The following is a 72,089-nucleotide window of genomic DNA, read 5'->3' as shown; positions in this document are numbered from 1 at the left end:
CTCCGTCTCTCCTCTCTCCCCCTCCGTCTCTCTCTCCTCCCCCCCTCCGTCTCTCTCTCTCTCCCCCCCTCCGTCTCTCTCCCTCTCCCCCCCTCTCTCTCTCCTCTCCCCCCTCCGTCTCTCTCCCTCTCCCCCCCTCCGTCTCTCTCCCTCTCCCCCCTCCGTCTCCTCTCCCTCTCCCCCCTCCGTCTCTCTCCCTCTCCCCCCCTCCTCTCTCTCCCTCCCTCTCTCCTCTCCCCCTCCGTCCTCTCTCTCCTCTCCCCCCTCCGTCCCTCTCTCTCTCTCCCCCCCTCCGTCTCTCTCCTTCTCCCCCCCGTCTCTCTCTCTCTCCCCCTCCTCTCTCTCTCTCTCCCCCCTCGTCTCTCTCTCTCTCCCCCCCCGTCTCTCTTCCCTCTCTCCCCCCTCGTCTCTCTCCCCCCTCCGTCTCTCTCCCCCTCCGTCTCTCTCCCCCCTCCGTCCTCTCTCCCCCCCTCGTCTCTCTCCCTCTCCCCCCTCCGTCTCTCTCTCCCCCCCCTCCGTCTCTCTCCCTCTCCCCCCTCCGTCTCTCCCCTCCCCCCCCTCCGTCTCTCTCCTCTCCCCCCCTCCGTCTCTCTCCCTCCCCCCTCCGTCCTCTCTCCCTCTCCCCCCTCCGTCTCTCTCCCTCCCCCCCCTCCGTCTCTCCCCTTCCCCCCCCCTCCGTCTCTCTCCCCTCCCCCCCTCCGTCTCTCTCCCTCTCCCCCCCTCCGTCCTCTCCCTCTCCCCCCCTCGTTCTCTTCCCTCTCCCCCCTCCGTCCCTCCTCTCTCTCCCCCCTCCGTCCCTCTCTCTCCTCCCCCCTCCGTCCCTCTCTCTCTCTCCCCCTCCGTCCCTCTCTCTCCCCCCTCGTCCTCTCTCTCTCTCCCCCTCGTCTCTCTCTCTCTCCCCCCCTCGTCTCTCTCTCTTCTCCCCCCTCGTCTCTCTCTCTCTCCCCCCTCCGTCTCTCTCTCTCTCCCCCCTCCGTCTCCTCTCTCTCTCTCCCCCCCTCGCTCTTCTCTCTCCCCCCCTCCGTCTCTCTCTCTCTCCCCCTCCCGTCTCCTCTCTCTCTCCCCCCTCCGTCTCTCTCTCTCTCCCCCCTCCGTCTCTCTCTCTCTCTCTCCGCCTGCCTCCGTCTCTCTCTCTCTCTCCCCCCTCCGTCCCTCTCTCTCCCCCCTCCCTCTCTCTCTCTCCCCCCTCCGTCTCTCTCCCTCTCCCCCCCTCCGTCTCTCTCCCTCTCCCCCCCTCCGTTCCTCCCTCTCCCCCCCTCCGTCTCTCTCCCTCTCCCCCCCTCGTCTCTCTCCCTCTCCCCCCCTCCGTCTCTCTCCCTCTCCCCCCTCCGTCTCCTCCCTCTCCCCCCTCGTCTCTCTCCCTCTCCCCCCCTCCGTCTCTCTCCCTCTCCCCCCTCCGTCCCTCTCTCTCTCTCCCCCTCCGTCCCTCTCCCTCTCTCCCCCCTCCCCCTCTCTCTCTCTCTCCCCCCTTCCGTCCTCTCTCTCTCCCCCCCTCCATCTCTCTCTCTCTCCTCCTCTCTCTCTCTCTCTCTCCCCCCCGCCCTCCGTCTCTCTCTCTCTCCCCCCCTCCGTCTCTCTCACTGTCTGACGTACGGCCTCTCCCCCCCCCCCCCCGTCTGACGTTACGGCCTCTCCCCCCCCCCCCCGTCTGACGTTACGGCCTCTCCCCCCCCCCCCCGTCTGACGTTACGGCCTCCTCCCCCCCCCCCCGTCTGACGTTACGGCCTCTCCCCCCCCCCCCCGTCTGACGTTACGGCCTCTCCCCCCCCCCCCCCGTCTGACGTTACGGCCTCTCCCCCCCCCCCCGTTCTGACGTTACGGCCTCTCCCCCCCCGTCTGACGTTACGGCCTCTCCCCCCCCGTCTGACGTTACGGCCTCTCCCCCCCCGTCTGACGTTACGGCCTCTCCCCCCCCGTCTGACGTTACGGCCTCTCCCCCCCCGTCTGACGTTACGGCCTCTCCCCCCCCGTCTGACGTTACGGCCTCTCCCCCCCGTCTGACGTTACGGCCTCTCCCCCCCGTCTGACGTTACGGCCTCTCCCCCCCGTCTGACGTTACGGCCTCTCCCCCCCGTCTGACGTTTACGGTCTCTCTCCCCCCCGTCTGACGTTACGGCCTCTCCCCCCCGTCTGACGTTACGGCCTCTCCCCCCCCGTCTGACGTTACGGTCTCTCCCCCCCCGTCTGACGTTACGGTCTCTCCCCCCCGTCTGACGTTACGGCCTCTCCCCCCCCCGTCTGGTCTGACGTTATGGCCTCTCCCCCCCCGTCTGGTCTGACGTTATGGCCTCTCCCCCCCCCGTCTGACGTTACGGTCTCTCCCCCCCGTCTGACGTTACGGCCTCTCCCCCCCGTCTGACGTTACGGTCTCTCCCCCCCGTCTGACGTTATGGTCTCTCCCCCCCGTCTGACGTTATGGCCTCTCCCCCCCGTCTGACGTTATGGCCTCTCCCCCCCGTCTGACGTTATGGCCTCTCCCCCCCGTCTGACGTTATGGCCTCTCCCCCCCGTCTGACGTTATGGCCTCTCCCCCCCGTCTGACGTTATGGCCTCTCCCCCCCCGTCTGACGTTATGGCCTCTCCCCCCCGTCTGACGTTATGGCCTCTCCCTTCTCTCTGTTAGTGTTTCTGCTGCATCATTTTGGAGAGCGAGAGAGAGGAGGCAGGAAGTGGAGGGTTGATTGTCCTTCATTTCCGTCCCTTCTCTCCACTTTAGTAAAACTCCAGATCCTGCTGATTTACAGTCACGTAACAAACATCAGTTTCAATGTTTACAAGACAATGTGCCTCTTTTCCACGGTCAAACCGCATTGGTTTGGCAGCAGGGCAGTGGCAGAGCTACAGATCATTTACACTGGCTAGATGAGACGTTTATGACAGTGTACAGCTACAGATCATTTACACTGGCTAGATGAGACGTTTATGACTGTGTACAGCTACAGATCATTTACACTGGCTAGATGAGACGTTTATGACTGTGTACAGCTACAGATCATTTACACTGGCTAGATGAGACGTTTATGACTGTGTACAGCTACAGATCATTTACACTGGCTAGATGAGACGTTTATGACTGTGTACAGCTACAGATCATTTACACTGGCTAGATGAGACGTTTATGACTGTGTACAGCTACAGATCATTTACACTGGCTAGATGAGACGTTTATGACTGTGTACAGCTACAGATCATTTACACTGGCTAGATGAGACGTTTATGACTGTGTACAGCTACAGATCATTTACACTGGCTAGATGAGACGTTTATGACTGTGTACAGCTACAGATCATTTACACTGGCTAGATGAGACGTTTATGACTGTGTACAGCTACAGAAGCGTTAGATACACTGAGGCCGGCACACACACGTTTAGCCTTTGTTAAATGATTAACACACTACTACAGAAGAATTAGAAACACACAGACAGACGGACAGAGACAGACAGACAGACAGAGACACAGAGACAGACAGACACAGAGGAAGAGGAGAGAGACACACAGAAGGAGAGGAGAGAGAGAGAGAGAGAGAGAGGAGAGAGAAAGACAGGGTTTAAGCTCAGTCACACTTAGCACTTCAAACCACTTACTAGATATCTCTGCCCCCGAGGCAACAGCAAACATCATGGTTGTCACGTCTGCTTTCCTAATTAAAACCTTGATAGAACGTATGGCAGTGTTCCAAAGGGCACCATATTCTCCATGTAGTGCACTACTTTGGACCAGGGCCCGTAGGGCTCCATTTGAGAAGCAGCCTCTGTCGCACCACAGAACAGATGGGATTAAATCATCTTTAAATATGGTCTCTTAATGTAATCTCTCTTGGTAAGAATTTTACTATGCTAAATCCAAATCTCCCTGTTCTGGTTAAAATGGAAAAATCACTGAGTTAGCAACAGGCAACGGCCGTGCTAGCTACAGGCAACGGCCGTGCTAGCTACAGGCAACGGCCGTGCTAGCTGCAGGCAACGGCCGTGCTAGCTGCAGGCAACGGCCGTGCTAGCTGATAGACAACTGAAATAATTGAACACTATGAAAAACCTTGGTCAAGAATAGTTTAAGACAATATAAGAAGAGAAAAAGAGATTTTTTTCATAAATGTATCAAATGGCTAAAAACTGGGTCCTCCAATTGATTCATAACTACAGTGAACTAACAGTGGAATATCTGAGACAGACATATGAATGAACACTGGTCTGAGAGACAACAGCTCAAAGAGCATCAGAGACATGGAGATGAACAGATCAGCTTTAACCAACTGCTTAAAGTGCTGCTTTCTTGTGCGTGTGTGTGTGTGTGTGTGTGTGTGTGTGTGTGTGTGTGTGTGTGTGTGCGTGCGTGTGTGTGTAAACAAACAAAAAGGTGACATTTTGTTAATCCCCACAAGGTCAAATGCTATTTCTATGGGATTTAGGGTTAAGGTAGAATTAGGTTTAGGGGTTAGGGAAAATAAGATTATGAATGGCTATAAAATGTGTCCCTACAAGGTTACTTAAACAAGACTGTGTGCGAGCATGGCTAGCATGGCCAGCATGGCTAGCATGGCCAGCATGGCCAGCATGGCTAGCATGGCCAGCATGGCTAGCATGGCTACCTAGGCCAGTGCTGCTGGTAACATTACAGATGGCACCCTACAAATAGGAGGGTACAGATGGCACCCTACAACTAGAGAAGAGGGTACAGATGGCACCCTACAAATAGGAGGGTACAGATGGCACCCTACAAATAGGAGGGTACAGATGGCACCCTACAACTAGAGGAGGGTACAGATGGCACCCTACAACTAGAGAAGGGTACAGATGACACCCTACAACTAGAGAAGGGTACAGATGGCACCCTACAACTAGAGAAGGGTACAGATGGCACCCTACAACTAGAGAAGGGTACAGATGGCACCCTACAACTAGAGAAGGGTACAGATGGCAGCCTACAACTAGAGGAGGGTACAGATGGCAGCCTACAACTAGAGGAGGGTACAGATGGCACCCTACAACTAGAGGAGGGTACAGATGGCACCCTACAACTAGAGGAGGGTACAGATGGCACCCTACAACTAGAGAAGAGGAGGGTACAGATGGCACCCTATCTATCCTACCCTGCCTTTCTAAAGTCTTCGAAAGCCAAGTTAACAAACAGATCACCGACCATTTCGAATCTTACCGTACCTTCTCCGCTATGCAATCTGGTTTCAGAGCTGGTCATGGGTGCACCTCAGCCACGCTCAAGGTCCTAAACGATATCATAACCGCCATCGATAAAAGACAATACTGTGCAGCCGTATTCATCGACCTGGCCAAGGCTTTCGACTCTGTCAATTACCACATTCTTATCGCCAGACTCAACAGCCTTGGTTTCTCAAATGACTGCCTCGCCTTGTTCACCAACTACTTCTCAGAGTTCAGTGTGTCAAATCGGAGTGCTACATCGGGGTGCCACAGGGTTCAATTCCTGGGCCGACTCTTTTCTCTGTATATATCAATGATGTCGCTCTTGCTGCTGGTGATTCTCTGATCCACCTCTACGCAGACGACACCATTCTGTATACATCTGGCCCATCTTTGGACACTGTGTTAACTAACCTCCGAACGAGCTTCAATGCCAAACAACTCTCCTTCCGTGGCCTCCAACTGCTCTTAAATGCAAGTAAAACTAAATGCATGCTCTTCAACCGATCACTGCCCGCACCTGCCCGCCCGTCCAGCATCACTACTCTGGAAGGTTCTGACCTAGAATATGTGGACAACTACAAATACCTAGGTGTCTGGTTAGACTGTAAACTCTCCTTCCAGACTCACATTAAGCATCTCCAATCCAAAATTAAATCAATTTCGCAACAAAGCATCCTTCACTCATGCTTCCAAACATACCCTCGTAAAACTGACTATCCTACCGATCCTTGACTTCAGCGATGTCATCTACAAAATAGTCTCCAACACTCTACTCAGCAAACTGGATGTAGTCTATCACAGTGCCATCTGTTTTGTCACTAAAGCCCCATATACTACCCCCCACTGCGACCTGTATGCTCTCGTTGGCTGGCCCTCGCTTCATATTCGTCGCCAAACCCACTGGTGCCAGGTCATCTATAAGTCTTTGCTAGGTAAAGCCCCGCCTTATCTCAGCTCACTGGTCACCATAGCAACACCCACCCATAGCACGCGCTCCAGCAGGTATATTTCACTTGTCATCCACAAAGCCAACTCCTCTTTGGCCGCCTTTCCTTCCAGTTCTCTGCTGCCAATGACTGGAACGAATTTCAAAAATCACTGAAGCTGGAGACTTATATTTCCCTCACTAACTTTAAACATCAGCTGTCAGAGCAGCTTACCGATCATTGCACCTGTACATGTGTTCACCCTATAATGTCTAGGGTATAACCTAGCCTGGTGGAACCAGCCTGATCACTGTGTTCACCCTATAATGTCTAGGGTATAACCTAGCCTGGTGGAACCAGCCTAATCACCATATAACGTCCAGGGTATAACCTAGCCTGATCTCCGTGTTCACCATATAATGTCCAGGGTATAACCTAGCCTGGTGGAACCAGCCTGATCACCATATAATGTCCAGGGTATAACCTAGCCTGGTGGAACCAGCCTGATCGCTGTGTTCACCATATAATGTCCAGGGTATAACCTAGCCTGGTGGAACCAGCCTGATCACTGTGTTCACCATATAACGTCTAGGGTATAACCTAGGATCCCTGCCCCCCTCCTTCATATGGATCTCTCCCCCCCTCCTTCATATGGATCCCTCCCCCCCTCCTTCATATGGATCCCTCCCCCCCTCCTTCATATGGATCCCTCCCTCCCCCCCTCCTTCATATGGATCCTTCCCTCCCCCCCTCCTTCATATGGATCCCTCCCCCCCTCCTTCATATGGATCCCTCCCCCCCTCCTTCATATGGATCCCTCCCCCCCTCCTTCATATGGATCCCTCCCCCCCTCCTTCATATGGATCCCTCCCTCCCCCCCTCCTTCATATGGATCCCTCCCCCCTCCTTCATATGGATCCCTCCCCCCTCCTTCATATGGATCCCTCCCTCCCCCCCTCCTTCATATGGATCCCTCCCTCCCTCCTTCATATGGATCCCTCCCCCCCTCCTTCATATGGATCCCTCCCCCCCTCCTTCATATGGATCACTCCCCCCCTCCTTCATATGGATCCCTCCCCCCTCCTTCATATGGATCCCTCGTGTGTGTGCGCGCTCTGTGTGTGTGTGTGTGCATGCATATCGGTGTGTGTGTGTGTGTGCATGCATATCAGAGTGTGTGTGTGTGTGTATCTGTGCCAATAAGTCAATAATGACTGCACCTTACCTCCATTATTCACAGCTGTGAATTCTAAATGACATCCTATTCCCTATGTAGTGCACTACTTTTGATTAGGGCCCATAGGACTCTGGTCAAAGGTAGTGCACTACATAGGGAATAGTGTCCCATTTCTGTCCCTCGGTTCAAAGAAAAACACTTCATCTTCTAATGAAAGGGGAGTCAAAGGCTTGACAGAGTGCTGTTTAACAGAACTCAGAGACAAGTCTTCCTCTGGCAGTGCCACTAGTTGCAGCGGGGAGCGACAATCTATTCTATTTAAATAGTTCCCTCAGATCCTATTGTGTTGTCCTGTCCTCCCTCTCCTCATCCTTCTAGTGTCCCAGACTACACTACAGTAGAGGGGGGGGGGGGTCATCCTTCTAGTGTCCCAGACTACACTACAGTAGAGGGGGGGGGTCATCCTTCTAGTGTCCCAGACTACACTACAGTAGAGGGGGGGGGGGGGGGGGGGGTCATCCTTCTAGTGTCCCAGACTACACTACACTACAGTAGAGGGGGGGGGGGGGGGTCATCCTTCTAGTGTCCCAGACTACACTACAGTAGAGGGGGGGGGGGGGTCATCCTTCTAGTGTCCCAGACTACACTACAGTAGAGGGGGGGGGGGGGGGGGGGTCATCCTTCTAGTGTCCCAGACTACACTACACTACAGTAGAGGGGGGGGGGTGTCATCCTTCTAGTGTCCCAGACTACACTACAGTAGAGGGGGGGGGGGGGGGGGGGGTCATCCTTCTAGTGTCCCAGACTACACTACAGTAGAGGGGGGGTCATCCTTCTAGTGTCCCAGACTACACTACAGTAGAGGGGGGGGTCATCCTTCTAGTGTCCCAGACTACACTACAGTAGAGGGGGGGGGGGGGGTCATCCTTCTAGTGTTCCAGACTACACTACAGTAGAGGGGGGGTCATCCTTCTAGTGTCCCAGACTACACTACAGTAGAGGGGGGGGGGGGGGGGGGGTCATCCTTCTAGTGTCCCAGACTACACTACAGTAGAGGGGGGGGGGTCATCCTTCTAGTGTCCCAGACTACACTACAGTAGAGGTGGGGGGGGGGGGGGGGGGTCATCCTTCAGTGTCCCAGACTACACTACAGTAGAGGGGGGGTCATCCTTCTAGTGTCCCAGACTACACTACAGTAGAGGGGGGGGGGGGGGTCATCCTTCTAGTGTCCCAGACTACACTACAGTAGAGGGGGGGGGGGGGGGGGGGGGGGTCATCCTTCTAGTGTCCCAGACTACACTACAGTAGAGGGGGGGTCATCCTTCTAGTGTCCCAGACTACACTACAGTAGAGGGGGGGGGGGGGGGGGGGGGTCATCCTTCTAGTGTCCCAGACTACACTACAGTAGAGGGGGGGGGGGGGGTCATCCTTCTAGTGTCCCAGACTACACTACAGTAGAGGGGGGGGGGGGGGGGGGGGGGGTCATCCTTCTAGTGTCCCCGACTACACTACAGTAGGGGGGGGGGGGGGGGGGGGGTCATCCTTCTAGTGTCCCAGACTACACTACAGTAGAGGGGGGGGTCATCCTTCTAGTGTCCCAGACTACACTACAGTAGAGGGGGGGGGGGGGGTCATCCTTCTAGTGTCCCAGACTACACTACACTACAGTAGAGGGGGGGGGGGGGTCATCCTTCTCGTGTCCCAGACTACACTACAGTAGAGGGGGGGGTCATCCTTCTAGTGTCCCAGACTACACTACAGTAGAGAGGGGGGGGGTCATCCTTCTAGTGTCCCCGACTACACTACAGTAGAGGGGGGGGGGGGGGGGGGGGGGTCATCCTTCTAGTGTCCCAGACTACACTACAGTAGAGGGGGGGTCATCCTTCTAGTGTCCCAGACTACACTACAGTAGAGGGGGGGGGGGGGGGGGGGGGGTCATCCTTCTAGTGTCCCAGACTACACTACAGTAGAGGTGGGGGGGGGGGGGGGGTCATCCTTCTAGTGTCCCAGACTACACTACAGTAGAGGGGGGGGGGGGGGGGGGGGGGGGTCATCCTTCTAGTGTCCCAGACTACACTACAGTAGAGGTGTGTGTGTGGGGGGGGGGGTCATCCTTCTAGTGTCCCAGACTACACTACAGTAGGGGGGGGGGGGGGGGGGGGGTCATCCTTCTAGTGTCCCCGACTACACTACAGTAGAGGTGGGGTCATCCTTCTAGTGTCCCAGACTACACTACAGTAGAAGGGGGGGGGGGGGGGGGGTCATCCTTCTAGTGTCCCAGACTGCACTACAGTAGAGGTGGGGGGGGGGGTCATCCTTCTAGTGTCCCAGACTACACTACAGTAGAGGGGGGGTCATCCTTCTAGTGTTCCAGACTACACTACAGTAGAGGGGGGGGGGGTCATCCTTCTAGTGTCCCAGACTACACTACAGTAGAGGGGGGGGGGGGGGGGGGTCATCCTTCTAGTGTCCCAGACTACACTACAGTAGAGGGGGGGTCATCCTTCTAGTGTCCCCGACTACACTACAGTAGAGGTGGGGGGGGGTCATCCTTCTAGTGTCCCAGACTACACTACAGTAGAGGTGGGGGGGGGGGGGGGGGTCATCCTTCTAGTGTCCCAGACTACACTACAGTAGAGGTGGGGGGGGGGGGGGGTCATCCTTCTAGTGTCCCAGACTACACTACAGTAGAGGGGGGGGGGGGGGGGGGGGTCATCCTTCTAGTGTCCCAGACTACACTACAGTAGAGGTGTGTGTGTGGGGGGGGGGGGTCATCCTTCTAGTGTCCCAGACTACACTACAGTAGGGGGGGGGGGGGGTCATCCTTCTAGTGTCCCCGACTACACTACAGTAGAGGTGGGGTCATCCTTCTAGTGTCCCAGACTACACTACAGTAGAGGTGGGGGGGGGGGTCATCCTTCTAGTGTCCCAGACTACACTACAGTAGAGGGGGGGTCATCCTTCTAGTGTTCCAGACTACACTACAGTAGAGGGGGGGGGGGTCATCCTTCTAGTGTCCCAGACTACACTACAGTAGAGGGGGGGGGGGGGGGGGGGGTCATCCTTCTAGTGTCCCAGACTACACTACAGTAGAGGGGGGGGTCATCCTTCTAGTGTCCCCGACTACACTACAGTAGAGGTGGGGGGGGGTCATCCTTCTAGTGTCCCAGACTACACTACAGTAGAGGTGGGGGGGGGGGGGGGGGGGTCATCCTTCTAGTGTCCCAGACTACACTACAGTAGAGGTGGGGGGGGGGGGGGGTCATCCTTCTAGTGTCCCAGACTACACTACAGTAGAGGGGGGGGGGGGTCATCCTTCTAGTGTCCCAGACTACACTACAGTAGAGGTGGGGTCATCCTTCTAGTGTCCCAGACTACACTACAGTAGAGGGGGGGGGGGGGGGGGGGGTCATCCTTCTAGTGTCCCAGACTACACTACAGTAGAGGTGGGGGGGGGTCATCCTTCTAGTGTCCCAGACTACACTACAGTAGAGGGGGGGTCATCCTTCTAGTGTTCCAGACTACACTACAGTAGAGGGGGGGGGGGGGTCATCCTTCTAGTGTCCCAGACTACACTACAGTAGAGGGGGGGGGGGGGGGGGGTCATCCTTCTAGTGTCCCAGACTACACTACAGTAGAGGGGGGGGGGGGGGGGGGGTCATCCTTCAGTGTCCCAGACTACACTACAGTAGAGGTGGGGGTCATCCTTCTAGTGTCCCCGACTACACTACAGTAGAGGTGGGGGGGGGTCATCCTTCTAGTGTCCCAGACTACACTACAGTAGAGGTGGGGGGGGGGGGGGGGGGTCATCCTTCTAGTGTCCCAGACTACACTACAGTAGAGGTGGGGGGGGGGTCATCCTTCTAGTGTCCCAGACTACACTACAGTAGAGGGGGGGGGGGGGGGGTCATCCTTCTAGTGTCCCAGACTACACTACAGTAGAGGTGTGTGTGTGGGGGGGGGGGTCATCCTTCTAGTGTCCCAGACTACACTACAGTAGGGGGGGGGGGGGTCATCCTTCTAGTGTCCCCGACTACACTACAGTAGAGGTGGGGTCATCCTTCTAGTGTCCCAGACTACACTACAGTAGAGGTGGGGGGGGGGGTCATCCTTCTAGTGTCCCAGACTACACTACAGTAGAGGGGGGGTCATCCTTCTAGTGTTCCAGACTACACTACAGTAGAGGGGGGGGGGGGTCATCCTTCTAGTGTCCCAGACTACACTACAGTAGAGGGGGGGGGGGGGGGGGGGGGTCATCCTTCTAGTGTCCCAGACTACACTACAGTAGAGGGGGGGGTCATCCTTCTAGTGTCCCCGACTACACTACAGTAGAGGTGGGGGGGGGTCATCCTTCTAGTGTCCCAGACTACACTACAGTAGAGGTGGGGGGGGGGGGGGGGGGGGGTCATCCTTCTAGTGTCCCAGACTACACTACAGTAGAGGTGGGGGGGGGGGGGGGTCATCCTTCTAGTGTCCCAGACTACACTACAGTAGAGGGGGGGGGGGGTCATCCTTCTAGTGTCCCAGACTACACTACAGTAGAGGTGGGGTCATCCTTCTAGTGTCCCAGACTACACTACAGTAGAGGGGGGGGGGGGGGGGGTCATCCTTCTAGTGTCCCAGACTACACTACAGTAGAGGTGGGGGGGGGGTCATCCTTCTAGTGTCCCAGACTACACTACAGTAGAGGGGGGGTCATCCTTCTAGTGTTCCAGACTACACTACAGTAGAGGGGGGGGGGGGGGTCATCCTTCTAGTGTCCCAGACTACACTACAGTAGAGGGGGGGGGGGGGGGGGGTCATCCTTCTAGTGTCCCAGACTACACTACAGTAGAGGGGGGGGGGGGGGGGGGGGGTCATCCTTCAGTGTCCCAGACTACACTACAGTAGAGGTGGGGGGGGGGGGTCATCCTTCAGTGTCCCAGACTACACTACACTACAGTAGAGGTGGGGGGGGGGGGTCAAACATATGGCCTGCAGGCCAGAACCAACCAGTAGAGGTGCGCGGGTAAAATCACAGCAAAAGTCAAGCTTTGAAACCGTGATATATATAGGCCTAAAGGCCGAGACAATAAGAAGACACAGTGGCAGAATAAATTCATCAACACCTTTGTTTCATCACAAAACCGGATAACAACCTCTGTCCAGTGAAGTCCACAAAGCATATTGCATGTACAGTAACAGACAGTACATGACCTACAGCATGGTCAAGCTAGTTAATGTTTCAGACATTTTAGGACGGCTAAACAACTATTGATTTAGAAACACAGAGAGTTACCGCAAGTCACAAAACAGGAGCTGCCTCCGCTATTCCAGCAGCATTTCAACTTTAACATTTCAACATCAGCAAATCACCTCTGCTTAGTCTAATACAGTGACAACTAAAATATACCCAAAACTATTTAGTCCAATAAGATAAATATGATGTGGCTGTCCATGGTTCTGATTTCTGTGTGCGTGTGCGTGTGCGTGTGTGTGTGTGTTTGAGCAAGTAGAAAAACATGTTGACTCACCCTACTTGTAGAGAAACACCAATGCCTTCCTCCTCTCTTTCAAGTTGATGAAATGTTCCGTCACTGTCATACCGTACGTGCTTTCATTTTTTTGTTGTCCTAGGCTACCTGGCTAAAATGTTTGCTCGCTAGCCTAACTTCCATTCATGGGCAATGTTAGCTAGTTAACATTAGCCTTCTACATCTAGCTACATATTGAACTAACATCCTCTCAGGCCAGGGGCACAACAATGTATGAATTAATGGTTGGATCAGAATCACTGCTATAATCATTGGCCAGAACGGAGAAGTAAAACCACAAGTGCACATCTCCATCCATGGCTAATTTAGGAAAGGTCCCATTTTGTCTAGCTAGCCACACCACAATGAGATGCAACAATTCTAGTTTTTCTGTCAATGATGTATGCTCTAAATGGGATATGATAGGAGTGACGCCAAATCCAAGATGGCTTCCCTTGTCACTTTTTTGGTGTGCCAGAACCATTCACAGTTGAGCTCGCTCAGTTTAGAAAATGTTGTATACTATTTTTTGTCAATGGATGCCAGATGGTTGCTGGTTTCCCTTGCCTTCAGCACTACGGGCGGCAACAATGTCATACTCGTTTGGACCAGCATCAGATAGATGGCCTACTCGTAGAGAGAACCAACTCAATATACTTGAAAATTACTAAAACCAAACCAAATCAATCAAAACTGTGTAGAAATGAGAGGTCGACCGATTAATTAGGGCCGATTTAAAGTTTTCACAACAATCAGTAATCGGCCTTTTTGGACGCCGATTATGGCGATTACATTGCAATCCATGAGGAAACTGAGTGGCAGGCTGACCACCTGTTACGCGAGTGCAGCGTCAGAAGGACTTTGTGGCAGCAAGGAGCCAAGGTAAGTTGCTAGCTAGCATTAAACATATCTTATAAAAAACAATCAATCTTCACATAATCACTAGTTAACTACACCTGGTTGATATCACTAGGTTAACTAGCTTGTCCTGCGTTGCATATAATCAATAAGGTGCCTGTTAATTTATCATCGAATCACAGCCTACTTCGCCAAACGGGGGATGATTTAACAAAAGTGCATTCGTGAAAAAAGCACAATCGTACCTAACCATAAACATCAATGCCTTTCTTAAAATCAATACACAGAAGTATATATTTTTAAACCTGCATATTTAGTTAAAAGAAATTCATGTTAGCATGTTTATTTGAGACTAAATAGATTTAATTTATGTATTAAGTTAAAATAAAAAAGTGTTCATTCAGTATTGTTGTAATTGTCATTATTTAAAATATATATATATATATATATATAAAAATAGGCCGATTAATTGGTATCGGCTTTTTTTTGGTCCTCCAATAATCGGTATCAGTATTGAAAAATCCCAAAAAAATCGGTCGACCTCTAGTAGAAATGATAGCGGATCTAAATGAATACAGTTTCTTGACTGTGTCCAACTCACTAATAATAATCACCTAAATGAAATATTATCAATCAGAGAGGATCTAAATGAATACAGTTTCTTGACTGTGTCCAACTCACTAATAATAATCACCTAAATGAAATATTATCAATCAGAGAGGATCTAAATGAATACAGTGTCTTGACTGTATCGAACTCACTAATAATAATCACCTAAATGAAATATTATCAATCAGAGAGGATCTAAATTAATACAGTTTCTTGACTGTATCGAACTCACTAATAATAATCACCTAAATGAAATATTATCAATCAGAGAGTATCTAAATGAATACAGTTTCTTGACTGTGTCCAACTCACTAATAATAATCACCTAAATGAAATATTATCAATCAGAGAGGATCTAAATGAATACAGTTTCTTGACTGTGTCCAACTCACTAATAATAATCACCTAAATGAAATATTATCAATCAGAGAGTATCTAAATGAATACAGTTTCTTGACTGTATCGAACTCACTAATAATAATCACCTAAATTAAATATTATCAATCAGAGAGGATCTAAATGAATACAGTTTCTTGACTGTATCGAACTCACTAATAATAATCACCTAAATGAAATATTATCAATCAGAGAGGATCTAAATGAATACAGTTTCTTGACTGTATCGAACTCACTAATAATAATCACCTAAATGAAATATTATCAATCAGAGAGGATCTAAATGAATACAGTTTCTTGACTGTATCGAACTCACTAATAATAATCACCTAAATGAAATATTATCAATCAGAGAGGATCTAAATGAATACAGTTTCTTGACTGTGTCGAACTCACTAATAATAATCACCTAAATTAAATATTATCAATCAGAGAGGATCTAAATGAATACAGTTTCTTGACTGTGTCGAACTCACTAATAATAATCACCTAAATGAAATATTATCAATCAGAGAGGATCTAAATGAATACAGTTTCTTGACTGTGTCGAACTCACTAATAATAATCACCTAAATGAAATATTATCAATCAGAGAGTATCTAAAATTCCCCAAAATGAGAGACAGTCCTCCATCTTTTGTACATTTTGACGGCGAGGACATTTTCAGTGCGATCCCCAGGACCTCGCTGAACACCAAATACGTCCCCCATGCAAAATGAGTTTGACACCCCTGGCATAAATGGACAATTAGACATGAAGCCTTTCAGATATTGATGGACTAGCCTACATTTGGTAGACTGATCTGTATCACTGCAAAACAAGGCAGGAAAAACCTTGGAAAAGGTAAGAGAACACAACCCTTAGTGAGCTTTCTGGGAGAAAACAGATTCCATCATGTTTTGCACCACAGGTCAAACAACACAACGATGTTAGTGGCAGAAATACGTTCCTGTTAACATGGGTAGAATGGTGCTGATAGTATTGGATAGCCATAGTAGTACAACACAACAGTGGTAGGACTGGCACAATTACCGTATAAGCGACGGTTGTGGATGAATATAAAATAACCGGTATAACCGTTTACACAACAGCTGGCTGAAGACGGAACAGCCAGGCCTTCATGCGGTTCAGTCTGTTTCTGCGATAACATGGATGAAATTACGAAACTGATGTTGCCCCATTCTAAAACTAGGAAGGTGTTGCAGCAAACAATTAAGAGAAGGAGCTTGAAAGCGCTAACTCTGGTAATTTGACAGGTAAACTCATGGATACACTCACAATGGCTGCCTGGTATTGCGATGCAATCATCTCCATGGTAATGTAGAATGTTCATTTAAATGATGGTCAATTATGTGGCTCATGCAATGGAATGAACTAAATATAAAATCAACATGTAAGTCTTGGTCCCATGTTTCATGAGCTGAAATAAACTTCCCAGAAATGTTCTATGCACAAAAAACATATTTCTCTCAAATGTTATGCACACATTTGTTTACATCCCTGTAAGTGAGCATTTCTCATTTGCCAAGATATTCCATCCACTTGACAGTTGTGGCATATCAAGAAGCTGATTAAACAGCATGATCATTACACAGGTGCACTTTGTGCCGGGGACAAAAGGCCACAACACAATGCCCCAGATGTCTACAGAAAGAAAGAAAGAAAGCATTTGTGTGTGTCTTATTCCTGCCAGTGTGCCAGGCCTGTGTCTCAGCCCAATATCTTAAAACAACACACGAGAAGCACTGCAACAGCCAATTACTCTGGTTGTTGGCATGACCAGAAAAACATATTTTGAGGAGAACAATGACAGACAAACAGAGACAGACAAAGACAGACAGCGAGAGAGCGAGAAGCCTGCTTGTCTTGTGAGAGCACCATGTGCTGCCTGACTATCAGTATGGGCTGACAGATACTTATTTTAATAAATGTTTAGCACTTGAACAGCCCCATCAAGAGCTCTTTGACGGAACATTGTAAATTAATGCTCTGGACAAAGGAACGCTGTCCTACAAGGTAACAATGTAACCAGGCAGATAACAGAGGAGAAAAAACGATTTTCCAAACACTCGACGTTTGAGGGACTAATAACAAAGCAAGATCATTCATACGGCCCAACCATATCAAGTGCAGTCTTATGTGTGTAGAGGATGTCACTGAAGCACTGGTGATAGAAGAACATTTCAATGGTAATAAATAAACCATCTAAGAACCCTAGTACTGGAATGTTAAACAGTCAATCCTCTGATGAATTACCCTGTATCATCTAAGAGTCTAACAGAATCCCTTCATACATACCACGACTCCATTTCAATGGAGAAATAACCCACTTTTTAAAAATCAAATGTAGCCTAGGCTTTTTTTTTTTTTTTTTTTTTTACACCAGTTGTCACAAAGTGCTTTCACCGTACAGGGATTCTTCAAATCCCTAACAAGAAAAAAAATAAAAATAAGAACCAAACAGATAAGAAAATGTCTCCTTCAATTTCAAAACATATGTCCATAATATGTTACCTCTCTTACTGCAACTCTCTGGACTCACTTGACTTCCACTGAGACTAACCATAATGGTGTATTATCTTACGGACAACGCTGAGGAGGGGAAGATGTTTCTGAAGAGAGATCTAGGTGAAGAACAACACACACGCAGCACAGTAACAGCACGCTGCCCGGCTGCATGCGAACACAGCATGAAAACACCCCCATCCTGCCTATTGACAAATCAACTAACAAAGACTTGCCACTGCAGCACAGTGAATAAATAGGTGTACACTGTGAATAAATAGGCCTATCCAGAGAATAAATAGGCCTACTCAGGTAATAAAATAGGCCCACCCAGGGAATAAAATAGGCCTACCCAGGTAATAAAATAGGCCTAATCAGGTAATAAAATAGGCCCACCAGGGATTAAAATAGGCCTCCCAGGGAATAAAATAGGCCTACCCAGGTAATAAAATAGGCCTACCCCGGGAATAAATAGGCCTACCCATGTAATAAAATAAGCCTACCCAGGTAATAAGGCACTCCCAAGGGATCCTCAGTCAGTAAGGCCTACCCTGGTAATAAAATAGGACTACCCAGGGAATAAATAGGCCTACTCAGGTAATAAAATAGGCATACCCAGGGAATAAAATTGGCCTACCCAGGGAATAAATAGGCCTACCCAGGGAATAAAATAGGCCTACCCATGTAATAAAATAGGCCTACCCAGGTAGTAAGGCACTCCCAAGGGATCCTCAGTCAGTCAGTCAGACAAACACTTCATAGGCAAAGCCTTCCAGATGTACACCAACACCATCATTCCCTGCTCTCCCAGCTGCCATTCCCGCTCAAATCAATCCTTAAACAATTCCAAATGACCTTCTTGGGTGAATGTGAAGTGTTCTTCTCTCCAGACGTTCCTCAGATTTCTCCTATTCAGTCAGCAGACATCTAGGCTAACCAAACAAAATGCCTTGTGCAACGGTAGATAGACATTTACAGCACCCCTTGCATGCCTATTTAATGGTGTGTGTGTGTGTGTGTGTGTGTGTGTGTGTGTGTGTGTGTGTGTGTGTGTGTGTGTGTGTGTGTGTGTGTGTGTGTGTGTGTGTGTGTGTGTGTGTGTGTTACTGATCCCAGACAGTACCCTTCAATCAATGTTTGTGGTGAAAACACCATCAGTCTTATTCCAACTGAGAAGCAGTGGCTCTACAATCACATCAGTGTTTTACACAGAGAGCACCGAGAGACTATAATAAAAAGATTGATCTATTGTCCTCCAAAACAGTACAGTAAAGAGCCAAACATGGGGTGGAAGAATTCATGGTGCTTTATATCAACTTGTAAGAACATGCATAATTTGATCCATATGTTGAAAACAGTTACAGTTCCTTCTGTTGAGAACACGTCCAGTACACGGCAATCACTTTTCACAACATTCAGAGGACAAACAGCACAAAGCATTGAAATAGAAGAGGTTAGGTTTTGATTACTTTTCTTTGTAACGTTAGCTAGCGACACTCGTTTGCTTTTGGGGGACAAACAACAAACAACTAGCTAGAGATAAGGTACCAAGCAGGCAACTCTTACCCTAAAATAACGGTGTTTTTTAAATGATGACCCTAAATCTGAATTTACAGAAATCACTACAGATTTCGCTAACAGTTTGCTAGTGAACGAGTCTTATCTAGAAGCAGCAACATAGCCATCTCCTTGACAGTTCTGTCATTGTTACCTAGCTAGCTAATTAGCTTAGCTATGCTAACTGCTAGCTAATTATCTCGATTTAGAAAGGAAGCGTATCTAAAAACAATTGGCCAGCTAGTCAAATCAACCTTTCAAATGTAGCAATCTGCTTTTAATAACTAACGTTATCTTGCTCGCTAATTTTACTTCGTACTATTCTTTTTCTGGCTAGCTAGCTAGGTAGCTATGTTAGATAGCATAGCTAGTTGGCTTGCTAGCTAACTATTGGTAGGTGCAATGTATCTGGTTAGCTAGTTACCTAGCTAGCTAACACTTGCTAACGTTAGCCTGTCTCTGGTTGAGTTGATTTAGCAACGTTAGCTAGCTACAGCTGACTAGCTTAGAGATAATATATTATGGGTGAGATAGCTAATTGCCACTGGTATAATAGCATAGGATCATCAGATGATCTCGAAGACAAAAGGCAATAACTGTCAATAAAAGCTAAGGCTTTGATTGCTAGCAAGCTAGTTAGCTGCTATTAGCTGCTATTAGCTTTGTGACATTTAGTTGTCATCACCACACCAAAGACCCAATGACCCATCAAGATAATTCGTGATACAACTAAAAATACAAATAGCTAACTAGCTACAGCTATATAAGCTAGCAAGATAACGTTACTTGTTTGATTTGCCATCACGCCCCCTTTTTATTCGTGAACATCAAAGCATGAGAATAACTTAAGACAGCAACAGCTATTGCAACACTTACCTTGGAGGGCTTGTTTTACACCATCTGTGATTTGTTTGAGATTTGACTGCAACAACAACAAACAATAGCTCAGACTAGCTAGCCGGCCAAGTGCTGCTACACAGGGGAGTAGCTAGCCTAGCTAGGCAGCCACAAGCCACTGGGGGGGACTAATAATAAAAACGCAACTGACCGCGTTTGATAATTCTGTCATAAAATGATGGAGTATGGAGTAAAGAGGGACTAATCGGTGTCGGACTATTTTCTCTTCAGTTAGCTAAAGAGACACAGAGTGGGGAGAAGCAACACCAAGCATGACACCCCCACTTCTTCATCTTTGGATGTGGTGATTGGGCATTCCATCTACTGGTGAATTACCGCCATCTACTGTAAAAGTGGGAATGGGAAATTCCAAGAACGTGACCACGGCGTTCATACTCTGATGTATCAGTGCCATTGAGGTGTATACACCGAGTGGACAAAACATTAGGAACACCTTTCTTATATTGAGTTGTACCCCCTTTTGCTCTCAGAACAGCCTCAATTCGTCGAGGCACGGACACGAACAAGGTGTTGAAAGCGTTCCACAGGGATGCTGGCCACAGTTGTGTCAAGTTGGCTGAATGTCCTTTGGGTGGTGGACCACTCTTGATACACACGGGAAAATCTTGAGTGTGAAGAACCCATCAGCGTTGCAGTTCTTGACACACTTCAACCAGTACGCTTGGCACCTACTACCATACCCTGTTCATTGCATTCAAAAAGTATTCAGACCCCTTGACTTTCTCCACATTTTGTTATGTTACAGCCTTATTCTAAAATTGATTAAATATATTTTATCTCATCAATCTACACACAATACCCCACCATGACAAAGCGTAAACAGGATTTTAGAAATGTTTGCAAATATATACAAAAAAATATAAAATGATATACCTTATTTACAGTATTCAGACACTTTGATATCTGACTCGAAATTGAGCTCAGGTCCATCCTGTTTCCATTGATCATCCTTGAGATGTTTCTACAACTTGATTGGAGTCCACCTGTGGTAAATTCAATTGATTGGACATGATTTGGAAAGGCACACACCTGTCTATATAAGGTCCCACAGTTGACAGTGCATGTCAGAGCAAAAACCAAGCCATGAGGTCGAAGGAATTGTCCGTAGAGCTCTGAGACAGGATTGTGTTGAGGCACAGATCTGGGGAAGGGTACCAAAACATTTCTACAGCATTGAAGATCCCCAAAAACACAGTGGCCTCCATCATTCTTAAATAGAAGTTTGGAACCACCAAGGCTCTTCCTATAGCTGGCCGCCCGGCCAAACTGAGCAATCAGGGGAGAAGGGCCATGGTCAGGGAGGTGACCAAGAACCGATTGTCACTCTGACAGAGCTCTAAAGTTCCTCTGTGGAGATGGGAGAACCTTCCAGAAGGACAACCATCTCTGCAGAACTCCACCAATCAGGCCTTTATGGTAGAGTTGCCAGATGGAAGCCACTCCTCAGTAAAAGGCATGCTTGGAGTTTGCCAAAAGGCACCCAAAGACTCTCAGACCATGAGAATCAAGATTCTCTGATCTGATGAAACCAAAATTGAACTCTTTGGCCTGAATGCCAGGCATCACGTCTGGGGGAAACCTGTCACCATCCTTACAGTGAAGCATGGTGGTGGCAGCATCATTGGGTTGGGATGTTTTTCAGCGGCAGAGACTGGGAGACTAGTCAGGATCGAGGGAACGATGAACGGAGAAAAGTACATAGAGATCATTGATGAAAATCTGCTCCAGAATGCTCAGGACCAGACTGGGGCTAAGGTTCACCTTCCAACAGGACAATGACCCTAAGCCCACAGCCAAGACAATGCAGGAGTGGCTTCGGGACATGTCTCTGAATGTCCTTGAGTGGCCCAGCCAGAGCCAGGACTTGAACCCGATCGAACAACTCTGGAGAGACCTGAAAATAGCTGTGCAGCGACGCTCCCAATCCAAACTGACAGAGCTTGAGAGGATATGCAGAGAAGAATGGGAGAAACTCCCCAAATACAGGTGTGCCAGGTTTATAGCGTCATACCCAAGAAGACTCAAGGCTGTAATCGCTGCCAAAGGTGCTTCAACAAAGTACTGAGTAAAGGGTCTGAATACTTATGTAAATGTAAAATGTCTGTATTTTTTTGCTTTGTCATTATGGGGTATTGTGTGTAGATTGATGACGAGAAAAAAAACAATTGAATCCATTTCGGAATAAGTCTGTAACGTAACAAAATGTGGAAAAAGTCAAGGTGTGTGAATATTTTCCGAATGCACTGTAAATCTTTTGTCTTCACCCTCTGAATGAAACACATACACAATCCATGTTTCAAGGCTTAAAAATCCTTCTTTGCCTCCCGAGTGGTGCAGTGGTCTAAGGCACTGCAGTGCTTGAGGCGTCACTACAGATCCGAGTTAGATCCCGGGCTGTGTCGTAGCCGGCCTCGACCGGGAGACCCATGAGGCGACGCACAATTGGCCCAGAGTCGTCCGGGTTAGGGGAGGGTTTGGCAGGCCGGGCGCATGCACGCTGACACATTGGTGCAGCTGGCTTCCGGGTTACAGCCGTATGGGAGTTGCAGCGATGGGACAAGACTGTAACTACCAATTGGATATCATGAAATTAGGGAGAAAAAAGGGTACGAAACCTGTCTCCTCCCCTTCCCTGATTGAAGTGGATTGAACAAGTGACATCAATAAGGGATCATAGCTTTCACCTGGATTCACCTGGTCAGTCTATGTCATGGAAAGAGTATACTTGAGTATACTCAGTGTATACTCAGTGTAAACCATTGCTCAGTACAGAACACTAACTTGGTTGTTACTTAGGGAGTGTTTTATTAACCAATAAATCAAGACAATGTGAGCGACATTAATAATACACAAGATACAAAACATGTATGACTTCAGCAGAGGTGTGGACTGGAGTCACATGACTTGGACTCGAGTCAGACTCGAGTCACAAATATGATGACTTGCAACTCGACTTTGACTTTAACGCCAATGACTCGTGACTTGACTTCAAATCAAATCAAATAAAATAAAATTGTATTTGTCACATACACATGGTTAGCAGATGTTAATGCGAGTGTAGCGAAATGCTTGTGCTTCTAGTTCCGACAATGCAGTAATAACCAACAAGTAATCTAACCTAACAATTCCACAACTACTACCTTATACACACAAGTGTAAAGGGATAAAGAATGTGTACATAAAGATATATGAATGAGTGATGGTACAGAACGGCATAGGCAAGATGCAGTAGATGGTATAGTGTACAGTCTATACATATGAGATGAGTAATGTAGGGTATGTAAACATAAAGTGGCATAGTTTAAAGTGGCTAGTGATACATGTATTACATAAAGATGTCAAAATGCAGTGGATGATATACAGTACAGTATATACATATACATATGAGATGAGTAATGTAGGGTATGTAAACATTATATTAAGTGGCATTGTTTAAAGTGGCTAGTGATACATTTTTACATAATTTCCATCAGTTCCTATTATTAAAGTGGCTGGAGTTGAGTCAGTATGTTGGCAGCGGCCACTAAATGTTAGTGGTGGCTGTTTAACAGTCTGATGGCCTTGAGATAGAAGCTGTTTTTCAGTCTCTCGGTCCCTGCTTTGATGCACCTGTACTGACCTCGCCTTCTGGATGATAGCGGGGTGAACAGGCAGTGGCTCGGGTGGTTGTTGTCCTTGATGATCTTTATGGCCTTCCTGTGACATCGTGTGGTGTAGGTGTCCTGGAGGGCAGGTAGTTTGCCCCCGGTGATGCGTTGTGCAGACCTCACTACCCTCTGGAGAGCCTTACGGTTGTGGGTGGAGCAATTGCCGTACCAGGCGGTGATACAGCTTGACAGGATGCTCTCGATTGTGCATCTGTAGAAGTTTGTGAGTGCTTTTGGTGACAAGCCGAATTTCTTCAGCCTCCTGAGGTTGAAGAGGCGCTGCTGCGCCTTCTTCACAACGCTGTCTGTGTGGGTGGACCAATTCAGTTTGTCCGTGATGTGTACACCGAGGAACTTAAAACTTTCCACCTTCTCCACTACTGTCCCGTCGATGTGGATAGGGGGGTGCTCCCTCTGCTGTTTCCTGAAGTCCACAATCATAAGACTTGAGCCTTATGACTCGACCTGACTTGATACCCTCCCCAACCTGACTTGATACCCTCCCCAACCTGACTTGATACCCTCCCCAACCTGACTTGATACCCTCCCCAACCTGACTTGATACCCTCCCCAAACTGACTTGATACCCTCCCCAACCTGACTTGATACCCTCCCCAACCTGACTTGATACCCTCCCCAACCTGACTTGATACCCTCCCCAACCTGTCTTAATACCCTCCCCAACCTGTCTTAATACCCTCCCCAAACTGACTTGATACCCTCCCCAACCTGACTTGATACCCTCCCCAAACTGACTTGATACCCTCCCCAACCTGACTTGATACCCTCCCCAAACTGAATAGATACCCTCCCCAACCTGACTTGATACCCTCCCCAACCTGTCTTAATACCCTCCCCAAACTGACTTGATACCCTCCCCAAACTGACTTGATACCCTCCCCAACCTGACTTGATACCCTCCCCAAACTGACTTGATACCCTCCCCAACCTGACTTGATACCCTCCCCAAACTGAATAGATACCCTCCCCAACCTGACTTGATACCCTCCCCAACCTGTCTTGATACCCTCCCCAACCTGTCTTAATACCCTCCCCAACCTGACTTGATACCCTCCCCAAACTGACTTGTTACCCTCTCCAAACTGACTTGATACCCTCCCCAAACTGACTTGATACCCTCCCCAACCTGGCTTGATACCCTCCCCAACCTGTCTTGATACCCTCCCCAAGCTGACTTGATACCCTCCCCAACCTGACTTGATACCCTCCCCAACCTGACTTGATACCCTCCCCAACCTGACTTGATACCCTCCCCAACCTGACTTGATCCCCTCCCTAACCTGACTTGATACCCTCCCCGACCTGACTTGATACCCTCCCCAACCTGTCTTAATACCCTCCCCAACCTGACTTGATACCCTCCCCAACCTGTCTTGATACCCTCCCCAAGCTGACTTGATACCCTCCCCAACCTGACTTGATACCCTCCCCAAACTGACTTGATACCCTCCCCAAGCTGACTTGATACCCTCCCCAACCTGACTTGATACCCTCCCCAACCTGACTTGATACCCTCCCCAAACTGACTTGATACCCTCCCCAACCTGACTTGATACCCTCCCCGACCTGACTTGATACCCTCCCCAAACTGACTTGATACCCTCCCCAAACTGACTTGATACCCTCCCCAACCTGACTTGATACCCTCGCCAACCTGACTTGATACCCTCCCCAACCTGTCTTAATACCCTCCCCAACCTGACTTGATACCCTCCCCAAGCTGATTTGATACCCTCCCCAACCTGTCTTAATACCCTCCCCAACCTGTCTTAATACCCTCCCCAAACTGACTTGATACCCTCCCCAACCTGACTTGATACCCTCCCCAAACTGACTTGATACCCTCCCCAACCTGACTTGATACCCTCCCCAAACTGAATAGATACCCTCCCCAACCTGACTTGATACCCTCCCCAACCTGTCTTGATACCCTCCCCAACCTGTCTTAATACCCTCCCCAAACTGACTTGATACCCTCCCAAAACTGACTTGATACCCTCCCCAACCTGACTTGATACCCTCCCCAAACTGACTTGATACCCTCCCCAACCTGACTTGATACCCTCCCCAAACTGAATAGATACCCTCCCCAACCTGACTTGATACCCTCCCCAACCTGTCTTGATACCCTCCCCAACCTGTCTTAATACCCTCCCCAACCTGACTTGATACCCTCCCCAAACTGACTTGTTACCCTCTCCAAACTGACTTGATACCCTCCCCAAACTGACTTGATACCCTCCCCAACCTGGCTTGATACCCTCCCCAACCTGTCTTGATACCCTCCCCAAGCTGACTTGATACCCTCCCCAACCTGACTTGATACCCTCCCCAACCTGACTTGATACCCTCCCCAACCTGACTTGATACCCTCCCCAACCTGACTTGATCCCCTCCCTAACCTGACTTGATACCCTCCCCGACCTGACTTGATACCCTCCCTAACATACATAAGGGAAGTCTGGGACGGGAGCCGTATGGTTAGTGAAGAAAGTCCCATTGCAAATGTACGGTCCCTTACCTGACGTCTTATTACGTCGCAGAAAATCGCGGACGGCGTCGGGCCGTGGGCGGCGGAGAGCTCTTTCAGGAAGTCACTCAAAAAAACGTTTCGGAATTTCGGTTTCCGTTTTATAAAAATGACAAATTTTTGACTTTTTTCTGCATTCTCGAAAATTCCCACAAGAGGGAAAATAAATCATATTGCAGGCGCACGAACACGTGGCAAACGAGCGCGGCCTTTTCTCCTAAACTGAAAATATTTCGAAGACGAAACTCGGCGAGCATAGGTTAGGAGTAATGGGCAGTTGGCCCCGAACGAGATGGCGTCGAGACCTCGGCGCTTTTTGAGTTATGGCCATTTTTCTGGGATTAAAGGGTTAAAACGCAAGTAGGGTGCTAATTTGACCGCTTCATGTCAAAGTACATAAGCATACGGTGTCAGGAAAAAAAGAACCAGCCATTTATCTATCGTAATTTAAGAGAAATCGTACATTGACCGTTTGGTGATGTTCACAAAGAGGATTTTTTTTTTCAAAAAAATCACAGATCCAGTTGCAGTGTGTTCAGACGTACATTTTTAAAGTGGGTCTCGAAGCTCTGCGAGAATCCTGTGATTTTATATGATTTTATGAAATAACACACACTCCTTTAACCCTCTTTAAATAAGTCCGCTCTTAACATAAAGACTTAAAACTCAATATTATATAAGAGTCTACACAGAGGAGGGTATGTGTTCACTCTCAGCTTCCTATGTCAACTGGAAGTACCTTAAATGGTGCCATAGGGTCAGGTTTGAAGGGTAATAAAGGTCAGATCTTTTCAAAACTTCACTTGTGTGATTAGACAACCCTCATGAACTGTAATATGTCATTTTTCCAAACAGATGTCAAAGAAAAGCTCTCTCACACAAACGCACAGACACAAAAAGGAAGGATGGAGTGAAAAAGTACGGTGCTTAAAGAAACACAAAGCCCACAATGGCATTAGTATTATCTCTAGGCCGTGCCGAGTTCAACGAGATGCCCCGCTTGACCGTAGCTCGCTCGATCTGAGCGCAGCGACCGTTACAAGAGAACGGACACAAATGACCTTTTGACCTCAATGCCAATTTCATTTGCTTTTGGGACACAGAGAGAGAACCGTTAAGGTTAGAAACACAATTTCACCTCAGGAGTGTTCTTAAGGTCCTCCCGATCTGTGCAAGCCTAACCCTGACCTTGTGGCATTAACCCTTCACAGTTAAAAGAAGGTGTTTACATCAAATAGTTTACAATGAAATGTCTCCCCATTGGAATACATTGACTGCACCTCTAAATTCAACCTAAAGCCTATGTGGGTTATGATTGTCTTATGAACCTGTCTTTGATGTCAGTCCATCAGGCCACCATGAGGTCTACCTGTGTCGATTCTAAGCTTCCTGGAGCAACCGGAAGTGGTTAAATCACCCTAAAAGTGTTTGCCATACCCAACCTGCAGTTTGAGAGAAATAGTGCATTCAACCCTATGTAAATCAGTCAATTTTTAACATACAGACTTAAAACTCAGGATTCTGTAACAGCCTACTCCAGTGATGATATGTGTTTATTTATAGCTTCCTGTGACAACCGGAAGTGCCATAACTGGTGTCAAATGGGCTGTTTCGAAGGGTTAAAAATGTCAAATCTTTCCAAAACTTCATATATGTGAATAGACAACCCTCCTGAACTGTAAATCAGTTCTTGATCCCATCAGATTTCAACAAAAAAAAATACACACCGACACAGAAATGATGGAGGGACACACTGAGGGGCTAAGAGGCAGACAGTGCCTGCAGTAGTTACTTTTGTTCCAACTTTTAAAGAACCGTCAGACCTAGAGTTCTGAAAATTTACAAACCTGTTCTAGACCTCAGGTCGATTGTGCACGGTGAATTATATGACTCTAGAAGGTTCTCGGATCGATAAAAAGCCTCGTGTATTTGCCATGTTTTCAATTCATTTTGACCTCAACGAAACGGACGACCTTTAGAAAAGTCCCAGAGTCTCAAGACTAGGTGCGTTGAAACCGGCTCGGCCCATAGAGACAGACCCCAACGAGCCTGTTTGATTGCTCATTCAAGGACCCCGTAGCAAGGCAATGAAAAAAGTGGAATTTCAGCACCAATTAGGGTTTTGCTCGGGCACCGAATGACCTATCGAGCCGAAACTTGGGATTCGAGGTCGCTTCACATAGGGCTAAACATAATGTGTGAACTGGACCCGCAGCTAGAACATAACTACGTATTATTTGTTTTATTATGGTTTAAATAGAAGGCGCTGTGAATTTTGGGCCTGCTCTGAAATATGTTATAGTTGGCATCTAAAGGAGTTGGAAAAAGTGAGTTTGGAGTCAGATGGTATCAGTTTGGTGTCTGAAAATATCTATTTGACTGATGGACACTGACTTGCTCGTTGACTTTTGTACATTTGCAATATGTTTCAACGGGGAGGTACCATGAGGAAAAAGCGACATGATGAAATTTCACGAAGCGAGCGATGGAGAGGAACCACTATCACTGCCCGGCCATCCTGAGGTCATCAGACCGTTGACTTTTGCATTTCTAAAGTATTTAAGAGAATGTACGTTACATTTGCAATATGATTCAACATCACATCATATTGCAAATGCACGTTAGATTTGCAATATGATGTGATGTTGAATCATATTGCAAATGTAACGTGCATTCTTTAAATACTTTAGAAATACAAAAGTCAACGTCCTGATGACCTCAGGATGGCCGGGCAGTGATAGTGGTTCCTCTCCAACGCTCGTTGCGTGAAATTTCATCATGTCGATTTTGGTGATGGTACCCCCGCGTTGAAACATATTGCAAATGTACAAAAGTCGACTAGCAAGTCAACTAGCAAGTGTCAACAAAAGTCAACTAGCAAGTGTCCATCAGTCAATTGGATATTTTCAGACACCAAACTGATACCATCTGACTCCAAACTCACTTTTTACAACTCCTTTAGAAGCCAACTATCACATATTTCAGAGCAGGCCCAAAATTCACAGCGCCTTCCATGAATGCACCAAAATAGCATTCTGAAATCACCACTAAAATGACATCGCCATATTCTCCAGGCCGTGCCGAGTTCAACGGGATGCCCCGCTTGACCGTAGCTCGCTCGGTCTGAGCGCAGCGACCGTTACAAGAGAACGGACACAAATGACCTTTTGACCTCAATGTCAATTTCATTTGCTTTTGGGAGACAGAGAGAGAACCGTTAAGGTTAGAAGCACAATTTCACCTCAGGAACAATCCTAAGGTCCTCCCGATCTGTGCAAGCCTAACCTTGACCTTGTGGCATTAACCCTTCACAGTTAAAAGAAGGCGTTTACATCAAACATTTTACAATGACATTTCGCCCCATAGGAATACATTGACTGCTCCTCTAAATTCAACCTGAAGCCTATGTGGGTTATGAATGTCTTATGAACCTGTCTTTGATAACAATCCATCAGGCTACTATGAGGTCTACCTGTGTTGATTTTAAGCTACCTGGAGCAACCGGAAGTGGTTAAAATCACCCTAAAAAGTGTCCAGATATACATGACTTGCAATTTTGAAAATCACTGCATTCAACCCTATGTAGATCAGTCAATTCTTAACGTATAGACTTAAAACTCAGGATTCTGTAACAGCATACCCCAGTCAAGATATGTGTTTACCTATAGCTTCCTGTGCCAACCGGAAGTGCCTTAAAATGGTGTCATGGTGCTGTTTCGAAGGGTTAAAAAGGTCAGAACTTTTCAAAACTTCATTTGTGTGATTAGACAAGCCTCATGAACTGTAAATCAGTCATTTCTCTAAGCAGATGTCAAAGGAAAGCTCTCTCTCACACAAAAACACACACACAAAGCAATGATGGAGTGAAAAAGTACGGTGCTTAAAGACACACAAAGCCGGCAATGGCATTCCCATTATCCCTAGGCCGTGCCGAGTTCAACGAGATGCCCCGCTTGACCGTAGCTCACTCGGTCTGAGAGCAGCGACCGTTACAAGAGAACGGACACGAATGACCTTTTGACCTCAATGTCAATTTTATTTGCTTTTGGGAGACAGAGAGAGAACCGTTAAGGTTAGAAGCACAATTTCACCTCAGGAATGTTCTTAAGGTCCTCCCGATCTGTGCAAGCCTAACTTTGACCTTGTGGCATTAACCCTTCACAGTTAAAAGAAGGTGTTTACATCAAACAGTTTACAATGACATTTCGCCCCATAGGAATACATTGACTGCTCCCCTAAATTCAACCTGAAGCCTATGTGGGTTATGAATGTCTTATGAACCTGTCTTTGATGACAGTCCATCAGGCCACCATGAGGTCTACCTGTGTCGATTCTAAGCTTCCTGGAGCAACCGGAAGTGGTTAAAATCACCCTAAAAGTGTTTGCAATAAGCACCCTGCAATTTGAGAGAAATAGTGCATTCAGCCCTATGTAAATCAGTCAATTTTTAACATATAGACTTAAAACTCAGGATTCTGTAACAGCATACTCCAGTGAGTATATGTCTTTACTTTCAGCTTCCTGTGCCAACCGGAAGTGCCATAATTGGTGTCAAATGGGCTGTTTTGAAGGGTTAAAAATGTCAAATCTTTCCAAAACTTCATAATTGCGATTAGGCAACCCTCCTGAACTGTAAATCAGTCATTAGTCCCATCAGATTTCAAAGAAAAATTTACACACCCAAACAGAAATGATGGAGGGACACACTGAGGGGCTAAGAGGCAGACAGTGCCTGTGGTAGTTACTTTTGTTCCAACTTTTAAAGAACCGTCAGACTTAGAGTTCTGAAACTTTACAAACCTGTTCTAGACCTCAGGTCGATTGTGCACGGTGAGTTATGTGGCTCTAGAAGGTTCTCAGACCGATAAACAGCCTCGTGTATTTGCTATGTTTTCAATTCATTTTCAGCTCAACGAAACGGACGACATTTAGAAAAGTCCCAGAGTCTCAAGACTAGGTGCATTGAAACCGGCTCGGCCCATAGAGATGGACCTCAACGATTCTGTCCGATTGCTCATTCAAGCACCCCGTAGCAAGGCATGGAAAAAAGTGGATTTTCAGCACCAATTAGGGTTTTGCTCGGGCACCGAATGACCTATCGAGCCGAAACTTGGGATTCCAGGTCGCCTCACATAGGGCTAAACATAATGTGAATATTGGACCCGCAGCTAGAACATAACTACGTATTATTTGTTTTATTATGGTTTAAATGGAAGGCGCTGTGAATTTTGGGCCTGCTCTGAAATATGTGATAGTTGGCTTCTAAAGGAGTTGGTAAAAGTGAGTTTGGTGTCAGATGGTATCAGTTTGGTGTCTGAATATATCTAATTGACTGATGGACACCGACTTGCTACTTGACTTTTGTACATTTGCAATATGTTTCAACGGGGGGGTACCGTCACAAAAAGCGACATGATGAAATTTAACACAACGAGCGATGGAGAGGAACCACTATCACTGCCCGGCCATCCTGAGGTCATCAGACCGTTGACTTTTGCATTTCTAAAGTATTTAAGAGAATGTACGTTACATTTGCAATATGATTCAACATCACATCATATTGCAAATGCACGTTAGATTTGCAATATGATTCAACACATCATATTGCAAATGTAACAGTGTGTGTTATGTTTGCAATATGATTCAACACATCATATTGCAAACGTAACAGTGTGTGTTATGTTTGCAATATGATTCAACACATCATATTGCAAATGTAACAGTGTGTGTTATGTTTGCAATATGATCCAACACATCATATTGCAAACGTAACAGTGTGTGTTATGTTTGCAATATGATTCAACACATCATATTGCAAATATAACAGTGTGTGTTTGCAATATGATTCAACAGTGTGTTATGTTTGCAATATGATGTGGTGTTTTTCACTGTTGAATCATATGCAAATGTAACGTGCATTCTTTAAATAAACCCTATGTGGGTTATGAATGTCTTATGAACCTGTCTTCAATGACAATCCATCAAGCCACTATGAGGTCTACCTGTGTTGATTCTAAGCTTCCTGGAGCAACCGGAAGTGATAAAATCACCCTAAAAGTGTTTTACCCAACCAGCAGTTTGTGATATATAGTGCATTCAACCCTGTGTAAATCAGTCAGTTCTTAACGTATAGACTTAAAACTCAGGATTCTGTAAAAGCATACCCCGATCAGGATAGGTGTTTACTTATAGCTTCCTGTGCCAACCGGAAGTGCCTTAAAATGGGGTCATAGGTGCTGTTTCAAAGGGTTAAAAAAGTCAGATCTTTCCAAAACTTTAAGTGTGTGATTAGGCAACCCTCATGAAGTGTAAATCAGTCATTTCTCTAATCAGATGTCAAAGAAAAGCTCACACACACACACACAGACACACACAGCAAGGATGGAATGAAAAAGTATGGTGCTTAAAGACACACAGAGCCTTAAATGCTTTTAGGGGGGATCCAGACTTCCATACCCGCTCTGGGAGCACTATACTACGGGCAAAAATCAATGGGTGCTGGCCTGAGTGATTTATGGAGGTTTTCAAAAAAAGTCAAAAAATATTCTGTTTCATGTTTTGGGTTACCACACACGATTTTCAATACAGTTTTAAATGCTTCATTTTGGCCTTTAAAAAAAAAAAGTTATTTTCGACTATGAAGGGGGTGATACGTTTTTTCCAAATTTTTGACATTTTTTACTTCCTATGAAATCACATTCCAAATGCACAAAACATATTCCTTAAGTACAAGTAAATATTTATAAAAAATTATGATAATAAAATGTGACTAAAGTACTTTCATACAGTTCTTACACATGTGTAATTGACATAAAACTCGAAAGAATTTCAAAAAACGGTCCAGAAAGCACTTTTTTAAAGGGGGTGATATGTTTTTTCCAAATTTTTGACATTTTTGACTTATGACTTTTGACTTCCTATGAAATCACATTCCAAATGCACAAAACAAATTCCTTAAGTCCAAATAAAAATGTCCTAAAAATTATGTTAATAAAATTTGACAAAAGTATTTTCATACAGTTCTTACACATGTGTAATTGACATAAAAATTGAAAGAATTTCGAAAAAACGGTCCAGAAAGCACTTTTTTAAAGGGGGTGATACGTTTTTTCCAAAATTTTGACATTTTTGACTTTTGACTTTTGACTTCCTATGAAATCACATTCCAAATGCACAAAACAAATTCCTTAAGTCCAAATAAAAATGTCCAAAAAATTATGTTAATAAAATTTGACAAAAGTATTTTCATACAGTTCTTACACATGTGTAATTGACATAAAACTCGAAAGAATTTCGAAAAAAGGTCCAGAAAGCACTTTTTTAAGGGGGTTATACATTTTTGCCAAAACTTTCAAAATCTCAAAATTTTACTCTTGGGTCTTGACTTGCGTTACAAAAGGCCTATGAAAAATTTAGATAGAAAACACTCGCCCACTATAGGATTTTTGGGGTGTTACACAGCTCATTTACAATATGGCATTTGCCATCAACTTTGGACGAAACAGCGCCGGATGTAATATGAAATCCCACACAATCCCATCGTGTATATGGTCCGCTCGGTGCCAATAAGTTGCCATGTTATTTTGTACAATTGGGGGGGGACTTCCCTTACCTGACTTGATACCCTCCCCAAACTGACTTGATACCCTCCCCAAACTGACTTGATACCCTCCCCAACCTGACTTGATACCCTCGCCAACCTGACTTGATACCCTCCCCAACCTGTCTTAATACCCTCCCCAACCTGACTTGATACCCTCCCCAAGCTGATTTGATACCCTCCCCAACCTGACTTGATACCCTCCCCAAACTGACTTGATACCCTCCCCAAACTGACTTGATACCCTCCCCAAGCTGACTTGATACCCTCCCCAACCTGACTTGATACCCTCCCCAAACTGACTTGATACCCTCCCCAACCTGACTTGATACCCTCCCCAACCTGTCTTGATACCCTCCCCAAGCTGACTTGATACCCTCCCCAACCTGACTTGATACCCTCCCCAAGCTGACTTGATACCCTCCCCAACCTGTCTTGATACCCTCCCCAAGCTGACTTGATACCCTCCCCAACCTGACTTGATACCCTCCCCAACCTGACTTGATACCCTCCCCAACCTGACTTGATACCCTCCCCAAACTGACTTGATACCCTCCCCAAGCTGACTTGATACCCTCCCCAAACTGACTTGATACCCTCCCCAACCTGACTTGATACCCTCCCCAACCTGACTACATCGCCCGATTCTCGATATCCTCGATCACTATTGGGGGGGAGGGTCTTTCTCATGGCTACCCATGTATTTCCATGGAAATATAAAGTTTATTTGGTAAGTAATAAATATATAGATATTTTTAAAAGCATTCATGATTTGCATAAATGTAATATACTATTACTCTTGTTAAAAATATGAAATGGTATTACATTTGATGAAGAGCACATTATGACTTGTTTAGGACTCGAAACTCAAAGTTAAGGACTTGAGACTTGACTTGATACTTGACGTTCTTGACTTGAGACTTGACTCGGACTTGCCTGTCTTGACTTGTGACTTGAGTGCTAAGACTTGAGACTTACTTGTGACTTGTAAAAACAATGACTTGGTCTCACCTCTGGACTTCAGTGGTCACAGCTTTCAATAGCATTTTTGTTTCAGAATACAGTAAGTAGACATGGTTTAACAAATCAATGAATTATAAAGCCCTTTAACAAAAGCCTGTACACGCTGCTCGTGTACACACTATAATAACTTGGCCCTATTTAAAACTGGTCGTTTGGATCGTGGATGCTGAATGGACGAGCAGCGTTCCAAGCCGTGATGTATCAGTAACAGTTATATCTAAAACGTATCACTACGCCTCCGTAAGAATATCATGTCGCTGTTGCTGTGGCAACCATCTCTTGTATTTATCTCAACTAGCACATTATTTCCTGCTCGCTTCCAGCCTAACATTTAGTTTGGTACAGCGGAGGGGGGTTTAATATAAGCCTCGCCGTCTGCCTTGTCTGACCTCGAAAAACAATGTTTCACTTTTAAAATGTCGATCTCTGTAGTTAGGCGTTATGAAGTTACATAAAAATGAACAAAGTAATCTGGATCAGTGATGTATTAAAACGTCATGCAACATTTTCGTGCCAAGTCATATTATTTAAGATGTAATATGTTGACATATTTTTTATAAAGGTGAAGTTAGAAAGACGAATGTATTACCCATTTACATGTACTGTACGCTGTAAATCAAAGAAAAAATCTTAAACTAAGATAAACAGAGACCTCTAGCGGTACATTTTTACTTCAATCAGTGGTAGGAGCATAGCGGTACTTCATGGCAGTAACCACCAGGGGGTGTATGACTCAAAGAAGAAGAGACTGAAGCGCAGCTCTCAAACAAGGGAGGGGTTGGTCAGTGTTTACAGATTTTCCACAACGGAGATTATTCTGATTTCCCCCAAATTCTGCCTTTTTTATGTTTCTGTCGCTGAATCAAATCTGTCTTTGAAAAACACATCAATAAGACCCATTTCCTTACTGAAAGGCAGTTGACTGCACTACTTAACTATGAGAGGCTGTAGCAGTTCCTGTGTCACAGGAGGCTGGTGGCACCTTAATTGGGGAGGACGGGCTCGTGCTAATGACTGGAGTGGAATCAGTGGAACGTTATAAAATAAATCAAAGGCGTGGTATCCAGGTGTTTGATGCCATTCCCTTTACTCCGTTCCAGACATTATTATGAGCCGTTTCACTGCTCCTAAAAGCGGAATTATAAACAGGGTAGACTGTTTGCCTCTTGCTTCATATGATCTATGTAAGGATTATGAAATGTATACAGCTAATCAATGGTGGCAGCCAGGTCTATACACTTCCGCAAAGGAATTAACTTCCAGCCTCCATGGGCAAGCAGCTATGTAGTGTAATGCTGCTGACTGAGCATCCATCTTGGCAGGGCTCAGTCAGACCTGGGTTCAACAACTATTTGAAATCATTTTAAATACTTTATCAGGGCTTGATTGAGCTTGTCTGGCAAAATGGAACCAATAGAATAGTCTATTGAATAGTCTATTGAATAGAATAGTCTCAACTTCTAACTGGCAGGGGCAGCAAGTAGCTTAGTGGTTAGAGCGTTGGGTCAGTAACCAGAAGGTTGCTAGATCAAATCCCTGAGCTGACAAGGTAAAATACCAGTTGTTCTACCCCTGAACAAGGGACTTAACCCGCTGTCATTGTAAATAAGAATTTGTTCTTAACTGACTTGCCTAGTTAAATAAAAGAAAAACCCAGATCATCTGGTAATCTAGGCAGACTGCAGGAAACACTCAAAGTATTTTAAAGATTTCAAATCATATTTAAACCCAGGTCTCCCCTTCAAGGGGAGCCTGTACATCCAGAAATGGTGTCTCTTTCCTTCTTACCGCAGGCTCATGTTACTGCCTCTCTCTGGCAGTTCCAAATACATCACAATATAGATAGCTAGGGACTTCACAGCAGACACACTTATAAACAGGCCTCAGGTCTGTTCTCCCAATTAAAACCATTATACCTGTTCTCCCACTTATAAACAGGCCTCAGGTCTGTTCTCCCACTTATAAACAGGCCTCAGGTCTGTTCTCCCACTTATAAACAGGCCTCAGGTCTGTTCTCCCACTTATTAACAGGCCTCAGGTCTGTTCTCCCACTTATAAACAGGCCTCAGGTCTGTTCTCCCACTTATAAACAGGCCTCAGGTCTGTTCTCCCACTTATTAACAGGCCTCAGGTCTGTTCTCCCACTTATTAACAGGCCTCAGGTCTGTTCTCCCACTTATTAACAGGCCTCAGGTCTGTTCTCCCACTTATTAACAGGCCTCAGGTCTGTTCTCCCACTTATAAACAGGCCTCAGGTCTGTTCTCCCACTTATAAACAGGCCTCAGGTTAAAACCATTATCATTTAGAAGGAAAACAAGCTTGATACCTTTTCAGTTGAAAAAAAGTAATTTTGATAACTATGGATGCCTTCTGGGTCCAGAATGATTTCAGAATGATTTCAGTGTCACTGAATTTTGTGATACAGGAACTTACAGATTATATAATAACAAGAAAGCACACAGAGAGGTAGAATGACATCTCTTGTCTGTTTCATAGGTTTATTTCTGGTAATTCTGCCAACGCTTACAGTAGCAACACTAGAACTTCTCTTCAGAGGTGACACATTGCACATACAGTCCTCTGTCTGTCCTGCCCAATAACAGCACAGTGCTAAACTTACAGAAGCTCTCCACTAGAATAATAGTACTCATAGGAGACAACCAAGAATCACTACAACTCACAAGAAGCAAAAACAAAGATCTCTCATCATCACACGATAAAGTTACACTGACACAAACAAAGATCTCTCATCATCACACGATAAGGTTACACTGACACAAACAAAGATCTCTCATCATCACACGATAAGGTTACACTGACACAAAGGACAAACACTATTTAAGGAGTCGTAGAGGTTAGGTTGGTGGCGGTGCATTAAGGTCAGTGCAGTACAAGTTAGATTAGGGTTTCCTAACGTGCTAACGGAACCACAGACTTGGACATTGGGGTTTAATTTCAACGGCGATCCATATTCCTTCCTCTGGACAGGGCAGTGCGTAGACACCTAGCGTGGCTTTATGTGGTGGGGTTTACTGTACTTATGCAGGATGAAAACGCAAAGGCCCAAGGAGAAGTTGAACCTCCTTAGATTGGGTGCCTGAAGTTCTGGCCAGCAAAGACAGCTTTGTCTCCAAGCTCCTCCTCAATCCTATGGAAGATAGTCAGACATTTCATTTGGCTGGAGGTTTCAACAGTTGGAGTACTAAAATAGCCTACTATTATCCTTGATAATGGCATATTAAGATGAGTGATATAGAGCGCGCCAGCTTGTAGCCCTAAAAACCAGAAATGAGTTACCTCTGATTGGTTCAGCCATTCCTACGGGGGAAAATGAATGGGGAAAGAATAGGGTTGTGGGATAGACGACGATAACAAGGTCTGAGGTAATATTCATGTTTTGTTCTATGAGGTAATATCAGTCAGGTAACATGACCTCTATGAATTATGAAGCCTTTATGTTTTGTTCTATGAGGTAATATCAGTCAGTCAACATGACCTTTATGAATTATGAAGCCTTCATGTTTTGTTCTATGAGGTAATATCAGTCAGTCAACATGACCTTTATGAATTATGAAGCCTTCATGTTTTGTTCTATGAGGTAATATCAGTCAGTCAACATGACCTTTATGAATTATGAAGCCTTCATGTTTTGTTCTATGAGGTAATATCAGTCAGTCAACATGACCTCTATGAATTATGAAGCCTTTATGTTTTGTTCTATGAGGTAATATCAGTCAGGTAACATGACCTTTATGAATTATGAAGCCTTCATGTTTTGTTCTATGAGGTAATATCAGTCAGTCAACATGACCTTTATGAATTATGAAGCCTTCATGTTTTGTTCTATGAGGTAATATCAGTCAGTCAACATGACCTTTATGAATTATGAAGCCTTTATGTTTTGTTCTATGAGGTAATATCAGTCAGGTAACATGACCTCTATGAATTATGAAGCCTTTATGTTTTGTTCTATGAGGTAATATCAGTCAGTCAACATGACCTTTATGAATTATGAAGCCTTCATGTTTTGTTCTATGAGGTAATATCAGTCAGTCAACATGACCTTTATGAATTATGAAGCCTTCATGTTTTGTTCTATGAGGTAATATCAGTCAGTCAACATGACCTTTATGAATTATGAAGCCTTCATGTTTTGTTCTATGAGGTAATATCAGTCAGTCAACATGACCTTTATGAATTATGAAGCCTTTATGTCAGCTTCAAAATTCACAAAAAGTGACGTTAGCTGATGTAGCTTATCTCATAGAACAAAACGTATACGATCTCCTAAACCTGTGTTTACCTCAGACCTTATTTTCAGCGATTATCCAAAAACCCTGCAAAAACGCCATTCATTTCCCAATAGGAGTTAGTGCCTAAAAAAGAAGCCATTATACTGCTCTCTATTTGGGCCAAATGTACACCTTTTAAGTCAAAGGATATATCTAATGAAGAACATATGACATGATATTACTAGTGACAATATTTTATACAACTGAGTTAAGAGTTTAAAGACGGAGCTCACCTGAGCAGCTGGTTGTACTTAGCCAGACGCTCAGATCTGCATGGGGCACCGGTCTTGATCTGGAGAAGGACACACAGCATACCACAGCATATCAGTTATTTAAGTTGTCTGGAACACAGCATACCACAGCATATCAGTTAATAAAGTTCACCGGAACACCAGGTATCAATACAGAATTATTCCCAGGAAAAGCTGATGCTGAAAAAACTATGGTGAGAATAAAGCAATGCTCTCATGACGGAGCTTGCAGTGGGATCACAACACGACAGAACTTGCAGTGGGATCACAACACGACGGAACTTGCAGTGGGATCACAACACGACAGAACTTGCAGTGGGATCACAACATGACGGAACTTGCAGTGGGATCACATGACAGAACTTGCAGTGGGATCACAACACGACGGAACTTGCAGTGGGATCACAACACGACGGAACTTGCAGTGGGATCACAACACGACGGAACTTGCAGTGGGATCACAACACGACGGAGCTTGCAGTGGGATCTTCAACACGACGGAACTTGCAGTGGGATCACAACACGACGGAACTTGCAGTGGGATCACAACACGACGGAGCTTGCAGTGGGATCACAACACAACGGAACTTGCAGTGGGATCACAACACGACGGAACTTGCAGTGGGATCACAACACGACAGAACTTGCAGTGGGATCTTCAACACGATAGAACTTGCAGTGGGATCACAACATGACAGAACTTGCAGTGGGATCTTCAACACGATAGAACTTGCAGTGGGATCACAACACGACGGAACTTGCAGTGGGATCTTCAACACGATAGAACTTGCAGTGGGATCACAACACGACGGAACTTGCAGTGGGATCTTCAACACGACGGAACTTGCAGTGGGATCACAACATAATAGAACTTGCAGTGGGATCACAACACGACGGAGCTTGCAGTGGGATCTTCAACACGATAGAACTTGCAGTGGGATCACAACACGACGGAACTTGCAGTGGGATCACAACACGACGGAACTTGCAGTGGGATCACAACACGACAGAACTTGCAGTGGGATCACAACACGACAGAACTTGCAGTGGGATCACAACACGACAGAACTTGCAGTGGGATCACAACACGACAGAACTTGCAGTGGGATCTTCAACACGACGGAACTTGCAGTGGGATCACAACACGACGGAACTTGCAGTGGGATCACAACACGATAGAACTTGCAGTGGGATCACAACACGATAGAACTTGCAGTGGGATCACAACACGATAGAACTTGCAGTGGGATCACAACACGATATAACTTGCAGTGGGATCACAACACGACGGAGCTTGCAGTGGGATCTTCAACATGACAGAACTTGCAGTGGGATCACAACATGACAGAACTTGCAGTGGGATCTTCAACACGATAGAACTTGCAGTGGGATCACAACACGACGGAGCTTGCAGTGGGATCACAACACGACGGAACTTGCAGTGGGATCACAACACGACGGAACTTGCAGTGGGATCACAACACGACGGAACTTGCAGTGGGATCACAACATGACGGAACTTGCAGTGGGATCACAACACGACGGAACTTGCAGTGGGATCACAACACGACGGAACTTGCAGTGGGATCACAACACGACAGAACTTGCAGTGGGATCACAACACGACAGAACTTGCAGTGGGATCACAACACGACAGAACTTGCAGTGGGATCACAACACGATAGAACTTGCAGTGGGATCACAACACGATAGAACTTGCAGTGGGATCACAACACGATAGAACTTGCAGTGGGATCACAACACGACGGAACTTGCAGTGGGATCTTCAACACGACGGAACTTGCAGTGGGATCACAACATAATAGAACTTGCAGTGGGATCACAACACGACGGAGCTTGCAGTGGGATCTTCAACACGATAGAACTTGCAGTGGGATCACAACATGACGGAACTTGCAGTGGGATCACAACACGACGGAACTTGCAGTGGGATCACAACACGACAGAACTTGCAGTGGGATCACAACACGACAGAACTTGCAGTGGGATCACAACACGACAGAACTTGCAGTGGGATCACAACACGACAGAACTTGCAGTGGGATCTTCAACACGACGGAACTTGCAGTGGGATCACAACACGACGGAACTTGCAGTGGGATCACAACACGATAGAACTTGCAGTGGGATCACAACACGATAGAACTTGCAGTGGGATCACAACACGATAGAACTTGCAGTGGGATCACAACACGATAGAACTTGCAGTGGGATCACAACACGACGGAGCTTGCAGTGGGATCTTCAACATGACAGAACTTGCAGTGGGATCACAACATGACAGAACTTGCAGTGGGATCTTCAACACGATAGAACTTGCAGTGGGATCACAACACGACGGAGCTTGCAGTGGGATCACAACACGACGGAACTTGCAGTGGGATCACAACACGACGGAACTTGCAGTGGGATCACAACACGACGGAACTTGCAGTGGGATCACAACATGACGGAACTTGCAGTGGGATCACAACACGACGGAACTTGCAGTGGGATCACAACACGACGGAACTTGCAGTGGGATCACAACACGACAGAACTTGCAGTGGGATCTTCAACACGATAGAACTTGCAGTGGGATCACAACATGACAGAACTTGCAGTGGGATCTTCAACACGATAGAACTTGCAGTGGGATCACAACACGACGGAACTTGCAGTGGGATCACAACACGACGGAACTTGCAGTGGGATCACAACACGACAGAACTTGCAGTGGGATCACAACACGATAGAACTTGCAGTGGGATCACAACACGATAGAACTTGCAGTGGGATCACAACACGACGGAGCTTGCAGTGGGATCACAACACGACGGAGCTTGCAGTGGGATCACAACACGATAGAACTTGCAGTGGGATCACAACACGATAGAACCAAGTGTCTGTCTGCTGAACTTTGAACCAACATCTCCTTCAGTGTTAGATCACACCTGTATTAAAATCTGCTTCACTAAATAAATGTAATTTTGATAAAAGTAATCCAATGAAATCTGTAATCTGATGAGAAGGTGTATCCTACCTGTCCAGTGCAGAGACCGACGACCAGGTCAGCGATGAAAGTGTCCTCGGTCTCTCCAGAGCGATGGCTGACCATCACCCCCCAGCCATTGGTCTGGGCCATTTTGCAGCTACACACAGGAAACAGCGAACACATTCATTAGCTAGTACAGAAACTTACACATACATACCACAGGAGGCTGGTGGCACCTTAATTGGGGAGGACGGGCTCGTGGTAACGGCTGGAGCGGAATAGGTGTGTAATGGTAACAAATACATCAAGCACATGGTTTCCATGTGGTTAATGCCGTTCTATTTGCTGCGTTCCGGCCATTATTACGAGCTGTTCTCCCCTCAGCATCCTCCACTGGTACACCCAATGTCCCCAGATGGGTTTGACACCCAGGTCCACATTAACCATCCACTACATTTCCCCCTTTCATCAGTCTCCCTTTACCTTCAGCACTGTCTGAAACAATGGCAACAAAATGGCTGCCAGTGGAGTGACACTCCACTCAGTGATGGAACCAGGCTGAACCAAAATGGCCGTCTGTGTGTGGACAGTTACTCACGCCTGCAGGGACTCTGTGACGGAGCCGATCTGGTTGACCTTGAGCAGCAGGCAGTTGCAGGCCTTGTCGGCCACACCCTTGGCGATGCGCTTGGGGTTGGTGACGGTCAGATCGTCACCCACCACCTGGATGCTGGTCTCAGCCGTGAACTTGGACCATGCCGCCCAGTCATCCTGGTCAAAGGGATCCTCAATGGACACCACTGTAGAAGACAGAGGAGAAGGGCTGTAACGGGTTAGTCGTTAGAACATGTTGCTAAGGTCACTACTGGGGAGAGACGGGGGGAAAAAGAGCCGTGCAACTCTAAAGCCTAATCGACTGCAATTACAAATGTGAATGGGTAATAGTGTGCACTATGGGTAATAGGGTGTCCTATGGGTAATAGGGTGCACTATGGGTAATAGGGTGCACTATGGGTAATAGTGTGCACTATGGGTAATAGTGTGCACTATGGGTAATAGGGTGCCCTATGGGTAATAGTGTGCACTATGGGTAATAGGGTGCCCTATGGGTAATAGGGTGTCCTATGGGTAATAGCGTGCCCTATGGGTAATAGGGTGCACTATGGGTAATAGGGTGCACTATGGGTAATAGGGTGCACTATGGGTAATAGGGTGCCCTATGGGTAATAGGGTGCCCTATGGGTAATAGGGTGTCCTATGGGTAATAGGGTGCACTATGGGTAATAGGGTGCACTATGGGTAATAGCGTGTCCTATGGGTAATAGGGTGTCCTATGGGTAATAGGGTGTCCTATGGGTAATAGGGTGCACTATGGGTAATAGGGTGCCCTATGGGTAATAGGGTGCACTATGGGTAATAGGGTGCCCTATGGGTAATAGGGTGCCCTATGGGTAATAGCGTGTCCTATGGGTAATAGGGTGCCCTATGGGTAATAGGGTGCCCTATGGGTAATAGGGTGTCCTATGGGTAATAGCGTGTCCTATGGGTAATAGGGTGTCCTATGGGTAATAGCGTGTCCTATGGGTAATAGGGTGTCCTATGGGTAATAGGGTGTCCTATGGGTAATAGGGTGTCCTATGGGTAATAGGGTGCACTATGGGTAATAGGGTGCACTATGGGTAATAGGGTGTCCTATGGGTAATAGCGTGTCCTATGGGTAATAGGGTGTCCTATGGGTAATAGGGTGCCCTATGGGTAATAGGGTGTCCTATGGGTAATAGCGTGTCCTATGGGTAATAGCGTGCCCTATGGGTAATAGCGTGTCCTATGGGTAATAGCGTGTCCTATGGGTAATAGCGTGTCCTATGGGTAATAGCGTGCCCTATGGGTAATAGCGTGTCCTATGGGTAATAGCGTGTCCTATGGGTAATAGGGTGCCCTATGGGTAATAGGGTGCACTATGGGTAATAGGGTGCCCTATGGGTAATAGGGTGCCCTATGGGTAATAGCGTGTCCTATGGGTAATAGCGTGTCCTATGGGTAATAGGGTGTCCTATGGGTAATAGGGTGTCCTATGGGTAATAGTGTGCACTATGGGTAATAGCGTGTCCTATGGGTAATAGGGTGCACTATGGGTAATAGGGTGCCCTATGGGTAATAGGGTGCCCTATGGGTAATAGCGTGTCCTATGGGTAATAGCGTGTCCTATGGGTAATAGCGTGTCCTATGGGTAATAGCGTGTCCTATGGGTAATAGGGTGTCCTATGGGTAATAGGGTGTCCTATGGGTAATAGGGTGTCCTATGGGTAATAGCGTGTCCTATGGGTAATAGCGTGTCCTATGGGTAATAGCGTGTCCTATGGGTAATAGGGTGTCCTATGGGTAATAGGGTGTCCTATGGGTAATAGCGTGCACTATGGGTAATAGCGTGCCCTATGGGTAATAGCGTGCACTATGGGTAATAGCGTGCCCTATGGGTAATAGCGTGCCCTATGGGTAATAGCGTGCACTATGGGTAATAGGGTGCCCTATGGGTAATAGCGTGTCCTATGGGTAATAGGGTGCCCTATGGGTAATAGGGTGCCCTATGGGTAATAGGGTGTCCTATGGGTAATAGGGTGTCCTATGGGTAATAGCGTGTCCTATGGGTAATAGGGTGTCCTATGGGTAATAGTGTGCACTATGGGTAATAGTGTGCACTATGGGTAATAGCGTGTCCTATGGGTAATAGTGTGCACTATGGGTAATAGCGTGTCCTATGGGTAATAGCGTGTCCTATGGGTAATAGGGTGTCCTATGGGTAATAGGGTGTCCTATGGGTAATAGCGTGTCCTATGGGTAATAGGGTGCCCTATGGGTAATAGGGTGCCCTATGGGTAATAGGGTGCACTATGGGTAATAGGGTGCCCTATGGGTAATAGGGTGTCCTATGGGTAATAGCGTGTCCTATGGGTAATAGGGTGTCCTATGGGTAATAGCGTGCACTATGGGTAATAGTGTGCACTATGGGTAATAGCGTGTCCTATGGGTAATAGTGTGCCCTATGGGTAATAGCGTGCCCTATGGGTAATAGCGTGCACTATGGGTAATAGGGTGCCCTATGGGTAATAGCGTGTCCTATGGGTAATAGGGTGCCCTATGGGTAATAGGGTGCCCTATGGGTAATAGGGTGTCCTATGGGTAATAGGGTGTCCTATGGGTAATAGCGTGTCCTATGGGTAATAGGGTGTCCTATGGGTAATAGTGTGCACTATGGGTAATAGTGTGCACTATGGGTAATAGCGTGTCCTATGGGTAATAGTGTGCACTATGGGTAATAGCGTGTCCTATGGGTAATAGCGTGTCCTATGGGTAATAGGGTGTCCTATGGGTAATAGCGTGTCCTATGGGTAATAGCGTGTCCTATGGGTAATAGCGTGTCCTATGGGTAATAGGGTGCCCTATGGGTAATAGGGTGCCCTATGGGTAATAGGGTGCCCTATGGGTAATAGGGTGCACTATGGGTAATAGGGTGCCCTATGGGTAATAGGGTGTCCTATGGGTAATAGCGTGTCCTATGGGTAATAGGGTGTCCTATGGGTAATAGTGTGCACTATGGGTAATAGTGTGCACTATGGGTAATAGCGTGTCCTATGGGTAATAGCGTGCACTATGGGTAATAGCGTGTCCTATGGGTAATAGCGTGTCCTATGGGTAATAGCGTGTCCTATGGGTAATAGCGTGTCCTATGGGTAATAGCGTGTCCTATGGGTAATAGCGTGTCCTATGGGTAATAGCGTGTCCTATGGGTAATAGGGTCCTATGGGTAATAGGGTGTCCTATGGGTAATAGCGTGTCCTATGGGTAATAGCGTGTCCTATGGGTAATAGCGTGTCCTATGGGTAATAGCGTGTCCTATGGGTAATAGTGTGCACTATGGGTAATAGCGTGCACTATGGGTAATAGCGTGTCCTATGGGTAATAGTGTGCACTATGGGTAATAGCGTGTCCTATGGGTAATAGCGTGTCCTATGGGTAATAGGGTGTCCTATGGGTAATAGGGTGTCCTATGGGTAATAGCGTGTCCTATGGGTAATAGGGTGTCCTATGGGTAATAGCGTGTCCTATGGGTAATAGGGTGCCCTATGGGTAATAGGGTGCCCTATGGGTAATAGCGTGTCCTATGGGTAATAGCGTGTCCTATGGGTAATAGGGTGCCCTATGGGTAATAGGGTGCCCTATGGGTAATAGCGTGTCCTATGGGTAATAGCGTGTCCTATGGGTAATAGCGTGTCCTATGGGTAATAGGGTGCCCTATGGGTAATAGCGTGTCCTATGGGTAATAGCGTGCCATTTAGGATTGTTAAACCGGAGTCTTAACAGTATAATGAGGATCAGTGTTTATCTCAGTAACAGACCTGGGTAACTCAGCCAGAGTCTTAACAGTATAATGAGGATCAGTGTTTATCTCAGTAACAGACCTGGGTAACTCAGCCGGAGTCTTAACAGTATAATGAGGATCAGTGTTTATCTCAGTAACAGACCTGGGTAACTCAGCCGGAGTCTTAACAGTATAATGAGGATCAGTGTTTATCTCAGTAACAGACCTGGGTAACTCAGCCGGAGTCTTAACAGTATAATGAGGATCAGTGTTTATCTCAGTAACAGACCTGGGTAACTCAGCCGGAGTCTTAACAGTATAATGAGGATCAGTGTTTATCTCAGTAACAGACCTGGGTAACTCAGCCGGAGTCTTAACAGTATAATGAGGATCAGTGTTATCTCAGTAACAGACCTGGGTAACTCAGCCGGAGTCTTAACAGTATAATGAGGATCAGTGTTTATCTCAGTAACAGACCTGGGTAACTCAGCCGGAGTCTTAACAGTATAATGAGGATCAGTGTTATCTCAGTAACAGACCTGGGTAACTCAGCCGGAGTCTTAACAGTATAATGAGGATCAGTGTTTATCTCAGTAACAGACCTGGGTAACTCAGCCGGAGTCTTAACAGTATAATGAGGATCAGTGTTATCTCAGTAACAGACCTGGGTAACTCAGCCGGAGTCTTAACAGTATAATGAGGATCAGTGTTTATCTCAGTAACAGACCTGGGTAACTCAGCCGGAGTCTTAACAGTATAATGAGGATCAGTGTTATCTCAGTAACAGACCTGGGTAATTCAGCCGGAGTCTTAACAGTATAATGAGGATCAGTGTTATCTCAGTAACAGACCTGGGTAACTCAGCCGGAGTCTTAACAGTATAATGAGGATCAGTGTTATCTCAGTAACAGACCTGGGTAATTCTTCATCTAGTGGTAGTAGCACTGCCGACCCCAGGCAACCTATCCCCCTTGGTGATGGGGACCCTGGACAAAAGTAGTGCACTATATAGGGAATAGAGCTCTTGTCTAAAGTAGTGCACTATATAGGGAATAGGGCTCTTGTCTAAAGTAGTGCACTATATAGGGAATAGGGCTCTGGTCTAAAGTAGGGCACTATATAGGGAATAGGGTGCCATTTGGGACACATGAACACCCACCTGGATAATCCTTGACGAAGCTCTTGTAGAGGTCTCCCAGCTGGTCTGGGGTGATGTAACGGCTGGAGTCGTCAGGTGACTTGAAGTCCAGGTCGTATTTCCCGTCCTTGTAGAACTCGGAGGCGGCCACGTCCATGCCGATCACAATCTTGTCGGTGTAGCCGGCTTTGCTAATGGCTTCCTTCAGCAACTCCAGAGCTGAGAGGAACATAGATGAATAAGAGATTCCCTCACGCTAAATTATCAGATTTGCTTGGCTTGATATAGTATAATGAGAAAAAAAAAAATTCTTCATATTTAAATAGTGTACAATACCATTAACAAAATACAATATTGAGTAGTCTATAATTTGTGGCCAAATCACTTCAAGTAACTTCAAACCTAGTCATTGAACTGATTTGAGTTGATTTGATCATGCAATTGTTAAGATATTCTTCAGGTAGCTTGCACAATAAATAAATAAGTAGGAGAATAAATCCTCAATTATTTTACAGTTTCATCATGACCTCTGCTAAGTGCCCCACTGGGGCTTCTGCCATCTTAGCACCTTGACCAATAACCTGGCACCGAGCTGGCACTGAGCTGCACTGAGCTACACTGACCTGGCACTGAGCTGGCACGGAGCTGCACTGAGCTGGCACTGAGCTACACTGACCTGGCACTGAGCTACACTGACCTGGCACTGAGCTACATTGACCTGGCACTGAGCTGCACTGACCTGGCACTGAGCTACATTGACCTGGCACTGAGCTACACTGACCTGGCACTGAGCTACACTGACCTGGCACTGAGCTACACTGACCTGGCACTGAGCTGCACTGACCTGGCACTGAGCTGCACTGACCTGGCACTGAGCTGCACTGACCTGGCACTGAGCTACACTGACCTGGCACTGAGCTACACTGACCTGGCACTGAGCTACATTGACCTGGCACTGAGCTACATTGACCTGGCACTGAGCTGCACTGACCTGGCACTGAGCTGCACTGACCTGGCACTGAGCTGCACTGACCTGGCACTGAGCTACACTGACCTGGCACTGAGCTACATTGACCTGGCACTGAGCTACACTGACCTGGCACTGAGCTACACTGACCTGGCACTGAGCTACACTGACCTGGCACTGAGCTGCACTGACCTGGCACTGAGCTGCACTGACCTGGCACTGAGCTGTACTGAGCTACACTGACCTGGCACTGAGCTGCACTGACCTGGCACTGACCTGCACTGAGCTACACTGAGCTACACTGAGCTGCACTGAGCTACACTGACCTGGCACTGAGCTGCACTGAGCTACACTGAGCTGCACTGAGCTACACTGACCTGGCACTGAGCTACAGTGACCTGGCACTGAGCTACACTGACCTGACACTGAGCTACATTGACCTGGCACTGACCTGGCACTGAGCAGCACTGACCTGGCACTGAGCTACACTGACCTGGCACTGAGCTACACTGACCTGGCACTGAGCTACACTGACCTGGCACTGAGCTACACTGACCTGGTACTGAGCTACACTGACCTGGCACTGAGCTACACTGACCTGGCACTGAGCTACATTGACCTGGCACTGACCTGGCACTGAGCTACACTGACCTGGCACTGAGCTACACTGACCTGGCACTGAGCTACACTGACCTGGCACTGAGCTACATTGACCTGGCACTGACCTGGCACTGAGCTACACTGACCTGGCACTGAGCTACACTGACCTGGCACAGAGCTACACTGACCTGGCACTGAGCTACATTGACCTGGCACTGAGCTACACTGACCTGGCACTGAGCTACACTGACCTGGCACTGATCTACACTGACCTGGCACAGAGCTACATTGACCTGGCACTGAGCTACACTGACCTGGCACTGAGCTACACTGACCTGGCACTGAGCTACACTGACCTGGCACTGAGCTACACTGACCTGGCACTGAGCTACACTGACCTGGCACTGAGCTACACTGACCTGGCACTGAGCTACACTGAGCTACACTGACCTGGCACTGACCTGGCACTGACCTGGCACTGAGCTACACTGACCTGGCACTGAGCTACATTGACCTGGCACTGAGCTACACTGACCTGGCACTGAGCTACACTGACCTGGCACTGAGCTACACTGAGCTACATTGACCTGGCACTGAGCTACATTGACCTGGCACTGAGCTACACTGACCTGGCACTGAGCTACACTGACCTGGCACTGAGCTACATTGACCTGGCACTGAGCTACATTGACCTGGCACTGAGCTACACTGACCTGGCACTGAGCTACACTGACCTGGCACTGAGCTACACTGACCTGGCACTGAGCTGGCACTGAGCTGCACTGAGCTGCACTGAGCAGCATTACTCATTATCCAACTGAAGTGAAGCTGCAGTGGTGCCATACTGCTGGTCTTGTATTGGGAAAAGAAAGGTTTTCCTGTTGCAGCTTGTGACAACTGATGCTGTGAAAAGGGCTATACATCTGACTGATTATTGGCTGGATTGATTGACTGACTGACTTACTGTCAAATCTGACTGATTGATTAACTGACTTGACAGACTTACTGTCAATCTGACTGATTGATTAACTGACTGACTGGTTAACTGACTGATTAACTGACTGACGCTCATGGTCTCTCCCCTTGTTCTCCAGGATGTTGGGGGAGAAGCCTCCCTTGTCTTCTACGTTGGTGCTATTCCTCCAATCTCCCTCTCTCAACCCCTCCCACCCTCTCTCAATCCCTCCCACCCTCTCTCAACCCCTCCCTCCCTCTCTCAACCCATCTCTCCCTTTCTCTACCCCTCCCTCTCAACCCCTCCCACCCTCTCTCAACCCCTCCCACCCTCTCTCAACCCATCTCTCCCATTCTCTACCCCTCCCTCTCATACCCTCCATCCCTCCCTCAACCCCTCCATCCCACCCTCCCTCCCTCTCCCCTCCCTCAAACCCTCCATCCCTCCCTCAAGCCCGCCATCCCTCTTTCTCTCTCTTACCTTCCTTGTTCTCCAGGATGTTTGGGACGAAGCCTCCCTCGTCTCCCTCCCTCCCTCAACCCCTCCATCCCTCTCTCAACCCCTCTCCCCTCCCTCAAGCCCTCCATCCCTCCCTCAAGCCCGCCATCCCTCTTTCTCTCTCTTACCTTCCTTGTTCTCCAGGATGTTAGGGGCGAAGCCTCCCTCGTCTCCCACGTTAGTGGCGTCCTGACCGTACTTCTTCTTGATAACGTTCTTCAGGTTGTGGTAGACCTCGGCTCCGATCCTCATGGCCTCCTTGAAGGTGCTGGCTCCTACAGGGAGGATCATGAACTCCTGCATGGCCAGCTTGTTGCCTGCGTGGGAACCGCCATTGATCACGTTGAAGGCCTTGGACAGAGACAGAGGTTTGAACTTTAGTTTCAAATTACAGTTAACGTTAAGGAAAGTAATGTTGTAAATATAAGAGGTGGTTCTGTAATTACAGTTAAAGTTAAGTAAAGTCTTGTTGTAAATATAAGAGGTGGTTCTGTAATTACAGTTAAAGCTAAGTAAAGTCTTGTTTTAAATATAAGAGGTGGTTCTGCAATTACAGTTAAAGCTAAGTAAAGTAATATTGTAAATATAAGAGGTGGTTCTGTAATTACAGTTAAAGCTAAGTCAAGTCTTATAATAAATATAAGAGGTGGTTCTGTAATTACAGTTAAAGCTAAGTAAAGTCTTGTTGTAAATATAAGAGGTGGTTCTGTAATTACAGTTAAAGCTAAGTAAAGTCTTGTTGTAAATATAAGAGGTGGTTCTGTAATTACAGTTAAAGCTAAGTAAAGTCTTATAATAAATATAAGAGGTGGTTCTGGAATTACAGTTAAAGTTAAGTAAAGTCTTGTTGTAAATATAAGAGGTGGTTCTGTAATTACAGTTAAAGTTAAGTAAAGTCTTGTTGTAAATATAAGAGGTGGTTCTGTAATTACAGTTAAAGTTAAGTAAAGTCTTGTTGTAAATATAAGAGGTGGTTCTGTAATTACAGTTAAAGTTAAGTAAAGTAATATTGTAAATATAAGAGGTGGTTCTGTAATTACAGTTAAAGTTAAGTAAAGTCTTGTTGTAAATATAAGAGGTGGTTCTGTAATTACAGTTAAAGCTAAGTAAAGTCTTGTTGTAAATATAAGAGGTGACTGAGTGAACCACTATTTGTTTTATTTGATTTATGTCAACTTTATTTAACCAGGTAGGCCAGTTGAGAACAAGTTCTCATTTACAACTATGGGATGATGATTAATGTTGTCTGAAACCTGTAAAGTTGTGTTAACTCCCTGAGCTTAGTGCCTAGGCTTTAGCTCGGAGGACTAACAGACTTATTGGTAGCAGGAGACCGAGGTCCAAGCCAAAGTCAGTCACATAAATATAAAATCTAAACACAGGCTTACGGGGACGGGTAGGATGACATCGGGGTTCCCAGCGAGGTCAGCGATGTGACGGTACAGGGGGACACCTTTCTCAGCAGCACCGGCCTTGCACACAGCCAGGGACACGCCCAGGATGGCGTTGGCACCAAACTTAGCTGGGAGGAGAGCGGGTGAGGGGGTGGGGGAGGAGGTAAGTGCCCATACAGCTCTTTTCTGCCTCTTACTCCTCTCATCATTGGTTTTAAAAGGTGGTTCCTGGCAGTTCACCAACCCCATGTCTACCAACACCATGACTAAACTTCACCCTAACCCTTGGTACCAAACTTAGCTGAGGGGGGAACAAAAAGAGAGCCCGTAGTCTATTGTGAATGACTGTTATCATAATTAATAGCTGTCACCATAGATTTAGTTCTGGGTTCCAAGATTTAACAGCCAATACAGTGCTTTTCTGTAAACAGCTTCTATTCTCTTTTCTGTAAACAGCTTCTATTCTCTTTTCTGTAAACAGCTTCTATTCTCTTTTCTATAAACAGCTTCTATTCTCTTTTCTGTAAACAGCTTCTATTCTCTTTTCTATAAACAGCTTCTATTCTATTTTCTGTATACAGCTTCTATTCTCTTTTCTGTATACAGCTTCTATTCCCTTTTCTGTATACAGCTTCTATTCTCTTTTCTGTATACAGCTTCTATTCTCTTTTCTGTATACAGCTTCTATTCTCTTTTCTGTATACAGCTTCTATTTTCTTTACTGTATACAGCTTCTATTCCCTTTACTGTAAACAGCTTCTATTTTCTTTTCTGTAAACAGCTTCTATTCTCTTTTCTGTAAACAGCTTCTATTCTCTTTTCTGTATTCTATTCTCTTCAAGGGTTCAACAAAAGCCTATTTGGGGACTTTGTGTTGATGCCTAGTACACTGGTGTAGTGTATATGTAATGTGTAACCAGAATCTCCATGTTAACTCAATGCTGTGAATAAATAAGGCAGTGTACAGCCGGCAGCTCACCATTTCTACATCTAAATGTAACCCTAACCTATCAGACCCTAACCTATCAGACCCTAACCTATCAGTCCCTAACCTATCAGGCCCTAACTCATCAGGCCCTAACCCATCAGTCCCTAACCCATCAGTCCCTAACCCATCAGTCCCTAACCCATCAGTCCCTAACCCATCAGTCCCTAACCCATCAGTCCCTAACCCATCAGTCCCTAACCTATCAGGCCCTAACCCATCAGTCCCTAACCCATCAGTCCCTAACCCATCAGGCCCTAACCCATCAGGCCCTAACCTATCAGTCCCTAACCTATCAGTCCCTAACCTATCAGTCCCTAACCTATCAGACCCTAACCCATCAGTCCCTAACCCATCAGTCCCTAACCCATCAGTCCCTAACCCATCAGGCCCTAACCCATCAGTACATAACCCATCAGTACATAACCTATCAGTCCCTAACCCATCAGTCCCTAACCCATCAGTCCCTAACCTATCAGTCCCTAACCCATCAGTCCCTAACCCATCAGTCCCTAACCCATCAGTCCCTATGCCTAACCTTAACTTTTTGCTCTGCCTGCTGAATATTCACAACTAATAAATAAGCCAAGAGAAGCAGCTAACATTTAGCAATTTCGTGTAAATGAAACGTGAAGCATCCACGTAGTGCTCATAAAGACTTTGTGACTTTGCTCTAATCAGCCTTTATCAATTGTTTGTTTAAAGTTGGACCGGGCTGTCAACATCAGTTTTAAAACATACGGTTCTCTAGGCATCCATGTAATAAAGGCCCATACATGTTTATAACAAGTTATAACGCTTTATAACTGCAGGCTCCAAGTAAAATGTTTCCCAACTTACACTTGTTCTCTGTGCCATCCATGTCCAGCATCAGCTGGTCAACCTTCTCCTGCTCCAGGACGTTGACATCCTGAACAACAACAGGACAGACAGACACAGAACAACACACCGGTCATTAGAGATGGGAGGAAGTGACAACAAACAGATAAAAAGGTTAGTTCAAAGTTCAAACAGGTTAGCTCAAAACACCAGGCTTGAAGGACGTTTATGGTTCACTAGTACACACTACACACAGCATCTTGAGGTGTTACTAGGCAGGTTAGGTGAAAGATCTTTGGCGCTCTGCAGTGACAGTCACTGTGTTCAAGGACAGTAATCACTTTGACAGTGATCAAAGTACAGTGGTGTATTTCTACAACTCAGAGATACATGTAACAGACAAAAAAGCAAAGATACTATTAATACATACTATAGAGAGATAACTTACCACTTTGACTCAATTGTGTTCAGTCAGGATCGTGCTTAGCAATCTACTACATGACAAACATACTGCCGTGACTATTCCATCTCATACTGTAAACTCTGTGCAACTCTGACTTGACACTAGCACAACATTGTCAATGTTAGTCAAACAGTAAATGTTCCTACCTGCCGAACAAGTGCAGGTGCAATAGTTTTATTGATATGATCAACAGCTTTTGAGACACCTGCAGAGGGACAAGCAGAGCGTCACGACCCAGGGAGAAGTAGACCATGCAAGAGCAGGCATTACCAGACGATCACAGAGCAAGAGCCTTAGCTCTCGCTAAGACTAGCTGCTTGGGTGGCAGCAACTAGGCTGGTTAAACAAACGTCAAGTGGAATGATCTACTATTGGGATCATGGGGGTAATCACAGAAATAGAATGACAAAATGGCCGCAGGTTGAATCCACCCATCTTGGAACGCTGACTTGAATAGGGATGTCCGTTATAGTCACCCTATTGCTATCTGGGTAATAATGGTTTAGCAGATCTGTGATCGTCTGTGAATGCCTGCGACAGAGGTTAGTTAGTTGTCCAAATCAAAAGTCACCAACTCCAGTTCATTTCAGTGTTATCTCTGTCTTACTCCTGTTGCTCCTCCACACTGTTCATTTACCTGGTTACACAGTGCTGGGGCCAAGAACTCATTAATATATTTAACAGCCCTTTTCACCCCTGACAGAGGAGGAGAGAAGGATGACGCGTCAGAAAGGATGAAGATGAAGATGTAACGGAACATTTTTAAAGAAGGGGGCTTTTGTACTATGAGGACATTGGGAAATCAAAAGCAAACCTTTGCCCAGGTAGCGTGTCTTGTCGTTATCACGGAGCTCCAGAGCTTCATAGATGCCAGTAGAGGCACCGCTGGGGACGGCAGCCCTGAACAGACCTGGAGAACACAGAGGATTTTAATGACTACTGTGTTTTAAATTGATTTCCTGACTCACTGCAAGAGGCTGGCTGTTGCATCCTAATATTACATTTACGTAAGTATTCAGACCATTTACTCAGTACTTTGTTGAAGCACCTTTGGCAGCGATTACAGCCTCGAGTCTTCTTGGGTATGACGCTACAAGCTTGGCACACCTGTATTTAGGGAGTTTCTCTCATTCTTCTCTGCAGATCCTCTCAAGCTGTCAGGTTGGATGGGGAGCGTTGCTGCGCAGCTATTTTCAGGTCTCTCCAGAGATGTTCGACCGGGTTCAAGTCCAGGCTCTGGCTGGGCCACTCAAGGTCATTTAGAGACTTGTCACGAAGCCACTCCTGCGTTGTCTTGGCTGTGTGCTGGGCGTCGTTGTCCTGCTGGAAGACTGGGGCGAAGGTCCTGAGCGCTCTGGGGCAGATTTTCATCAAGAATCTCTCTGTACCTTTCTCCGTTCATCTTTCCCTCGATCCTGACTAGTCTCCCAGTCCCTGCCTCTGAAAAACATCCCCACAGCATGATGCTGCCACCATCGTGCTTCACCGTACTCTGTAGGGATGGTGCCAGGTTTCCTCCAAACATGACGCTTGGCATTCAGGCCAAAGAGTTCAATCTTGGTTTCATCAGACCATGGTCTGAGTCCTTTAGGTGCCTTTTGGCAAACTCCAAGCGTGCTGTCATGTGCCTTTTACTGAGGAGTGGCTTCCGTCTGGCCACTCTACCATAAAGGCCTGATTGTTGGAGCGCAGCAGAGATGGTTGTTCTTCTGGAAGGTTCTCCCATCTCAACAGAGTAACTCTGGAGGTCTGTCAAAGTGACCATCAGGTTTTTGGTCACCTCCCTGACCAAGGCCCTTCTACCCCGATTGCTCTATTTGGCCGGGCGGTCAGCTCTAGGAAGAGTCTTGGTGGTTCCAAACTTCTTCCATTTAAGAATGATGGAGGCCACTGTGTTCTTCGGGACCTTCAATGCTGCAGACATTTTTTGGTACCCTTCCCCAGATCTGTGTCGCGATACAATCCTGTCTCGGAGCTCTACGGACAATTCCTTCAACCTCATGGCTCGGTTTTTGCTCTGACATGCACTGTCAACTGCGGGACCTTATAGAGACAGGTGTGTGCCTTTCCAAATCATGTCCAATCAATTGAATTTACCACAGGTGGACTTCAATCAAGTTGTAGAAACATCTCAAAGGATGATCAATGGTAACAAGATGCACCTGATCTCAATTTCGAGTCTCAAAGAGAAGGGTCTGAATACATTTTTTTTTTAAATAAATTTGCAAACATTTCTAAAAACCTGTTTTTGCTTTGTCATTATGGGGTATTGTGTGTAGATTGATGAGGAACACAATAATACATTTTAGAACAAGGCTGTTCCGTAACAATATGGAAAATACTTTTTCAGAATGCACTCTACTGTAGTAGTATGAAGGTTGTTTGTTATTCATAGTAAAAGCAACAGGAAATCAAAATTATCCAATGAGCAGCAAGTATCCCTTCGGTCCTATTTTAATCCCATTTTGTTCCCAGAGGAGGAGAGAGAGGGTTGCACATGCTAAGCAGATCAATGTGATGTAACAGAGTTGGACAGAGAAGAAACGCTCTCTACTGAGCATGTGCAATGTAGCAGCCTCCACACACACACGCACGCACGCACACGCACACGCACACACACACACACACACACACACACACACACACACACACACACACACACACACACACACACACAGTGCAGCAGCTTCCAGGATGCGACTGCTGGCTCAGACACACACCAAGGTCAGACATTTTGGATTCAAGAAAGATACAGGATGTGCAAATTTGATTCTAACTGCTCATTGGGCAAAAAAAATATATAAAAAAATGCTGATCAAACCAATGACAGGGGTCCTGAGATCAGGAGAGATTTAAAGCTTAACCACAGAGACACACAGAGAGATTTAGGTCATGAGTTTAGGCTTATCAAATCATCTGCATCAAGAAATCAGCTATGGGATGCTTGATATAGCTTAGCAGTCAAGCCCAAAAAACCTATTCAGATAAATTGAGTCTTAGTGATTTCACTTGTTTTCAAATCAACTACAATCAAAGCATGCAACATATTGCATTTTGGACACATATACAGTATGTCTGAATTCAGTAAGGTTATCTTTTTTTAACATATGCCTAGATTCAGTTCAAATTTTAATGTAAATTTTTTAACCTTTATTTAACTAGGCAAGTCAGATAAGAACAAATTCTTATTTACAATGACAGCCTACCCCGTCCAAACCTGTACGACCCTCGGCCAATTGTGCGCCGCCCTATGGGACTCCCAAATCACGGCCGGTTGTGATACAGCCTGGAATGGAACCAGAGTCTCCTTAGACCGCTGCACCACTCGGAAGCCCTCTGTCCAGATACTAATATGTTATTTTTGTGGTTGCAAACCCCCCATCGGAGGACGTGACAGTCACTCTCAAAGAAAGAGAAATTAGCATGCTCAGCTCAAATGTTTGTTGTAACAAAAAAAAATTGGGTTCCGGGTTCAAAAAGGCATATACTTGAAGACAAGAAAAACCGTCACTCACTGAAATAAATGTTTTAAAAAAAAATACGTTTGAATGTGTTTCTTTTATCAGAAGAGGCCAGAACAAACGAACGCGTTTCGGTGGCAGCCATCCGTGTCTGTTCTGACCTCTGCTGAAAGACTGTTTCCAGTGAGTCACTCTCATCCCAGAGGATTAGTACTGGATCTGAAAATAGAAACAGAAGGACGATGCAGACCCGTCTAGTAACGACTGTAATTCAAACCCCTTTTGTGTTATATAGCAGAGACACATTTACATCTGGGGGTCTTGTCTCTCTGCACGCTCCAACAATCCAACCTTATTTATACAGCAGCAGACAACACAAAGTGTATCCCAAATTGCCCTCTCTTCTCTTTATAGTGACATTCTTTTGAACAGAGGCCCTATGGGAATCCCTTTGGGCCCTGGTCAAAAATGGAGCAGTATAAAGGGAATACGGCATCCTTTGAGATGCATCCAATGCCAAATCAGGTTGGGGCGAGGTCCACCCTAAACTAGAAACCGTGAAGCTGCTAGCTTAGAGCACCTAGCAACCTTCGCACAAACTGTCAAAAGAGAGCAAATGGAGAACGCTTTCCCTTTTTTGGGGGGGGGGTGGATTTCAAGCCCATTTGCAAGCCCCTGTTAAATCCAACATGTCTTCTCTCAACCCCCCCCCCCCCCCCCCCCCACCACCACCCCTTTCCTCTTCCTCGGTGGCCTAAATCAGATAGCTTCATTAACATTCTGGACATTCATTCATTAAGTTGAAATAGCTGCTTTGTTTTAGCCCACGGAGCAGAACAACAAAAGGGAACTTCTGGATATTCAGAGTTAGTTGGTTGAATATTGTTAGGTTGGTTGAGATAAAAGAAAAATACATCTTGAAAGTTAAGGTATTGATTTCCAATGAATTGTAATCCCATTACAAATGACGGGTCTGTCATGTTCTGTGCCTGTACGATCAACAACACTTTAAATATGACTTCAAAATTCACATGAGGAAGAGTATTAGAAGACTTCAGTGACTACCCCAGAAAAACCTATAAAAAGGACTAATTCCTGGTTAACAAGATGGAGTAGAATTAAGCAATAAGGCACGAGGGGGTGTGGTATATGGCCAATATACCACGGTTAAGGGCTGTTCTTACCACGAGGGGGTGTGGTATATGGCCAATATACCACGGTTAAGGGCTGTTCTTACCACGAGGGGGTGTGGTATATGGCCAATATACCACGGTTAAGGGCTGTTCTTACCACGAGGGGGTGTGGTATATGGCCAATATACCACGGTTAAGGGCTGTTCTTACCACGAGGGGGTGTGGTATATGGCCAATATACCACGGTTAAGGGCTGTTCTTACCACGAGGGGGTGTGTTATATGGCCAATATACCACGGTTAAGGGCTGTTCTTACCACGAGGGGGTGTGTTATATGGCCAATATACCACGGTTAAGGGCTGTTCTTACCACGAGGGGGTGTGGTATATGGCCAATATACCACGGTTAAGGGCTGTTCTTACCACGAGGGGGTGTGGTATATGGCCAATATACCACGGTTAAGGGCTGTTCTTACCACGAGGGGGTGTGTTATATGGCCAATATACCACGGTTAAGGGCTGTTCTTACCACGAGGGGGTGTGGTATATGGCCAATATACCACGGTTAAGGGCTGTTCTTACCACGAGGGGGTGTGGTATATGGCCAATATACCACGGTTAAGGGCTGTTCTTACCACGAGGGGGTATGGTATATGGCCAATACACCGCGGTTAAGGGCTGTTCTTACCACGAGGGGGTGTGGTATATGGCCAATATACCACGGTTAAGGGCTGTTCTTACCACGAGGGGGTATGGTATATGGCCAATATACCACGGTTAAGGGCTGTTCTTACCACGAGGGGGTGTGGTATATGGCCAATATACCACGGTTAAGGGCTGTTCTTACCATGAGGGGGTGTGGTATATGGCCAATATACCACGGTTAAGGGCTGTTCTTACCACAAACCCCTGAGGTGCCTTATTGCTATTATAAACTGGTTACAAACGTAATTAGAGCAGTAAAAATAAACGTTTTGCAATCCCCTTGAAATACGGTCTGATATACCACAGCTGTCAGCCAATCAGCATTCAGGGCTGGAACCACCCAGTTTATAATAAGTATTAACCTGGCCTCTTTTAGGCCTCTAGGTATTACGGAGTCCAACCTGTGAACTCTGTACTGTAAGTATCCACGTCTCCATCTCAAATAGTACCCTATTCACTATATAGCGCACTACTTCTGACCAGGGCTCATAGGGGTGCACTGAAAGTAGTAGGCAAAAGTAGTGCGCTATATAGGGAATAGGGTGCCATTTGGGAACCAGAGGTGTCAGACTGGAGATGGAGGGTTATATCCTGCTGATAGGCTACTATTAAATGGAGAGGGAGGGTTATAACCTGCTGATAAGCTACTATTAAATGGAGAGGGAGGGTTATAACCTGCTGATAGGCTACTATTAAATGGAGATGGAGGGTTATAACCTGCTGATAGGCTACTATTAAATGGAGATGGAGGGTTATAACCTGCTGATAGGCTACTATTAAATGGAGATGGAGGGTTATAACCTGCTGATAGGCTACTATTAAATGGAGATGGAGGGTTATAACCTGCTGATAGGCTACTATTAAATGGAGATGGAGGGTTATAACCTGCTGATAGGCTACTATTAAATGGAGATGGAGGGTTATAACCTGCTGATAGGCTATTATTAAATGGAGATGGAGGGTTATAACCTGCTGATAGGCTACTATTAAATAGAGATGGAGGGTTATAACCTGCTGATAGGCTACTATTAAATGGAGAGGGAGGGTTATAACCTGCTGATAGGCTACTATTAAATGGAGAGGGAGGGTTATAACCTGCTGATAGGCTACTATTAAATGGAGATGGAGGGTTATAACCTGCTGATAGGCTACTATTAAATGGAGATGGAGGGTTATAACCTGCTGATAGGCTACTATTAAATAGAGATGGAGGGATGCAACCGATTGAGAGGGAAAGGGACTAGCCTGGAACTAACTCACTCCGTCAGTTGGAGAGGGACTAGCCTGGAGCTAACTCACTCTGCCAGTCGGAGAGGGACTAGCCTGGAGCTAACTCACTCTGTCAGTCGGAGAGGGACTAGCCTGGAGCTAACTCACTCTGTCAGTCGGAGAGGGACTAGCCTGGAGCTAACTCACTCTGTCAGTCGGTGAGGGACTAGCCTAGAGCTAACTCACTCTGCCAGTCGGAGAGGGACTAGCCTGTAGCTAACTCACTCTGCCAGTCGGAGAGGGACTAGCCTGGAGCTAACTCACTCTGCCAGTTGGAGAGGGACTAGCCTGGCGCTAACTCACTCTGCCAGTTGGAGAGGGACTAGCCTGGAACTAACTCACTCTGCCAGTCGGAGAGGGACTAGCCTGGAGCTAACTCACTCTGCCAGTAGGAGAGGGACTAGCCTGGAGCTAACTCACTCTGTCAGTCGGAGAGGGACTAGCCTGGAGCTAACTCACTCTGCCAGTCGGAGAGGGACTAGCCTGGAGCTAACTCACTCTGTCAGTCGGAGAGGGACTAGCCTGGAGCTAACTCACTCTGCCAGTAGGAGAGGGACTAGCCTGGAGCTAACTCACTCTGCCAGTTGGAGAGGGACTAGCCTGGAACTAACTCACTCTGCCAGTAGGAGAGGGACTAGCCTGGAGCTAACTCACTCTGCCAGTCGGAGAGGGACTAGCCTGGAGCTAACTCACTCTGCCAGTTGGAGAGGGACTAGCCTGGCGCTAACTCACTCTGCCAGTTGGAGAGGGACTAGCCTGGAGCTAACTCACTCTGCCAGTTGGAGAGGGGCTAGCCTGGAGCTAACTCACTCTGTCAGTAGGAGAGGGACTAGCCTGGAACTAATTCACTCTGCCAGTCGGAGAGGGACTAGCCTGGAACTAACTCACTCTGCCAGTTGGAGAGGGACTAGCCTGGAGCTAACTCACTCTGCCAGTAGGAGAGGGACTAGCCTGGAGCTAACTCACTCTGCCAGTTGGAGAGGGACTAGCCTGCAGCTAACTCACTCTGCCAGTAGGAGAGGGACTAGCCTGCAGCTAACTCACTCTGCCAGTAGGAGAGGGACTAGCCTGGAGCTAACTCACTCTGTCAGTTGGAGAGGGACTAGCCTGCAGCTAACTCACTCTGCCAGTCGGAGAGGGACTAGCCTGCAGCTAACTCACTCTGTCAGTCGGAGAGGGACTAGCCTGCAGCTAACTCACTCTGTCAATTGGAGAGGGACTAGCCTGCAGCTAGCCTCGTGTTGCCATACCTCCAAAATCACGTCGTTGTCACACCTTCCTTGGAGGTCTGGGAGAATTATTAACTATTGCAAAAACGTTTTGAATGGTCCGCTGGGAGCCGTTCAAACCAATTTTGATTGGATGTTCCATTTAAAGAACCCCTCCCCACACGCCCGTAGACAGCGTTGTGTGTTATGTGCATCACTGTTTTCCGTCCAGCTAGTTGTTGTTGTTGCCTATGCTAGTTTCAAGACTGACGCCCCATGTCATTGATCCACAGTCCATAGGTAAGGCTGTGCAGTGTAATAAATATGCCCTCGATACAGTTCTAAAGTCTAATACAGCCACAGTGTGATTTCAACAGATTTTTGTCCAATTGACAAATTATTTTATTTTGTTGAATTTCTATAACAACATTCCAACCTATTCCATTATGGCATGATTCCACTATTTGTATTAATTTGCCTCACTTTCAATAAAGCAACTTTTATTTTGAAGGCGAACCGCAAATTTCAATATTGTGGCTAATCCTTACTGTGGCTAGCTTCACATAGATGGGTCCGACCATCATTAATCAAATACGAACTGTCCTATAAATTAGGGTTATTTGAGATGATGACACCTAGCTAGATAGTTAGCTAGCTAACTATAGCTACTGAAACAGATGATGTTGTGTTTCTATGTTTTAGGGGGGGGGGGACATTGTTTGCGTCCATCATCTAGCTAGCTTTGTTTCTGACCAGCACCGTCCAGAGCTTGGGTAAGAGTGTCTCCGCTCATACGGCAGGTGCACGAGACAAAACTTTACCAGCATCAAAGCATACCTATCGGTGAATCGCTGTGACATATGAAATATGACTGAAAGTGTAATCAATGTGCAATAGCTACGTAAAAAAAGTAGTGAACGTGTTGAATTATTATGTGGCATGCAGTCATATGCAGGTCCTGACTGGTCAACAAGCTTATTAAATGGGGTTATTTGACGTGTGTATTTTTTGGGGGGCATCAAAAGACCAAAACGACGTTCCATAATTAGCAATGCTTTATTCTAAATCTGATAACCGCAGACAGTTGCTAAATATATCCTAGACAACGTGCATGCATGCAATGTTGCTTAAACTATGAAAACTGGCCCCCTTAGAGAGAACTGTGGTATGGACAACATGCACCCAAAGTGGAACCCTAACCCTACAGAGAACAAAGTGGAACCCTAACCCTACAGAGAACAAAGTGGAACCCTAACCCTACAGAGAACAAAGTGGAACCCTAACCCTACAGAGAACAAAGTAGAACCCTAACCCTACAGAGAACAAAGTGGAACCCTAACCCCACAGAGAACAAAGTGGAACCCTAACCCTACAAAGTGTAACCCTAACCCTACAGAGAACAAAGTGGAACCCTAACCCTACAGAGAACAAAGTGTACAGATAGTCCTGCTCTAGTATAACCTCTTCTTACCTTTCTTGGTGTACAGGTCGACCTCCACGGTGGGGTTTCCACGGGAGTCGAAAATCTCACGAGCGTGAATCTTCAGGATGGACATGGTTCTGGAACTACACAGGAGACAAGAGAGGGGGGAAAAGTAAGAAAAAGGAGGATGAGAGAGAGGAGAGAAAGGAGGATAGGAGAGAGAGGAGGATGGGAGAGAGGAGATAAAGGAGGATGGGAGAGAGAGGAGGATGGGAGAGAGGAGAGAAAGGAGGATGGGAGAGAGGAGAGAAAGGAGGATGGGAGAGAGGAGATAAAGGAGGATGGGAGAGAGAGGAGGATGGGAGAGAGGAGATAAAGGAGGATAGGAGAGAGAGAGGAGGATGGGAGAAAGGAGAGAAAGGAGGATGGGAGAGAGAGGATGGGAGAGAGGAGAGAAAGGAGGATGGGAGAGAGGAGAGAAAGGAGGATGGGAGAGAGGAGAGAAAGGAGGATGGGAGAGAGGAGAGAAAGGAGGATGGGAGAGGAGATAAAGGAGGATGGGAGAGAGAGGATGGGAGAGAGGAGATAAAGGAGGATGGGAGAGAGGAGAGAAAGGAGGATGGGAGAGAGGAGATAAAGGAGGATAGGAGAGAGAGAGGAGGATGGGAGAGAGGAGAGAAAGGAGGATGGGAGAGAGGAGATAAAGGAGGATAGGAGAGAGAGAGGAGGATGGGAGAGAGGAGAGAAAGGAGGATGGGAGAGAGGTAAATGTTGAAGACATCTACACACCAGCCCTCAGTGAGGATCTAGGTCTGAAGTCATGACAGTGAGTCAGGACAGTGACTCAGGACAGTGAGTCAGGACAGTGAGTCATGACAGTGAGTCAGGACAGTGACTCAGGACAGAATTTTGGCAACATTTGAAATGCTCAATGACAGAATCCAACAGTATAAAACAGAAAAGTTTACATTATAAAAAAAAACAAAAGCATAAAACACAAAAGCATAAAGTCAACATAAAAGTCCACGGACTGTACCTGTGTAGCCACTGTTATGGGGAAATGAGTTGACAGACCTGTGCAGATAATACTGTAGACAATGCCATGTGATGGCAGCACAACCTGTACACAGTTGCTGCAGTCTGTGTGGCCAAAGCATGGGTGTGTCCTTGTAAAATATGTATGGGTGGGGCTCCACGGGACTGAAGCATCGACCTCTGCAGCATGACCTGGTCCAATGACCCCTGGGTTAAGGTGCAGCCTGTCTCGCCTGACATGTTACTGGGCACCAATGTTTTCTGCTGAATCACGGCTGGCGTAGGACTAAATCAATTGCTGCGTGCTGCGTCCAAGTATTTTTTTCAATATGACAAAGCAAATTACTAGCTGACGACACATGACATTGCCTAGGCGTTTGGCAGGTACATGTACCACTTTACAGGGGGAATACAGCACAACGTGTACTTTTGGTTCAAAGCCATTTCAGAACTTAGTATACCTTTACTGTGAAGTCTGTATTAGGCCTGTCCTGAACATTACCCTACTATGAAACAGCATTTACTGTGAAGTCTGTAATGTCCCATGAAACAGCATTTACTGTGAAGTCTGTATTAGGCCTGTCTTGAACATTACCCTACTATGAAACAGCATTTACTGTGAAGTCTGTATTAGGCCTGTCCTGAACATTACCCTACTATGAAACAGCATTTACTGTGAAGTCTGTATTAGGCCTGTCCTGAACATTACCCTACTATGAAACAGCATTTACTGTGAAGTCTGTAATGTCCCATGAAACAGCATTTACTGTGAAGTCTGTATTAGGCCTGTCTTGAACATTACCCTACTATGAAACAGCATTTACTGTGAAGTCTGTATTAGGCCTGTCCTGAACATTACCCTACTATGAAACAGCATTTACTGTGAAGTCTGTATTAGGCCTGTCCTGAACATTACCCTACTATGAAACAGCATTTACTGTGAAGTCTGTAATGTCCCATGAAACAGCATTTACTGTGAAGTCTGTATTAGGCCTGTCCTGAACATTACCCTACTATGAAACAGCATTTACTGTGAAGTCTGTAATGTCCCATGAAACAGCATTTACTGTGAAGTCTGTATTAGGCCTGTCTTGAACATTACCCTACTATGAAACAGCATTTACTGTGAAGTCTGTATTAGGCCTGTCCTGAACATTACCCTACTATGAAACAGCATTTACTGTGAAGTCTGTAATGTCCCATGAAACAGCATTTACTGTGAAGTCTGTATTAGGCCTGTCTTGAACATTACCCTACTATGAAACAGCATTTACTGTGAAGTCTGTATTAGGCCTGTCTTGAACATTACCCTACTATGAAACAGCATTTACTGTGAAGTCTGTATTAGGCCTGTCTTGAACATTACCCTACTATGAAACAGCATTTACTGTGAAGTCTGTATTAGGCCTGTCTTGAACATTACCCTACTATGAAACAGCATTTACTGTGAAGTCTGTATTAGGCCTGTCTTGAACATTACCCTACTATGAAACAGCATTTACTGTGAAGTCTGTATTAGGCCTGTCTTGAACATTACCCTACTATGAAACAGCATTTACTGTGAAGTCTGTATTAGGCCTGTCCTGAACATTACCCTACTATGAAACAGCATTTACTGTGAAGTCTGTATTAGGCCTGTCCTGAACATTACCCTACTATGAAACAGCATTTACTGTGAAGTCTGTATTAGGCCTGTCCTGAACATTACCCTACTATGAAACAGCATTTACTGTGAAGTCTGTATTAGGCCTGTCCTGAACATTACCCTACTATGAAACAGCATTTACTGTGAAGTCTGTAATGTCCCATGAAACAGCATTTACTGTGAAGTCTGTATTAGGCCTGTCTTGAACATTACCCTACTATGAAACAGCATTTACTGTGAAGTCTGTATTAGGCCTGTCTTGAACATTACCCTACTATGAAACAGCATTTACTGTGAAGTCTGTATTAGGCCTGTCTTGAACATTACCCTACTATGAAACAGCATTTACTGTGAAGTCTGTATTAGGCCTGTCCTGAACATTACCCTACTATGAAACAGCATTTACTGTGAAGTCTGTATTAGGCCTGTCTTGAACATTACCCTACTATGAAACAGCATTTACTGTGAAGTCTGTATTAGGCCTGTCCTGAACATTACCCTACTATGAAACAGCATTTACTGTGAAGTCTGTAATGTCCCATGAAACAGCATTTACTGTGAAGTCTGTATTAGGCCTGTCTTGAACATTACCCTACTATGAAACAGCATTTACTGTGAAGTCTGTAATGTCCTGAACATTACCCTACTATGAAACAGCCCAGTTAACACCTCACATTTCAAACATGTTTGGAGAAGAGAGATTTTAAACCACATCAAGGCTCTATATTCAGTCTTTTTCCAGATGCCCCGGGTGAAATGGACTGTGTTCCCCAATACATAACATGAGTGATGGATTTTAATTCACTGTTTTTTTTTTAAATTCGATTTTAGACCAGATTGGGGTCCGGGCCTGCCCTGCCCTTGTCTGTACTAGACTGTTCTGCACACAGACTATGGATTTTCCTTTCATCGGTTTTATCTGACTTTCCCTGATGAATGAACCCCCATGTTCCAGCCTTTAGCCACTGAAACCAGACAGACACACTCCATCAATCAACCCCTACTGGAACAATGGGAAATGATCTGGTATTAAATGTCCATGGTGTGGAAACTTTCCACTGGGCTACAAAGCACAGAGAGGAGAAGAAGGGCCAATGTCAGCCCATATAAATAGAAGCATAAATACACACAGACAGGACTGTCCTCTCTATAGCACTCACAACACTGGTCAGGACTAATGTTTAGCCTACAGTTGGGCAACAAAGCACCTAATGTCACCTGACATTTTAAAGAAACAGAACATAATCGTGTGGTAGTAACGGTAACACAGCTATAACACATTACTTATAACATGTAGCTATAACACATTACTTATAACATGTAGCTGTAACACATATATAACGACAATGTTTTTTCCCTCTTGTCTCAGTGTGCAGAGACAGAGAAAGATAGAGTTGAACCTGCTGATAGGCTACTATAAAATGGCTCCTATAAAATGTCTTCCTCACACTGAAATAAATAATAAAAGACTTAACATTCAAGTATTTAATTCAGCTTCGTTCCTTCGCCCGTGTTTCATTTATCTCTGGGTATGACAATAAGAATTTTGCTGTGTTTTCTCCCTAGTTTAATGATTAACTTTAACAAATAGAAATTAAACGATTTATTTAAACATTTTATCTTCGCGTGTGCAATGGAAACATTGAGTTTGATTTTATTTTTTTACAGGGACAGTGCACATTAATCAACGTTTCAGTAAAAGTGCCGGTTTTAGGTAGCCGGCTAATTTTCAACCGCAGTCCCTGGGCAGGTTATTGATTTCTTAGCATCTCTGAAAGGGAACAACAAAGTAACCACATTTGGCTACATTGTATCTGCAACAGATTGCTACATTTAATATTCTGTCCACCATTGCAGTCAGAAACTGGTAGTTGGCCACACTGCATAGAAGTGAACGGGGAAAGGGTGGGGATACCTAGTCAGTTGTACAACAGAATGCATTCAACAGAAAATGTGTCTTCTGCATCCAACCCAACCCCTCTGAATCAGAGAGGTGCAGGGAGGCTGCCTTAATCGATGTCCACGTCATCGGCGTCAGGGGAGGACTCAAGGGCAGAACAGCAGTTATGTCCACCTTTCCGGCTCGGGGATTCGAACCGGCGACCTTTCGGTTACTGGCCAAAAGCACTAAAGCACTAGGCTACCTGCCGCCCCATGACAAGCAATGAATGAACAGTGAAATGCCTTTGCCTATGGAAAAAAAATACAGGAAGGTGTGGCAGAGTATTTCAGTAGTGATAAAACACTGTTATCTAGCTGTGTGGTTGCAACTTGACGCCTTTTCCTTTCCCCCTCACTGCCGTTTCTAAATGGAGTGACATCTCGCCAGCTGACGGGACGGGTTAAAAATAGACAAGCTACCAAGCTGCAAGCCGTGGCCAGGCACCATCATTTATTTATTTAGTTTATTTTACCTTTATTTAACTAGGAAAGTCATTAATAGATTGAAAATGAAAAGGCAAAAGACAAAAAAAAAATTATAACACTTTATGAGACCACTCTGCATTTCTGATGATACGATAACGGGGAAATAAAGTAGGGCCTAAAATGGCATCAGACAAATTATGCAAAAGTAGCCGATATTTTATACGATTTGAGACAATTTATAGTAATTACAACAACAAAAAACGAATTTCGCAAAAGAATAGAAAATAGAACGCCTTCATCTTACCTTTATCTGGCCTTAACTGTGTGCAAGGGTAGTGTTGTCTCTCGTTCGGGTCGACAGAGAAGGCGCTCGTCACAATCCGCGATGCTGATAAATGGGCCAAATCAGGAAGAGATTCTTCCTCGCCGTTTGATTGGCTGGGATGGGAATCACGTGGCAGTAGCGTGCGAGGCGGACTGCACGTCCACAAGCCATATCAAGACTGACAATTAGATTGGAGAAAGGATGCGGAGGTTTCTATACCCCAACATCACCCCTCAAACGTAAAGGATAACATGCCTAAAAAAAAAAACACATATACAGAAGAAAGGCATAGGCTACAAGTTGTTGAATTGATCCAACACGAGTGGGCAAGGAAAGGGCGATGTAACGATGCATAGTTGAATACGTCAGCATATGCTATGATCTCTGCAACGACACAGGGTATCGTTAGATAGACGCGGCTTTTTTTGGTTGTTGCCCCAACGTTAGTTTGCAGCCTGTGTTTCAGTGTCCTAGGCCTGTGTCCAAATGAAGGCGAGGCACGTCATTTCACTCACTGTGTGGGTTAGAGAGCCTATGCTGCTTGCTATAATAATGTTAACGTTTTCCTCCCAGAAGTATGTTAATTAACACAATGATTTATTTATTACGTAACAGTCTATACATCTAGTACCGCCTTCATTACAGGTCTAGGTCTACCATATAAAGCTATTGATTCTAAAGGAGTGGACTCCACTCCCATTAACGTGTCATAAGGATGCAATATTCTACTGTGGAAAATCTTCCTAATCCAAATGATTATGCTTACGACGTTCACGTATGATTATGCTGTTCTATTCAGGAGATCTGCCATGCATTTTTGAAGAGGATTTCATGGCTGAATCATCATGTGCACTCACTAAATCAAACCATCTCTGGCTACATTTCTCTCTGATTCCTGGAGGCCAAAAGCAGCATAGTGGGTTTTCCCTTCTATAGTTCTCTTCCTCACTGGAGCTGTGATCATGCCCAGCCTACTGCCATGCAGCTGAGCTGTGATCATGCCCAGCCTACTGTCATACAGCTGAGCTGTGATCATGCCCAGCCTACTGCCATGCAGCTGTGATTATGCCCAGCCTACTGTCATGCAGCTGTGATCATGCCCTGCCTACTGCCATGCAGCTGTGATCATGCCCATCCTACTGCCATGCAGCTGTGACCATGCCCAGCCTACTGCCATGCAGCTGTGATCATGCCTAGCCTACTGCCATGCAGCTGTGACCATGCCCAGCCTACTGCCATGCAGCTGTGATCATGCCCAGCCTACTGTCATGTAGCTGTGATCATGCCCTGCCTACTGCCATGCAGCTGTGATCATGCCCAGCCTACTGTCATGTAGCTGAGCTGTGATCATGCCTAGCCTACTGCCATGCAGCTGTGACCATGCCCAGCCTACTGCCATGCAGCTGTGATCATGCCCAGCCTACTGTCATGTAGCTGTGATCATGCCCTGCCTACTGCCATGCAGCTGTGATCATGCCCAGCCTACTGTCATGCAGCTGAGCTGTGATCATGCCCTGCCTACTGCCATGCAGCTGTGATCATGCCCAGCCTACTGCCATGCAGCTGTGATTATGCCCAGCCTACTGTCATGCAGCTGTGATCATGCCCAGCCTACTGCCATGCAGCTGTGATCATGCCCAGCCTACTGCCATGCAGCTGTGATCATGCCCTGCCTACTGTCATGCAGCTGTGATCATGCCCAGCCTACTGTCATGCAGCTGAGCTGTGATCATGCCCTGCCTACTGCCATGCAGCTGTGATCATGCCCTGCCTACTGTCATGCAGCTGTGATTATGCCCAGCCTACTGTCATGCAGCTGTGATCATGCCCTGCCTACTGTCATGCAGCTGTGATCATGCCCAGCCTACTGTCATGCAGCTGTGATTATGCCCAGCCTACTGTCATGCAGCTGTGATCATGCCCTGCCTACTGCCATGCAGCTGTGATCATGCCCAGCCTACTGCCATGCAGCTGTGATCATGCCCAGCCTACTGTCATGCAGCTGTGATCATGCCCTGCCTACTGCCATGCAGCTGTGATCATGCCCAGCCTACTGCCATGCAGCTGTGATCATGCCCAGCCTACTGTCATGCAGCTGAGCTGTGATCATGCCCTGCCTACTGTCATGCAGCTGTGATCATGCCCTGCCTACTGTCATGCAGCTGTGATCATGCCCAGCCTACTGTCATGCAGCTGTGATCATGCCCAGTCTACTGTCATGCAGCTGAGCTGTGATCATGCCCTGCCTACTGTCATGCAGCTGTGATCATGCCCAGCCTACTGTCATGCAGCTGTGATCATGGCCAGCCTACTGTCATGCAGCTGTGATCATGCCCAGCCTACTGCCATGCAGCTGTGATCATGCCCAGTCTACTGTCATGCAGCTGAGCTGTGATCATGCCCTGCCTACTGTCATGTAGCTGAGCTGTGATCATGGCCAGCCTACTGCCATGCAGCTGTGATCATGCCCAGTCTACTGTCATGCAGCTGAGCTGTGATCATGCCCAGTCTACTGTCATGCAGCTGAGCTGTGATCATGCCCAGCCTACTGTCATGTAGCTGAGCTGTGATCATGCCCAGTCTACTGTCATGTAGCTGAGCTGTGATCATGCCCAGTCTACTGTCATGCAGCTGAGCTGTGATCATGCCCAGCCTACTGTCATGTAGCTGAGCTGTGATCATGCCCAGCCTACTGTCATGTAGCTGAGCTGTGATCATGCCCAGCCTACTGTCATGCAGCTGAGCTGTGATCATGCCCAGCCTACTGTCATGTAGCTGAGCTGTGATCATGCCCAGTCTACTGTCATGCAGCTGAGCTGTGATCATGCCCAGTCTACTGTCATGCAGCTGAGCTGTGATCATGCCCAGCCTACTGTCATGTAGCTGAGCTGTGATCATGCCCAGCCTACTGTCATGCAGCTGAGCTGTGATCATGCCCTGCCTACTGCCATGTAGCTGAGCAGACCATAGAGAACCAGAAGGGGCCAGACCATAGAGAACCAGAAGGCCAGACCATAGAGAACCAGAAGGCCAGACCATAGAGAACCAGAAGGGGCCAGACCATAGAGAACCAGAAGGGGCCAGACCATAGAGAGCCAGAAGGGGCCAGACCATAGAGAACCAGAAGGCCAGACCATAGAGAACCAGAAGGCCAGACCATAGAGAACCAGAAGGGGCCAGACCATAGAGAACCAGAAGGGGCCAGACCATAGAGAACCAGAAGGGGCCAGACCATAGAGAACCAGAAGGGGCCAGACCATAGAGAACCAGAAGGCCAGACCATAGAGAACCAGAAGGGGCCAGACCATAGAGAACCAGAAGGGGCCAGACCATAGAGAACCAGAAGGGGCCAGACCA

The 72,089-nt window shown here is 46.4% G+C and overlaps 2 protein-coding genes across 5 annotated transcripts in view; both read right to left on the bottom strand.

The window, feature by feature from the left end:
• Positions 1–19,816, bottom strand: part of LOC120061508 (arginine-glutamic acid dipeptide repeats protein-like) — a 348,162-nt gene extending 328,346 nt beyond the window's left edge. For 2 of the 4 annotated variants that reach the window (XM_039011392.1, XM_039011391.1), the window contains exon 1: positions 19,582–19,816. The gene's annotated coding sequence lies outside the window, so the exon portion shown is untranslated. The remainder of the gene's footprint in view (positions 1–19,581) is intronic. The other 2 variants (XM_039011389.1, XM_039011390.1) reach the window with 1 other exon arrangement.
• A 17,096-nt stretch (positions 19,817–36,912) lies between these two features.
• Positions 36,913–68,806, bottom strand: LOC120061507 (enolase-like). Its single transcript, XM_039011388.1, has 12 exons — positions 68,712–68,806; positions 63,409–63,503; positions 54,977–55,072; positions 54,309–54,367; positions 53,721–53,790; positions 51,890–52,023; positions 50,630–50,852; positions 47,503–47,700; positions 42,582–42,783; positions 42,032–42,140; positions 38,971–39,029; positions 36,913–37,593 (listed from the first exon to the last, which is right to left on the bottom strand). The coding sequence occupies exons 2-12, from the start codon at positions 63,491–63,493 to the stop codon at positions 37,530–37,532; spliced, it is 1,299 nt and encodes a 432-aa protein (XP_038867316.1). The 5' UTR covers positions 63,494–63,503; positions 68,712–68,806; the 3' UTR covers positions 36,913–37,529.
• Positions 68,807–72,089: the final 3,283 nt, after the last annotated feature.

This window comes from Salvelinus namaycush, chromosome 16 (genome assembly GCF_016432855.1).
Source record: "Salvelinus namaycush isolate Seneca chromosome 16, SaNama_1.0, whole genome shotgun sequence".
In the NCBI taxonomy this organism is placed as follows: domain Eukaryota; kingdom Metazoa; phylum Chordata; class Actinopteri; order Salmoniformes; family Salmonidae; genus Salvelinus; species Salvelinus namaycush.
The sequence above is the reverse complement of the archived record's forward strand: the minus strand, read 5'-3'. Positions and strand labels throughout refer to the sequence as shown.

What these genes read in the sequence shown, in the direction of transcription:
- LOC120061507 (XM_039011388.1), bottom strand. Translation starts at nt 63,493, where the DNA reads ATGTCCATCCTGAAGATTCACGCTCGTGAGATTTTCGACTCCCGTGGA. An exon ending in CACCTGCACTTGTTCGGCAG is followed by an intron (nt 53,791 to 54,308) that starts GTAGGAACATTT and finishes GTTGTTGTTCAG; the next exon opens with GATGTCAACGTCCTGGAGCA. An exon ending in CTTCGTCAAGGATTATCCAG is followed by an intron (nt 42,784 to 47,502) that starts GTGGGTGTTCAT and finishes TGTCTTCTACAG; the next exon opens with TGGTGTCCATTGAGGATCCC.